This window comes from Carya illinoinensis, chromosome 11, assembly GCF_018687715.1.
Source record: "Carya illinoinensis cultivar Pawnee chromosome 11, C.illinoinensisPawnee_v1, whole genome shotgun sequence".
Classification (NCBI taxonomy): Eukaryota; Viridiplantae; Streptophyta; class Magnoliopsida; order Fagales; family Juglandaceae; genus Carya; species Carya illinoinensis.
Window position 1 is genome coordinate 28,415,856 of NC_056762.1, and position 72,089 is coordinate 28,487,944.

Sequence of the window (72,089 nt, forward strand, 5' to 3'; positions counted from 1 at the left end):
TCAGACATCCCAAAAAAGAATGAAGAGAAGAAGAAGAATGGAATTCACAAAAGAACTATAAAAATAACCTAGCCATGTACTGTGAGAGAGAGCAAACATGGTTGTGAGTTTACTCGGTCGGTTGTTTTCATCAGCGGCCCCAAATGGTGGTAGATGTAGTGCAAGTTGAAAAAATGTGAGTTGAACACGTGGGTAAAGGCGGGCAAAGGTGCAAACACGGGGGGAGGGAAAAAAATTTGAAAATGAGAGAGTTTTTAGTGGTATGCATTTTAGGAGGAAAGAAAAACAAAAACCACGTCACCGGTGTGTAGTGTAGGAGAACGGCTGGTAGATGAGTAGAGCTACTCATATATATAGTCTTAGGGTGCTGCTACACCCACCAAGGGGAGCCACCGAATGTCCATTTTTTTTTATTTGTTATTTTTTTCAAAAAAAAAATTAAACCCCTTAAGCATTTTAAAAAAGAAAAATACAAATTTATTAAAAACACTTACTTAAATATTAAGTAAAAAAACAATCGGTGGCTTTTGTCAGTGATATTCCTCGTGGGAATATCATCTCTCATGCATATAGCCCATGCATTTAGTTAGCTTGATTTCCACTTCGAGGTCATGAACGCATAATATCAATGTAATTTACCATTTTACGTAATCCGGCCAGATTCATGAACGTACTACAACTTGTAGTTTTTAAGTGCTAATTATCATGATGACACTTCGAGGCGGCTATTTCAAATGAACGATCTGTTATCTTTAGAGGTAAGCCAATTACTTTAGAAGCAAGTTCAAAGATTGTCTTGCACGACAGGTTGAAAAAGATTCCTTAAAATATTTAAGAATGTCTTGATCTTATACTCAATTAATTTGATACTTTACCGAAATTCATGCCTATAATTAAGCTATATATATATATATTAGGACTTTGGTCCACCATTGATATTATATCTTCCATGATGACACATCTGATCATTGTGTAAACGTAATCATAATATAGTATATTTGCGCACGTACATATATTACTACGTACGTACCCAATGACTTCTACAAAACAAACCCTAGCTAGAGATCAAGAAATAATCAATTTGATTCAGTTCTGATCAACAACTTAATTCCTGCATAATGGTGATGATCCCCCCTTCCCCTTAACTAAAATTCCTCACTTTTGATTAAAATTCCTTTTAACTATTATTATTATTTCCAAATTTTTGTGGAAAAAAAAAACATCTAAGCCACGGAAAAATATACTGAATGAATTATAAGTAATTACTCAAAATGGAGGAAATATCTTAGCAACATATATAGCCAATATCTTTTTCATATACGTAGGGATCGACGTCAGTCTCAAGCTAGCTAGCCTGATTGCCATATAAAATTAGCCTTTTATAGTAAGTACGTACTATGTATAGTTTTATTGTTTGCTGATAAACGAAGATGGATAGGAAACTTTAAGAGGCTCATGAAACATTGCTTGCATCACATTTTCATGCTAGATATAATATTATCAATGGCGGTCCCTTGAAGCACTAATAATTAACGTGTACGGAGAAATGTCCCCCGAAAGGAACTTCAAAAGTCCCTCAAACTCTTCATCAATGGTAGCTAGCTAGCTAGGTTTTATTCCCTTAGTAGTGAAGTTTATAGGAGATCAACATGGTGTGGGTCCAAAATCCCAATATGGTTTCCATGTCATGGCTGATCATGTGTAATTCGCTCATGTACTTCCTCCATGCTGTCTATGTACGTCGGCGTTATGTATCGGTCTCGATGTTATTCATGACCCTGCATGCACATATATACACATATATACAGACATACACACACACAAACATATATATATATATATATGTCAACAAAATTCTAGTCAGATTAGCTAACCAGCTTCCTAGCTAGATGATCAATATGTGAAACCAAGATCAGGAATAATAAAAAATTAACTAGCAATTAAAACCAACTAGGGCGTGTTAAAAAGAAAAAAAGGAAAATGGTTACGGCTTTAACTGATAATTAAGAAAAGGGTAATGTTTCCTTAATTGGCACAGTCCACGCGGCATAGATCAAGGCCATAACGTCTGTCTAATTTAGAACAAGTGGGAACATTGCCCAACATAGGTTCTCTCTAGTGCCGAGGCACCTAACTGAGTCTTGATGATGACCATCCTACTTCTCAAGCACAACTGTTTGTTATTTTCCCACTCAAAAGTCAGAACTGTTCAAATCCAGTTTCAACCTTCTTGATGCGTTAGTTCAGGGTGATCAATATATTCATGTTGGCTAGTTTTTGTCATAGATTTCCATCTTTTTCCACCTTAAACAAACTTATTTACGATATGCTTTGATTGGAACAACGATAGAGTAGTATTATTAGTTGATAACTTCGAATAGAGTAGTATTATTAGTTGATAACTTCGAATTTGGTTTTAGTAAAATGCTTCACAATCGAATACAGTTTAGGAGTAATCTTTCTGACTGAGTAAATTAAAATAAAATAAACTAAAATCATCATGGGAAGGAAAAGTACAACTCAAATTCGAAAGGTCGCGGAAGTTAATTTACTGCATTAATTATATGTTCCTAAACACGTAATACTTAGGTAGCTGATAAACAATGGTAACGTACGGAATCTACTAAATCAGATTACCTTTTACAAGAATATTGTGAAGGTTGGTAACTAAATGGTAAGGTTTAACAAGCCAAAGATGGGGGTTTCGGTTGATTATAAATAACAACCTCTTTTGATCTTTTGCTTTATGCACTACGTACCTACCACCTTTGTCTTCTTTGCTTTCATTCCTTTATGTCCTTTCGTCACACAATGTCTATCTCTCTACGGTGTCCTCTATCCCTTTTCGCAGCTCTTCTTCTCATGCAAAGTCTGGCAGACGCTCAAACAAGTAGCGACTCTTTCATTCATTCTCGGGCAGCTTATTATCCAAATTCTGATGAAAAAGGAACAGATAGTAAGAGAGTTTTCATTAAAGAAAAAATGCATACTTTTACCGATTAAGCATGCATTCTTATTCATCCTTTTGATTGAAATGCAGAAGGCGCATGTGGGTTCGGTTCCTTTGGAGCTACCATTAATGGTGGGGATGTATCAGCTGCATCTGACCTCTACCGAAATGGTGTTGGCTGTGGGGCTTGCTATCAGGTAGGTTTAACCAAATAGTAATACTAATACAAGTTTTGGACGTGCAAACTTGGGACAAGCATGTTTCTAGAATTTTCTCTTTTTTTTTTTTCTTTTTTTTCGTTCTTTATCTCTATTTGATCTCATTTATTTCAAAAGACTCGTGCATAGACTTGCACAAAGATTATCTTAACCGAAACTTGTCACAGATTTTTGCTAGCCTTCGGTCTTATTCATGTCCACTAGTACTTTATTTCTATCTAAAGTTTACTAGTACAATATTCACTACTCCATGCTAGGTGAGGTGCACCAACACAGCCTACTGCTCGGACAAAGGGGTAACGGTAGTTATAACAGACCAAGGTTCAGGTGATCGAACTGACTTCATTCTGAGCAGACGAGCTTTCGGTCGGATGGCTCAAACTACTGATGCGGCTGCTTCTCTGCTAGCTCTTGGTGTGATTGATGTTGAGTATAGACGGTCAGATTATAATCTAATATATATATAGTAGTTAGAAACAAATTAGAATTCATATATTAATTACTAAATTAATGGTGACGATTGATGAACATGATATGAGAACTTATGCATGCAAAGAAATTATTAATAGTCCTTAAAATAATTCTATCTGCTAATTTGGGGATCTCTCTCTTTCTGATCTGTGTCTTCAAACAGTGTCTCATGCAGCTACCCGAACAAAAATATAACAATAAAGATAGATGAAAACAGCAACTACCCATATTATTTGGCTTTTGTCATATGGTATCAGCAAGGCAAGAAGGATATCACTGCTGTGCAGCTCTGTGAGGTAATGATATATACATGCTGCTGCTTGTTATATATCACTACTGGCCTGCCACGTTGAAACCAGTTAACTTAATTTAATTACTGCTCTTTTCAAACAAGCGTGGGTTTCTTTTTACCTCAATTTAATGGAAAATGGAGTTAGGATGATCAAGATCTGGCTGCCTTTAAAAAGAAAAAATTAGACCTAACCTAGTTCGGATTTTAACTACATACAAACACTTGCATCGATTCATGGATCCAAACCTATGAGAATAATTAATATATAGACAATGTATTTTTCAATTACCTGCCAATATAATAATTCCACTTCATAAAAAATACTAAATCCTTTTTTTTTTTAATTTTAAAAACAAATTTGTCAATATATATATATGGTTACTAAACCTATAAATACATTTTAATTATGTGTAGACTCGGAATTTGGTGTGCAAGCTCTTGGATCGAAGCTATGGAGCAGTTTGGACGACCACCTCGCCTCCAAACGGGCCTTTGTCTCTGAGAATGTTGCTCGGCGATGACGAAGAAGGTCAAGAGCCATGGATAATTCCCATTAATAACATACCCCAAAACTGGAAAGCTGGAGAAACATATGACTTGGGAGTACAAGTGGATTTATAGACGGCTGTTACCATTAAGTACTTCTTATATTTATAACTTCCAAATAAATTCTGAATGTTCTCATCGTTATTATTCTTACTCAGAGAATTAGGAAAATTCTTAAATGCAATCATCTATATTATTGAAGAACGAAATTCTCAAGTGACTTTGACTTCTTGAATGAACTCGTTTATATTCCGAAATTGTTTTATCTCATCTCATCATTATAAATTTTTTAAATTTTTACACAAAATATAACAATCGATTCAATTTTTTCAAATCTCCAAATAATAATAATATTAAAATAATAATATTCTTACAATATTTTATTTGACTTTCAACTTTTATCTAAAACAATTTCATCTCATCCTTGAATCCAAGGGGGCCCTAATTAAAACTGTCATTTTAGACATGAATATTATAGACAAACAAGAATGACCGCAATTGATTGAAATTTATTATATTTTATTTTAGAAGTGAATCAAGCACAAAGAGTATTCATAAAACCAGACTTATAATCCAAATTTATTTTACAATAAAAATAACTTTTCAATCTAACGGAATATGTCAAACTACGTCAATTTATAAGTTTACTTTTATAAAATCTTTTTATGGTCCTTTCTTTTATCTAAAACATTTCTCATTTTCTTTTATCTAAAAACTTTCTACAGTTGAAAAGAGATGCACAATATTTGGGCCCCCTGGACTCGTTGAACTTATCATGTAATCAGACTTCATGCTGAATTTCCCATATTGTATAACTGCTATATTGCAATTCCTAATCATCCGTCACTATTACTCCAAGCAGCAATAAATTAACAACAGTTCATTGACAATCTTCCAGTTTTCAACTATTTTACATTCTAAAACATCATTGGGTCACATGCCATGGAAAGAAAAGCTAAAAGGGAGGTGGTCACAGCTGTCAAAGCCAACCAAATATGCTTGCCTTGCAACAGTCCCTGACCCACAAGAAGAGAGGCCGTCACTCAAAAGCACAAGGCCTTGGAACCTGCATGCTTTATGAAATTGTGGTGTAATCCACAGAGCAGGCAGCAAAAATTAGCTGGACAAAAACCACATCACGAATTCTACAACTAAGCATCATGAGTACAGAAACTTCACTGGCAATGCAAACATAATGCTGTTCAGCAATTCAGGAAGACCAATCACTCACCACCACAACCAATTAACTTAAATAGAACTTGCTTTAAGTCGGTTGCCTCATTGCCTTTCCAAAAACACATGAAAAGCACATTGGAATCTTCTTACACAGTCCGTACACGTCAAGTCACATGTCAGATACAGACCACAGGTATGCTTCTGTTTCTGTAGCTCGTCTCTCATTCGTCCTTTTAACCAATCCCTTCTCAAATCCTATAAGATGAAAAACAGCAGAAGTTAATCAGTTCTAATAGCTAAACGTATTCTCTAAATACTAGTCTTTTTTCTTTGGCTCTATGTTTCCAAGCACAAGAATCTTCCTGTGGCGATATGTATATAACAACATGACTGGGATCGCCATATCACGGCACACTGGAAGATACTCAGGGCAAGGTCCATAGCTTCTCTGAAAGGTAAATAAGAAATATCTGGCTCAAGAATGGTAGAGGTGAACCAACCATTACTACGGTCGACTCCATCCCAATGTCTTCCTGGTCTTATGCCATATCGATTTGGTGCAGCATCTAAGCCTCTTTTTAACCAGCTGTGGATAGGAATGTCCTGAGGAATAACAAACCCCGATTCCTTCATCTTCTCACTATCCCCTAGGTTTGGGAGAACCATTTCAGGATGCTTTTTCTGCAATATGTCAGAGATATGTTGAATAAGCAATCAATTCTATAATTTTGGCAGCTAAAAATAAGACAGTTATCAATAACTAACCTTCACCAAATGCGCCATGGGATCACCCCATCTTAATCTCTCCTTCAGCATGTTGTCTAGTTCTGGATCATCCCTGCATCAGAGAATCAGTCATCAATTCCAACAAGCCACTAGGTGTACACAAAAGAAGACAAGAGATGAAAGTACTGTACAGTGCCTTTGTTAAACTGAAGATGGATAGCCATGCAGTCAAGCATGCTTAATGTTTAGTCGAGATTTTTTTTTTTTTAGAACATTTCTTTTCTTACAAAAGTATTTTATTATGTCCAATTTCATACAGAAGTGTATTTCCACAATATCCCATGATTACAGCATCATATTGAGCACAAAACCATCAAGATACCTGGTTCGTGCAAATGGTTTTTCCTTCTCAAGTTCCAATTCCTGCAGCTTAGTTTCAGCTTCCCGCTTTTGAGCCAAGCCTTTCCCCCATTCCAATTTCTTCTCCTGGTAAAAATGCACAGGAAATGAGAATTGACTCTTCAACTAAAAGGAAAGGCACAGCATTTATTTTTCTAAGAAAGAAGTTTCGAACTCAACCTACAATATTAATACTAAAAAGATGCCCAAGTCCATAACTATGATTGATTTAACATATTACTTGAGCAAGTTTTTACGTTCTCTACCTTCCATAATAGAATTTCAGCACGTATGCCATGCTTAATAATGGTCATTTGTATTGATACCCACCAAGTCTCTTAAAAAACTAGCAGAATTACTGTAACATTAGCACCAAAGCCTCATAAGAGGTGTATAAGAACAACAAACGAAAAGTTTTTCATAGAGTCATGAACATCAAAATCGGACTGCAGCAATTGTACAAGCCTGAATCTATTCCTTCCACGATTAAGTTCTTGCAAGATTTGGGAAATGTAAAAGGGGAAAAAACAAAGAAAACAGAAATGCCTATCGTGAAAAACTTCACAAGATGAGATTGCCTGGCCCACCACCTAATTAAACATTTATCTAAGACATAAACTCACATATACACCCCATACTCAACTTGCCATCGTCCCCAACAAATCCACTGGAGCCATTTCTTCTCTTGACTAAAATTTAGCCATTTATCCAACAATCAGTCAAAAGCAATGATACCGACAAAAAAAAAAATAATAATAATAATAAAAAAATAAAAAAAGTCAAAATCAGAGATCTATTTATTTCAGAATAAAATAAATTGCTTATTCAGCCAAGTTAAAAAAAAAAAGGATCAATTAAAGCTCCCACCCCCCAGCCCAATCGTTGTCCACTCATCCACTAATCACAAACAAATAACCGGAAATTTTTTACCAAAACATATGTATACAACTCAAGTTATGATTGATTTAACATGTTCCATTTGAAGAAAAGTATGTTGAACTTTATAAGACAATATTATACAGTACCTAATAAATTTAAAAAAAAGGTGTCGTAAATTCCTTAGAAGTCAAGTCACTCTCAAAGTGGTAGCAAAACATGGGTAAAAATAGGGAGACTTTATGGCTGCTATCAAGACAAGATTTGTCACAATCAAGATGAAAATTTCTCGATTACCCAAAAGAGAAAAAAAATACCCAGAATCTGCAATAGAATTAAATTTATCAACCATTCAGTAGAAGGATAACCTTAACAAATATGTTTACGCACTCTTTATCCTATGTATCTGTTAAAAACACCAATTTCCTTCATTCATGAGAATTGTAATTCTTATCATAAAATGGAAATTTCTTTTATGATGAAACATGAAAAAATACTGCAGGGCCACAGTGGCACTTACCAGCATAATTGAGTAACATGGGCTCAAGGGTAAAGGTTTTGACATTTAACAACAAAAGAAAACAGAAACAAGGAAGAAGAGAGGGACAGATATAATGTGGTAATAATCTCTAAAACTGTAATTCTCTCAACATAATCATCAAACGTTTCTTGCCATCAGCAGCTTATACTGATAGTGATATTCTACATTTTTTGAGAAGTAAGAAGATCTTTATTAATCAGCAGCTTGCACAGATATTCTACATATCTCCCACATCAAGAAAAAAACAGAGAGAAGAAAAGGGGGAAATGATATTCCAAGAAAAGAAAACAATTTCATGAACCTCATAAAACTAGCATAATTAATGAATGCTGACCATTATGATGATGATGGTTGGCATAAATAATAATTATTATTATAAAATTATGGCCAATTACAAAGGAACTGTTTGGATACTTAGAATATCTCAGTATATCCGTGAATAGTAGTAAAATGGTTTGAGTTAAAATATTTTATTGGGTTTTGGGCAAGGAGAGAGAAAAAGTTGAATAAAAATATTAAAAAATTGTTTCAATATTATTTTTATTTTTAATTTGAAAAAAGTAATATTGTTTTTTATGTTTTGTTTGGGAGTTTGGGAAAGTTGTAATGATTAGATAAAAAAGTTGAAGATTTGAAATTGAAAAGTGTTTTGTGTTTGAGTAATGTTTGAGAAGAAAATATCTGAGAATATTTAAAGAACAGTTGTGTTGCCAAACGGATCCTAAAACTTCCAGCAGAATCTGGATCAAGACGTTATTCACTGGTCAAACATGACTCATTATACCACTCCTCACACATGACAGGTTTAAGGTTCTATTCCAAAGTACCTTGGGCTTCTCTTCTACTTTTACTTTCTGCCTTGACTTCAAAAAGTCTTCCTTCGATATACGTTCTCCTACAGCATTAGGAGCGAAAGCAAAGAATGTAAGCATTGCCAACTCAGACATAACATTAAAAAAATGAAAAATTAATTTTGTTCACCTTTTATCTTATCACGATATACAGGTTCCGCACCTCGACCACTTATAGAAGGATCCATCTCTTTAAACCTACAGAGAGGAACGGATAACAGACAATAAACAACTTATATTCACTGAACATAAACTTAAAAAAAGCGGGCGAAATAATATAAGCCTGAAGTGTCGGTGTTACCTTAACCAATCAGTCTTCTTAGTTCTAGCAATCTCTTCACTGATCTCTTTGCCAGTAAGCAGACCTGTTTTTCGTGGCTCATTCACAGCAGCTTCCTTTCGGCTTTTTCTTGGTGGGGAAAGATCCTGATGCAAAGATGCATGTGAAGCATTGGTTTCAGTTGAACGTTTACGTGGAGGGGAAAGATCAGGCAACCCAGGAATCCGAAAACCATCCCTAGTTTTCCTTGGGGGTGAAATGTCCGACCCTGGAGAAGCCTGGAAGTCATCTTGGTATGAAGAACCACGACGATTCCGTCTAGGAGGAGATATGTCTGGAAATTCAGGTGTTATATCGTTCTGTTGGTGCTTCAGCCGCTGTCGTGAAGGTGACAAATCGGTGCTACCTCTGCCAAAATCTTCAGGCTTGAGTTCATGTTCTGGTGAAGGTGTGTCATTCCGGACTTCCCGCTTACGTGGTGGTGACATATCAGAGTTTGGGTCATTAGAATTAGCGGCTTTGGGAGAGAGAGGAACCCAACCACTTCCATCCTCTGATATGGCATTATATGCACGCATAGCCTTTAGTTGTTCGAGCCTCCTCATCCGCTTAACCTCAATGTCCTCATCAACTTGTGGCTTCTCTTCATCTACATCAAATGACAGAAAATGTTCTTATTACCACAATAACAAACTCAACTAGAATTGGAACACTATATACTAGAAACCAAAATGTAATGACTTTTACCAGCTGAATCATCATTGTTTTCCTCTTCAAGATTAACTGGTTTCTGCCAAACCGGATCTTCATCCACGACTAAAACACCTTTTACATCTGGTTTACTTTGGACCACCTTCTTCTTCTTCTTTTTCTTTTTCTTTTCTTCCTCATCATTGCTCTCATATCTCTTCAGATATTCTTTAAGTGACTTGGACCCCGAAGTTGAAGTCGTCACCATCACTCAATATCAATGGCCTTGAACTTGCAGTAAAGACAATATATTACTGCATTTGATTTTCAACCAACAAAAAAAAAAAAGGTTTTAAACCCATTAGAATTACCAGCATAGAAGCAGCAGAATCTATTAACAGCTTCAATGGCCTATATCAGCAGGTTGACTACATATCACAATTTCCCAGTCTAATAGGCAAGATATCAGACAGAAAGTGGGCAATATAAATATCAAATTGCGTCCATTTTCATTCACACTTCTATGCTACGAGTTTAGACTCTTCAAGAAGCAACAAATCTTGATGGACAGAATACAAAACACTTAAAAATAAATAAATAAGTAAAACAAAACAAAACAAAACTCATTGATAATTCACACTACTCCACAAACACATTTAAATTTAATTTTACATATTACAACTTAACCTAGAATTTTTTTTTCATTTCTTTCTCCCATGCAATTCATTAACTTATACACAACAGTTAACTATACATAAATAAATATAGTATTGGCAATAGGCCTGAGAAGGTATCTATAAATATCCAATTTAGATATTTGTAACCTGTCAAAGCAACCAATCATGGCATATATGTTTGGATTAGATTCCATTTTGAAAGAGTTGACAAAGCACTATCTCGTTGAAGGTTCTATGGCTCTGATACCATAACAGAATGGTTTGAATTGTTTTCTCTTCTGAGAAGGTCTTTCATTAATAGGCAAGACTGCCAGCAATACAAGGAAACTTAAGCTGTACATGCTAATCACATAGAGTGATCCTAGGGAGCTATACTTGGTAAGCTAGATCTCCTCTCCTATTTAGGAGAGTATATACAGCCTAGATTAATAAGTCAATTACAGCTATTACTCAGTAGGAATTTATCTATTGACACGGCATAATTTATGGCCTTCTATTGACATAGGCATTGGGTCTTCGACAAGTAGTCACTCAGAAAAATGGTGCTCAAATTGGTAATTTCTTCCTTCTAATATCTCTTTCTAGTAAATAAGGGAGAGCTGTTTCTAGGAGGGTCCATTGGCACAGGCATGAACAGTCTGGACCTTAGGTTATGAGTTTCATGTAGGAGTTTAACCTACCCATACAGACAAGATTAACCATTTGAGTATAATGCCTATCAGGGACCACAAAGGCGGAGAAGCCCTATTAATATATTTCTAAGGAAGGTTAGGTTTCAAAACACAACATGATAAGGGATAGATTTAGTTTCCCAATGAGATTTTCTGATACGGTCCTGCTTGTAAAAATAGGTTGGGTCATAGATTTTGGGACGGACTGGTCAATTGACTCATTAAGCGTTAATGTTAGGTGGTCTCATTTAAAAAAATATATATATTCTTTCTACAAAGTAAGCACCTAGAAAGAAGAAATGATACTCTCTTGTGATACCCCACACTAACTGATGCGATTATGAATGGGATCCCACATTGCTTGGAGGGATAAATTCTTGCTTTCTATAATGATTCTAATAAGGCGCCAATTGTACCATTAACTAGTCCTTTTAGATTATGGCCCAAATGTGCCTTGGATCTCCCTTGAGCATCACAAATGGTCTCAAGCAATGTAGAATCTCATACACCCATCATCCTCACCCACCTTCATAACTGTGATACCCTTATATGATAAGATTAACGATAGGTGGTGTATGGGATCCCACATTACTTGGGAATGAGAAGTTCTTATTCTTTATAAGGTTCTAATGGGGCTCCAATTGTATCATTGATTAGTCCTTTTGGAGTATAAGCCATGTGGTTTGAGTCTTCCATTTGAGCGTTACAAATGGTATTAGAGTCTATCCCAACCAGAAATGTGGGACTTGAGCCGTGCCACCTACAACGGACAGGCCTGACGTGGGTAGAGATTATGATACTCCTATATGAAAGCTTAAGGGTAGGTGGTGGTGTATGGGATCCCACATTGCTTGGGAAAGATAAGTTCTGTCTCTTTATAAGGTTCTAATGGGACTCCAATTATACCATTGACTAGTCCTTTTGGAGTATAGGCCATGTGGTTTGGGCTTCCATTGGGGCGTTACAGTAACCAAATGTCGCCTACTCTCCATCAATGTGCTTTATCTTCCAACTTCCACTTTACAACATACCCTCCTCTCACTTTTCCCTAACTCTTCGATAGTCCCCTCCCTACCTTCATGTCTCAAACACACTCAACGGCCTCCATTGTCCCTAACTACACCCCCACCTTCACCACCAAACGATGTATGCTCTCCATCGCTCTACTTTCTCTTCCAACTCCCTCATTTACACCATTCTCTCACTTTTTTCCCCGACTCATCGCTCCTCTACCTACCTTCGCTTCTCAAACATGCTCCCAAGTCCAATAGTTAAGCCTACCAAAACTCAAAGCAGTGCATAAATCTTCCCAAGTTGCTATAATATGGTGCATTTGCCAGGGTACCATTCCATATCTGGCGGGGAAAAGCAGAGGAAAATTTGGGCGCTCTTGGTACAATTTGAAAATGGAGTTATGCCACCAGTCTCCCCATGATCCAGAACAGTTTTCAAACATGGTATGTTATTTCTCGAAAACCAAGCAAGACATGTTTAAAATATATAGTTGTGATTTCACAATTGATCTTAGTTCTCATTCTATTCACTATCGATCAATTGATGAAATTTGTATTGGGAAGAGTAAAATGGTGCCTACTTAGAAGATACAAAGTCACAGGAAAGATTATCGTAAGATGTTTACATGCATGACAAATAAGAAAACTCACATATTAGCTATTTCATAGGACATGGGAAAGGAAAGGCCGAATTCTCAAGGATAAGGTTCGTGTTGACAAACAGATGTTCTGACAAGTTGCTCATCTCAAATGTTGTCATGTTCCCATCAAATCATATCAACCCAAGCAGCTTATCTCAAATATTCTCATGTTCCCATCAAATCATGTCAACCAAAGCTGCTTATATCAAATATTATCATGTTCCCATCAAGTCATGTCAACCTAAAACTCTCAATTCCCCAAACAGAAGCGCTGAGGAGCAGTCGGGCTGTTTAAATTAGAAGAGCAGCCCTCCAATGAGATGGTGACACGTAGAAAAAAACACAATGCAGAAATGCAAACTCACCACACAGAATCACCACAAGCGCTTCCTCATTTCGAACAAGCCCAACCCTTTTACGTGTTGACATCGTCGCTGTCAGTTTGCACCGCCACCCAAGAGCTCAACCCTGCCGAGCAGCGACGGAGCTCAACCCTGCCGACCAGCGACGGAGCTCGACCCTGTCGAGCCGTGAAGAACTACTGATCAACGAGCAACTACACCCCATTTGACCAAATCTCTCGAAGAAGATGCTTCCAAATCCATAAACCAATTTGCATTCAACCTCAAAGAAATTCCAAATAAAATGGCAACCATCGATCGGAATATTACCAGATATCAAGAAGCTAAAAGATAGAAAAAAAAAAAAAAAATCTTATTTTTGAGGTCTCAAATCCTCCCTACCAAATATAAATCCTCCATAGCTATTCCTCCTCTTCTTCACCCCAACCACCAGCTTTTGTTCCTTTCGACCAACAAATTCACACACAATACTCCTAAAAAATAAAGAACAAAAAAATATGAAAACCTAACAATTGAAGACTTCCAAAGGCTCTGCTTCTTAAAGGCTTGAAGAACCAAAGCAGAGGGGGAATACCTTTAACAGCTTGAAGAACCAAAGCAGGGGAATTCTTCTTCGTAAAGCGATAGAAATACCGAGCTCCGTCACCATCTATTAGAGATCCGTCACTGTTTGGGTCAAGCTCCGTCCTTGCCACCGTATAGGTCAAGTGTCGTCGGGGATGAGTGTGGGGTGGGATTTTGTTTGGGTTGGGGTCTCCTGGAAGACGATGGAGTGGGGGATTTCATTTGGGTTTGGTTTGCGTTGTTGATCAGGTGTATGCTAGTGTAGATTAAACACTATAAATTTCCTACATGTCACCATCTCATTGGAGGGCTGCTCTTCTAATTTTAATAGCCCGACCGCTTCCCAGTTTTTCTCTTCCCCAAAAATACAAAATCTACATCGTAAAAATTAAAAAATAAATAAAAAGAAGCAAAATCTTCTAACCAGCCATTCTGACTATGTCCAAAAAACAGCCTTTAATGAAATATTGCCATGTAGACCTCCTAGGGGATATATCTTGAACCACAAAACATAGGATGCCCAAGCCATTTCTCTTCCAACCCCACAAATGCCCCCTTCTCTTCCAACCCCACAAACACCCAGACCATTTCTCTTCCCTCACCGACACCCATACAAATATTATAATAAAAATATATCACAATCAACAAACACATTCAGATTTTTAATTCCACAATCAGCAAACACAATGTCCTATTTGAGAAATTTATCAAAATATGGACAACCATCTCGCACAATTTGAATTTGTACAAACACTTTCAGATTTTTCAAAATCAGCAAACACGGCGTGATATTTGAGAAATTTATCAAAATCTAGACAGTCATGTCCCACAATTTGTGCAAAAATACATGTTCAGATTCTCCACAATCAGCAAACACCATGTGGTATTTGACAAGCCAATGACGCATCGCCCCTTTTTCTCTCTTCCCTGAAGTTATAAGAGAGAGTGAAATGGAAGAGGGAATGAGATAGTAACAGAAAGAGAGAGGAACAGTGAGAAAACCCTAAGAGGAATAGTGTGTGATGCAGTCAATGGTAAGTTTGATGGATTTAAATGTTCAAATCTGGACAGCCATATTTTGAGGTGCGATATTGGAACAACAAACGAATAAGGAAAAAAAAAAAGGAAAAGAGACAATCAAATTGAGAAGAATCAGAAAAGTAAGATGAAAAAAATTAACCATTTAACCTCTGAGCTGCGACGACACCAAGCAGTGGCTGAATAACGTGCGATGGCAGTACAAGCGGCTGGTGGGCAAGATCAACTAGCAAGAAGATAACCAGATTTTCAAGAATGACCGAATGGGGCTCGTAGGATTTTTTTCTGGCAAAGATTCCATGTGATCATTCTCATTTCTTTAAATTGTATACTGCCAATGTCACCTATTTCTATTGGGGGGCCAGTTAAATCCACTTAGGCAGACGGTCTGTTCCGAAGCGGACTCAAAAAAAGGAACTAAACCCAGTGTAAGAATTTAATACGCCAGACACTTATCTTCCACCCAAGAGCCCCCAAAAACATCCCATTGATCATCGCCCAAATACACAATCAGATCATCCAATTTAGGGCTTCAACGAATAATGAACTAAGAGCACTCCCAATGGCTTATTCATCCTATCCTTTAAAATACATCACCAAAACCTACTTTTTCTATTTTACATATTGACTTTTACAATATACCATGCATCAACTTATTTATTTTTTCTTCTTATCATTTAAATAGTATACTTTTTAGTCTTTTTTATTCATTTCAAATATTTACTCTAACTATCAATGATATCCTCATATCTTTTGATATTTGCAATATCTCCCCATATATAATATCATATAATTATGTTCTATTTTAAATTAATCCAAATTTATAAACTAAACCAAAATATAAATTAATTCCAATCCAACAACAACCCAGATCTTGAATCTAGCGGAAACCACTAAAATAAGCTTCGAATCCAGGAAACTAATCTGTCAATAACATGAGGGAGGACCCATGAGCTTGAACACACATGCAAACCCACTAAATATAGAGAACAAGTAAATACAGAGGTGTTTAACTGTTACAAGAAAAGGGAATGAAAGTGGAAAATGATAGTGTAACTAGAGGGTTCCTGATGGAGTTATTATAATAGTTAAGAGATAATGGACTTGCAGTAATTGAAGGGAAATGATACTGCCCAGGGAAAGAAAAACGAAGAGAAATAATAAAATGATACTCAATTAAAAAGCTTGTGATAGTCAACCAAAATCAGCTACTGCAAAATTATAGTGCTACATGCACATAAAATTAAGTATAAGCAAGAGTAATAAAAACAATCAGAGGACATGCACTATAGGCAAAAAACAGAGGACACGTAGCACTATAGGCAAAAAAGTATAAGCAAGAGTAGTATCGGAGGCAAAAAGTTAAGTATAAAAAACGATGGACATGCACTTAAAATACAAACTATAAGCATTTCAAGTATAAGCATGATAAGTTTCTTCATATCAATAAGTTTGAAGTTTTAGTAATCTTAATGCATGTGGGAGGATTTTACAAAGTCAAATTCATTTTCAATTTGCTGTTAGAGCTTTTCATATGGAATCCCTTACAATTGGTGCCTTAAATTATGTTAAAAACACTTTCATAGTGAAGATGATGGCTGAAGCTCAATGTATCAACACAATATTTATTTGGCTGCATCATAATGATCAGAAGTTGACCACAGAAGCATGGTGCTGCAAATATATTTGCAAAAATACCAGAGAAGTTGGTCTAACGGTAATATAGAGACTAACACATTAAAAATTTCATCTTTCCTAACTGAAATTGGTAGAATAACCAAGGCAGATTTTTCCAAGCCATCAACCATACCACAAAAAAACTCCCACCCAAATTTTCCAGGAAAACTAGGAAGAAGTAGATTTCAAGGCAGCACCCAAATTTTCCAACAAGTGGTTGAGTTGCTGGATAATACAAAATAAAAAATAAAAAATCCAAACTTGTTGGGTTTTAGAAGAAAAAAAACCAATTGAAAAAATCCAACCATCCCCAAATTTGCACAAGAAAAAAAATCCAAAATCACACATTCCATGCTCAAAAATCTTAGATTTCATCCACTAAATTTTTTTGCATAAACCCGTCGATCATGGTGGCTCAAAAACATATACAAAACCTACGGGTTAGCCTACCATCATATACAAAACCATTGTCCCTCCCAGATTCGTTTAATTTTGTCCCTCCTAGGCTCTAGTAGAACATTGTCCCTCCCAGAATCTAACAAGAAACCCTAAATATGCGACCATCCCCAAATTTGAAGAAGAAAAAACTCCAAAATATACCAACATGCTCGAAAATCCGAGATTTCATCTACTAAAAATTATCACATAACTTATTCGAAGGAGAATAGAGAGATTGAGAGAGAAGAGGTTGAACCATACGCCAAACTCACACGGAATAGGAGTTGCGACAGGGACTTATCGGAGAAGACGAGTAGAAGGCAACTGTGACCCCACTAATGCTTGAACTGGAAATGTAGAGATTTGAAGCAGCTCTCATTCACACGATCGGAGACGAGCAGAATGCAGATGGGCAAGGAAGGGAAGACGCGCGAAATAAACTGATGGCTTCAGGGGCCGAAATGAAAATAATTAAATCAGCTAGGCGAGGGGAAATTACACAGATGAGAGAGAAATGAATAAAAAATAATTTACATTTCTAAACAGTTACCGCTAGAGATGTAGCGGTAGTACTGTGGCAAAATGCATTTTACAGATGAAATAAATCATCCATTGGACACCGTTTTCAAACTATTTTCTTTATATTATACAAGAATTTGGGTTTTACATAACCCGTTGTGAGTGCTCTAACAAACTGATTCTAAAATCAAAATAACAGGCACAAGTGTATACAAAGCTGAAAAAGAAAAAGAAATAATCTAGAAAACAAAAAAAACAAAAAAAGTAACTCAACTTTTAAAATTCGAATTCTATTAAAACACACACAAAACTGTCACCTTGAATCAGCGATTCGATTGAAGCTTCATAAGCTTGTTTTCGTCTTCCACTGCCGAAGTTCCAATTTTAGAGAGAGACAGAGTGGGGGAGAGACAGAGAGGGAGGAAGAGGAGAGTGAAATGGCTGTGGGGGTTTCGATTGTATTGAGTGCGACGGACCACCAAACCGAGAGAGAGTCAGCTCGTCTGGATGATGCCAAGCAACATACACAATAATCACGCAAATCACACAAATTGTAGTGAGATTGTGTGAGAAGGATAATCACACAAATTTCGGGTTTAAGATCGGAGCAAAATGGTGAGAAGAGGGGTTTGGTGGCTGGAGCGAAAATGGTTTGAAGACCGGAGCGGAAATGGTGAGAGAAATAATCACGATAAGACAGATTTCAACAAGACGGGGATTTGGTGGACGGAGAGAAGAGGGAGAGAAGCCCGGTTGGGAAAGAGAAATTTTCGAGGGCACGAACAAGACGTTTTATCGAGTAAAATGCCAGTCTGTGTGCAGTAGAGACCCAAATATGACCGGGAGCTGGTTGGTCACGTAGTGAATGTTTTGATATCGTAAAAAATGTCGGTGAAATGAAATATTTTAATATAGATATTATTTTATATACCGTTTTAATATAGTTAATATATGATTAAATTATATATATAAATATATATTAATTATATTTTAAAATAATAATTTATATATAAATAAACTATACATAAATATATATATAAATTATAAATAGCCTAATATAAATTGGAGATTAAAAAATAAACTTGTAGTTTGAAAAAATAAAAAAATAAAAATAAAGGCCGAAATGCCAACTGCTATGGGCCGGTACAGGCCAAAATATCTGCTGGTACAACTGGTATTTGAACCGATACGAAATAGGTAATATTTATGTACATGCCAGTATGGTACCAAATTTAAAACACGATCTGTAGCGGTACGAAATTTAAAACACTGCATGTAGCTCAAAGCCTTATTATTTTCTGTTTACTTAATTTAATGTAGACATTTTTACATTGTAAAGCTTCTAGTTAATGTATATAGTATGAATATCTCAAATGCGTTATTTATAGATATACAAGGCTTCGTTTAAAATTTAAAAAGATTCACATATAAAAAATGAACATTACTTATTTTTCAAAAATTTCGAATAAAAGTTTTTCCTTTTTATAATTATCAAATACAATATCATTTACTTTTCAAAATTTTCTAACCAAATTTTCTACTTTTCATATATGACAACAAAAGTATTTTTTTTTTTCAAAATTTTTCACTAAAAGTTATCCTTTTTGCAATTGTAAAAAATAGCATCAACTACTTTCAAAATTTTTAAATAAAAGTTTTTTTCTTTTTACAATTATCAAAAAGAGTATCAATCACTTTTTAAAATTTTCAAACCTACCATGCACATATGAGAGATGACAATCAATTATCTTTCAAATTTTCAAAATTCAAACTTTTAATCATATTATGCACATCTGATATATGACAATCAATTATTTTTTAAAAATTCAAATTTTCAAATATATCATAAACATATGAAAAATGCAATTTAATGCTCTATGAGAAAAGATTCTTTTTTAACCTTAATCATATTTCGAGTTTTGAAAGAGATATACAAAATTTACTTTAAGAGATTTATCTGTAAGCTTGTTTCCTTTCTTGCTCATATTTTATACGTTGATGTGTTTGACTCCATTATTTATATAACTTGAACTTGAGACTCATTTAAACTTGAACTTATTTGTTATTATCAAAATTCATATGTTAGTATATAATTAAATGATACTTGAAACTTTGGGTTTGACACTCTCATTCACTGTCATGGATATACTTACAGATGCTGTACAACCAAACTGGACTGCCGTTGGGGGCTCCAAACCATACTGATCGAAACTCGAATCATCACAGTGGATCGTGAATGACTTTTTTCCCCTTCAGACCTATTGTGCGATTTTTTAGCATTAACAGATGGCGCCATATATGGAATTCGACTAATTTTATACACCGAAAGTAGGAGAATGAAGATTTCCTGGCTTCAAAGACACCATTGGACAAACAAATAAATTTCCCTCAACTCCTTACCTATCATCATTTTTTACCACATTATTTTGGATAAAAGGAAGGAATGGGTGAGATACAATTTCTTGCCCATTCCATCAGAAGATGATTGTTCAATCACTTAAGCACTTAAGCACAATGTGCATACGAGATAAGTACCCCTTGTGCACGAAAGACATAGTAGATTAAGGATTATGGTAGTGCACAGTGCACGTACAGCACACACCCACTTGTGCATGGCATGCACAACGGCGGGTTGGCTGCCCGTTGCCCCTCACAAGCAACAACCCCGCTTGCCGAAGACCATGCCATTGGATTGTCGAAAGGGACTAGCGAAGATTACCCCCTTGTTCATGCCATGCAATGTCTATGGGCTTACAAGATCCATCTCACTAGCCACAAGGGGGCATGGGGAAGCCACTCGGCCAACATTGGGGTCGCTAGTGATTTCTATCTTTGATACGTCTTCTCCGTTATCGAAAAGTCATGGCTATCCAAACACCCATATCCGAGGCACACTTGATCGAGATGCTCACCGTGGCGGGCATGTAAAGCCTACCAACACAATCCTAGCAAACGTGCTTGACTCTTAGATGAAGTCGCGGACAGCATCTCTCGCTAGTTCCCAGCCGTCGAGCACCTAGAGGTTGGTGGGTTGCAACCTGCTAGCTGCTGATGGGCTACTAAGTTCACAAGTAGCCACAACTAGATGCACCATCAATTTTTGCTGCTAGCGTATTGACCCTCAAAGACAGAGAATGCTAGTGGGACCTTTCCCGCTGGCCCCATCAATTCCCTCATTTGCTACAATGAGTAACTCAGCCTAAGCCTCCCTCGACCACCTGGAGTTACTCGACCATGTCTTCCTCAACCATTACACGAACATAGGTCCCACAACCATCCTCATTGACAACTATCAAAGCATCCTGGCCACATACATCTCGGCCTGAGCTGTAAGTTGCTCGGCCATGCATGTGGGCAAACCGTCTCAAGAATATCAAGCTCTTGTTCAAATCAACACCTGGATACTAGTTTCTCCTTCCTCTGCTTCTAATGTAATCAGTTGCAGGTGAGTGTTTCAAACAAAATTAAGATCCGATGGTCCCATTGAAAGAAGAAAAGTGAGGCTTGTGGCTAAGGGATTTCATCAACAAATCAATATTGACTATACTGAAACCTTTAACCCAGTGGTAAAGCCCTCAACTATTCGGTTAGTTCTCTTAATTGCAACTGCTCGTGGATGGTGCCTTAGAAAAATTGAAATACAGAATGCTTTCCTTCAAGGTAAGCTTTCTGAAACAATTTTTATGCAACAACCGCAAGGTCTTGTTGATCCATTGAGGCCTCATTTTGTTTGCAAATTGAACAAAGCCATTTACAGCCTTAAGCAGGCTCCCCGAGCATGGTTCTTGGAACTGAGTTCTTGGTTGTTTCATTATGGCTTTTATGCATCAAAGGGTGATCCTTCCCTTTTCATTATGCACACGTTCTTAGCTTGCATGTTTATTCTTGTGTATATCGATGATATGATCATTACATCTTCATCATCAATTGCTATTGATAGCCTCATCACATCTCTTAGTCAAGCCTTCCCAGTTCAAGACTTAGGCAGATTATCATATTTCCTTAGTTTTGAACTTGAATATCTTTCAGATGGTATCCTTATAAGCCAACGAAAATATATCTCAAATTTGTTGGAAAAGACCAATATGAGTGCTACCAATCTCATCTCTTCACCCATGTCAGCTTCAACAAAGCCTTCCGAATTTGATTCTCCACCTTTTGAAGATATCACATTATTCAGAAGCATTGTTGACAATTTACAGTACCTCTCATTAACAAGACCAAATGTCTCCTTTGTTATAAATAAAGTACGCTAATTTATGCATGAAGCCAAACTCTCTCATTGGACTGCAGTAAAAATAATTCTTCGTTACCTAAAGTCCACAATCAATTTTGGTCTATTTCTCTCAAAACAATCCTCATTCACATTGCATGCATACTTTGATGTAGATTAGGCAGGGTGCCTAAATGACAGGAGATCTATAGGTGGCTTCTGTATATTTCTGGGCAATCATCCTATTTCATGGAGTTTGAGAAAGCAACATACTATTGCACGGTCCAATATTGAGGCCAAGTACAAATCCTTGGCTAATGCCACTGCTGAACTTATTTGGTTGCAAACTTTGAGAAAAGAGCTTGGTTTCTCTCTTTCATAGCCCCCTGTTTTGTGGTGTGACAATCTAGGGGCAACATATCTCACCTTTTATCCTGTGTATCACTCTCTTACAAAGCACATGTATATAGATTTTCATTTTGTGAGACATAGATTGGCTGCCAAAATCTTACAAGTTCAATTCTGCAATAGCAAAAGATCAAAGTGCATATGTGTTTACTAAACCATTGGTGTTTGATAGATTTTCCATTCTTAGATCTAGTCTTCATGTGCTTGGCATCCCACTTGACTCGAGGGGTCGTATTAACCTAAATCAAGATAAGGCTACTCAAAAAACCAAGAAGCAGCAAAAGCCACCACAGCAAAATTAAAAATTCTAGAATTACTACTTTTTCTATTTCTAGAATGATTAGGTTGTAACAAACTTTATTCCTTTTTGTACTGTTTACTGTATTCCTTATGCCTTTATACTGTGCACAAAGGCATTATGTAATTCATGATCAATGAAATGAATATTCTGGAAAAATACCTTGCTCTCAATTTGGTAGTGGTAATTATTTAAGTGAAGATCAATATTTGCTTGGTACTATTGTGGGGAAATTCAGAGAAGTTAAAAATTTTAAGTAAGCAATGCTCCTATGCTAGACTTTGCAAAAAAACTGATTGAAATTGATTTTATGAAAAAAATTACATATTTTGTTATAAGAACAATCTCAAATTTTTTCAACACTATTTTTTGTAGTTGAATAAGAAAATAAAATATTTCTATCATGACTGGTGCATAAAGGAGCATTCTTTGTACTCTGTTGTAATATGATATTGCTTCTGAAAACCCTATGGTATAACATTCTACTTTTGCTTCTATTCTAGCCTTATAATAGGTGTAAAATTGTAGACTCTGCTATTTTGTTGGTACCAACATCTCTATTTTTGGGTGCATCCACTTTGGAGATAAAGTGGTTTTCTTCGGGAGTCTTTATTGTGTGCACACTTAGCGCGCCTAGTTTAAACGGGGGAGATTTCACTTATATTTCTAACCAGTTGTCTATCGGGGCTTTCACAACCCTGTCACAAGAGTTAAACATGGTATTTGTTATGTTATGATATTGTATTAGTTATGCTTATGTCAAATGTCTTTTGTCTATATTATTATTGTAATAAAATGTTTTAGATAATACTATTGCTATTTTTTAAGGTTGTTAGTTTTTGTATTCTGTAATTGATTCAAGCTTACACACTAGTATATTTTTATTGCTTACTGAGTTGGTGGTCTTACTCGTTTGCTTCCATCGTTTTTTCGGATGATTTTTTATAGTTGTGAAGTTGGAATAGATAAGACACGAAAAATTAGATGAGAAAGATGAGATAAGTGTCAGGTAACATAAGTGGATTAGTCTGAGTTAAGAGAAACATTGTCAATGTTTAGTTTATTTTGTTTGAAAGAATTCTTTAAACATTTAATTTTAGAGGATTTTTGTATTTGAATTTTTATTATTATGGATTTCAAGTTAAATGATTCATCCCGTGTACAGGGCAGGATATGTTTCATTACCTGAAATCATATGTTCATAATTGTTTTAAATCTAGTAGTTTTGCTTTTGATTGAAGATTTTTCTAGGAAAACATTTTCATCTCTTGCCTTATTTAGAAAGGGCAAAAAAAGCTATTAGTTAAAAATGGCTAGTGAGTTCATAAAAAAAAATTATGTACAAAAAGTGGAAGGTGACTTATTCCTTTCAAAGGCAATTAAGGTTTCGTTTAATAAAAGTTGAATAAAAATATTATAAAATTAAAATATTGTTAAAATATAATTTTTATTTTGATATTTGAAAAAGTTGAATTTTTCTTTTTTTGTTGAAGTTTAGGTACGTTGTAATTATTAGATAAAAAAATAAAAATTTAAAATTGAAAAGTGTTTTTGTTTTTGGTATTTGGATGTTAAGATGAAACTATCTTGCAATTCAAATGGTGCCTAAGGAGATGCATGAGAAATGAAATGAAATGAGAACTTTGTGAATAGTAGTAAAAAAGTTTGAGTTAAGTATTTTTTTTTTTAATCAACAATACTTCCCTCTCATTCATTTATAATTGAAACATGGTCATTACAAGTCATCTATTTGTTTACAATTAAATTGATCTAAGTAGGCCCACCTTCAATCTAGCAACTTTCTCCCTCTATCTGCAAAACTCTCTTAGCTAACGCATGAGCAATACTATTCCTTTCTCTGAAAATAAAACTAAACTTCCAATCTGATCTCTTAGTCAAAGCACCTTTGATATTATCGATAAGCTGCCCCACCTAAACATCAATAGGAGTCTTGTTATTGATCATTAATCAACTTTTGTGCATCTCCTTCAAAGATCACATTCCTGGGATTCAATTCATAGACCAATTCTATAGCCCTCCATGTTGCATAAGCTTCAGCTAGCTTAGGACTTCCTATATATGCTTCGAGGCTCATAATGATATCAGAGTTCACCCTTATGATTCCTTGCAACAACTCCCAAGCCCTCATGTTATTTGCTTTATCCATAGCAGTATCAAAATTTAATTTTGTAAAACCTTTAGTTGGAGGCTGCCATCTAGTATCCCTTCTTCTTAAAGTTCATGTTTCCTGTTGTTCCTCTACATCCTCATCTGATTCTTGAAAAGCTATCATATTTGATAAAGCTCTTTGTATTACTATGCTTGGACCCTCAAATTACTTTCAAACATTGTTTTATTCCTTCTAAACCATAGTCCTTTGAAGATGGTAGTAAATTCTTCTAACTGAGACTTCTAAAAGCATTTCTGTAACCTTCTCCATAATTGGAAAAACTCGATCTCCTCACAGCTTCACTTCTACAGACTACTTTTCTTCTCAACCCACACATCACTTGCTACTGGGCATGACCAAAGAACATGTGCAATTATTTCTTCTTCCCTGCAGAAAATTGGACATATAGAATCTTCCACTATCTTTTTTTTTTTTTTTTTTTTTTTGAACAAGTTTTCCTTTGTAGGTAAAATAGAGTTCAAAGCTTTTCATAGAAATTGCTTAGCTAAGTTTGGAATATTTAATTTCTAAATCCCTTCCCAAATCAACTCTATGACTGTTTATTTAAGCTCTCACCATGACTTTCTTTTTCTTTACTTATCCCTACGTGATAAGAACTTCGAACTAAAAACTTCCCATATTTTGTATAACCCCAAATGACCTTGTTTTCATCCCAATTTTTGCTCAGTGGTATACTGCATATTTGGATGGCTTCCTCTTTGCTAAAAATACTAAAGAAGCTTCTCATTCCATCTATTATGGTCTTCTAACACCAGATCATTTATTGTAGAAGTAGCTTCCAAGATGTTCACTGGGGATCTTATAGAGAAAATGGTAGATTGAGGAAGCCACTTCTGATTCCAGATCTAAATTTTCTCGCCATTGTCCACTCTCCACACCATTTCTGTTTTTAACAAAGCATGAGCTGCCAATAAGCTCCTCCACATAAATGATGGTTTATAGCCCAATTGTGCTGATATAAATTGAAAGTTACTATAATATTTTTCTTGGAATACTCTTGCTGCCAAACTATTAGGATTTTGCTATAACATCCATCCTTGCTTAGTTAACATGGTCCTATTAAATACTTCAATGTCTCGAAAACCCACTCCACCCTCTCTTTTGTTTTCACCCAACCTACTCTACTTCTTCTAGTGAATACCTTTCCCTCTTTCTTGATGTTCCACCAAAACTTTGATAGCAGATCATTAATCTCAAGACACAATCTTCTTGGCAACAGAAACACATCCATCATATATGTAGGAATTGATTGTAACATAGCTTTTATAAGCACCTATGTTCCTGCTGTTGATAAAAAAGCATTCTTTCGGCTATTAATTTTCTATCATAATCTATTTTTAATGCATTTAAAAGTCTGGTACTTCTATTTTTCCACCATAGTTGGTAGTCTAAGATACTTGTCATAGTCCCCACAAGTAACAACCCCAATGTTTTCTAATATTCCCTTTTTCATAATGCCACTAGTGTTTGAACTGAACAATATAGATGGTTTTTTTTTTTTTTTTTGTTTCTATTGAGAGCTTGCCCTAACACTTCTTCATATAGCTTCAATATATCATGAATCCTCTTCCGGTCCTCCCTGTTGGCTTTACGAAAAATCACTCAGTTATTTGCAAATAGCATATGAGTAATTTTAGTTATACCCCTTATAGCAGTCACTCCACCCATACTCACTTTTTTATCTGGTTGCTTAGTAGAGAACAAAGGCCTTTTGTTTACATTATAAATAGGTAAGGATATAGTAGATCTCCTTCTCTCAAGCCTTTTGTTCGAAAAAACCTCTCACCAGCCTTCCCATTAACCACAACTGAATATGAGACAGTTTCCACACACTGCATAATAAGTTGAATCCACTTTTCATTGAACCCCATCTTTCTCATTATTGATTTTAAGTATAGCCACTATATTCTATTATAGGCTTTCGACATGTCCAGTTTCAATGCCATGTTGCCAACTCTTTCTATTTTTCTAGTCTTCATTCTATGCAGTAGTTCAAAAGCAACCATTACAGTACATTACATAAAGATATAGGTCTATATTCATTTATAGAGAATGGAACACTAGTCTTAGACACAAGAACTATATTAGTATGATTTAGCCAAATAGGCATACATCCACCATTCAGGAACTCTAGAACTGCCTCTCACACCGTTGATCCCACTAGCTCCACTGCTGTTGGAAGAATCATGCTCCAAAACCATCTGGTCTTGAAGATTTGAATGGTCCCATATGCTTCAGTGCTTCATGGATTTCAACCATCATAAAAGGAGTTCAAGAGACGAACCTCCTTGGGTAGAGTTTGTGTGATGACCCGCTTTTAAATGTATTTTCACTTAATGGTTGTTTTTAATTTAATTAATATATTGGTTTGTTTATTTTAAATTAATGTATTTAAATTGGTTTTTAATTTATTTGCTATTGTGTTTAATTTATTTAGTCGTTTTACAGTTTTTAATATCGTTTTCGGCGAATAGGTTTTTGGTTTCCGGAGTGAGGATTAGACCTCATTTCTTTCTTTTCTCTTTTTCATTTTCCCTTTTTCCTTTTTCTTTTCTTCTTTTCTTTCCTTTCTTTCTTTTTCTTCTTTTTCCTTCCCAGTTTCTCTCTCCCCGCGCAACTCTTCTTCCTTTTCTCCTTACCGTTGCCGCCCCTTTGACTGCCTGATGTGCCGCCGTCCTGCCGTCGTGTGGTGCACCACCCCCACCATTCTCTTCCCCTCCCACCAGAAATCATCCCCACCAATTTTCAGAACTATCGAACCAGCCGTTAGCCGCCACTAGCCCCTGGAAGTCACGATACCTGCTCTATTTTTCCCCTGTCGCCGGTTGCTTTCCAGCCCAGAACCGCCGCTCGCCAGCAGCGTGACCTACACCACCCACCCATTTTTCTTCCCCTCTCATTGGTGAATATCCCCACCAAGTTTCACCTCCATTCGAGCCACCGTTAGCCACCACGAGCTCATCCAAGCCACACGGTTTTTTACAGATTCCGGAATAGTTGCACCACCTCCGACCACCATTTTTTCACAGCTTCTGCTTCTACCTCTTGCCGACCTAAACCACCCATTTCTGGCCTCGATCCGTTGCCGGAGTAGCTCCCACGAGCTCAACTCCGATTTGAGCTTTCTCCGCTTCCCCCGCCATTTCCACCGCCACCCACGGCTAAAACTTATTTCCACTAGTTTCATAAATATCTCAAGACCATTTCCTATCACTTTCGTGCCTTGGTTTGTTCTCGTTCAAAAGTGGGTAATTTATTACCCACGACAACAGTGTAAATTATACTGTTGCGTTACTTTTCTTCTTCCGTTTGTAACGCTGCGAGTTTTCGAAAAATACCACATAGCGCTGTAAATATTTTTCAAACTATACTTTTAGATTTAAATGTATTATGCTCTTACACTATTTATTTATCTGCTGGTTGGTTGATTCCAGACTGAGTCCAAGGAGTTCGGGGGTCGGATGGATTGATGACGGAATGCTTGGTTTTAGTTGTTTGTGATTGCTTGGTTATTTTTGCCATGAGGCGTGTGTTACATATTGCATACATGTGCATTTTATTTTAAGTGAGAAAATCCTATTTTGTTGGCGTAAATAGATTTTCGGATGCGTGTGTCTCACAAGCCTAAGCTGGGATGTGTTATTATTTCGGTGGAGTTCCTCTGGTCACTCGGGAGCTTAATATACTGAGTGATGTCCCCTGAGTTGTCGCTGGGCGACGACAGGAGCGGGGGCTAGAGGATGTTTGGCTACGAACGCGCTGGGCGCGGAACTGGGCATTGCTCTACGCACCGACTCTGTAGCCCTTCGCTGGCGAGGGCTAGAGGATGCTTGGCTACGAACGCGCGAGGTGCAGAACTGGGTATCGCTCGTTTAAGTGTCACATGCGTGGTCGTTACCTGCAGTGTGGCACAGGAGTCAGGGTGTGCGGATGACCCCTAAGGGAGGTCATGGTACATACGGATTAATTGGTTAATGGTTTGAGTTGGATATGGGCCAAATGTGACTTTTGGCGGGATATTTGGAAAAGTTATGTTTTTGGGCCAAAGGGGATTTTTGGCCTGCGTGGAAAAATTATGGTTTTATGAGACATGTGCATTGCATTTTTCATGCATGTTGTTTGAGTTAATATGTTTTTATCTAGTAGTGTTTTGATTTTTACTTACCTGCGACACTATTTTTGATTCCATAGATTTTAATGCAGAGTTTGAGGAGGAGGATGAGGCTGAGCCCGGGGATGCAGCTCCGCCGGAGTTCCGAGTTGAAGTTAATATCTTGTTGTTGCTTTGAATAATATTTGTGTTATGTAATATTTTATTATATATGTTTTAAACAGTTTTGTATTAAACTAAGAAAATTTCTGGTATTTAGTTATATGACTTTCGTTATTCACTGCGTTTTCTTTTACACATTTGTTGCTTTTATACACAATTGACACTCGTCGATAGGGTGGTGACCCGTGTTGTCATCATCCGGACGTCTCGATTTTTCCGTGTCCATGCGTGGGGATTTGGGAGCGTCACAATTTGACGACGTATGAAGGCAACAAGTTTGTTTCTTTTCAGTCACAAAAGTCAAATATGAAAAATTTGGACAATTTCAATGATCCAGTGTGTGTGGCTAGAAGAGCTACCGAAAATGGTGGTGTGTGAGGACCATGTGCAGTTGTGAGTGGCGTGTGAAGACCACGCTCGGTGATTTCTGTAAAATCGCCACTATCTTCCAAATGATTGGCACCCTGAGAGTCTTTTTGTGCCATGCATGTCTCTCGAGAGTTGTTGGAAAACTGTAGAACTGACTTTTCAACATCGAAGGAAGAAAATAAACTAAGAAATCAAGAAAATAGATGAGATGAGTTAAAAGACATTTTGTATCAAAACCTCCTCTCAGGTCTCTCCGAATTGTCCCTTAAAGGTTTTAACTATGAGTTAAGTATTTATTAAATTTTGAAAAATGAGAAAGAAAAACTTGAATAAAAAATAGTATAAAGTTAAAGTATTATTATAATATAATTTTTATTTTGAAATGAGAAAAAATTGAATTATTTTTTGTTTGAAAATTTTAAAAAATTGTAATGATTAAATTGAAAATATTTACATTTGAATGATATTTAGAAAAAAAAAAAAAAAAAAAAGAGATGAGAGGATATATGTTTCCAAACATCTCCACATTTCCGCTTCTTGTTTTAAGCTTTTCCTTCCACCTAAACAAGCTTAAAGGTTATTAGATTAGATTTTTTTTATTTTTCTCCCGCTTTCATGCTTTCTCTTTCCAAGGCTACATTCCTTCACTCTTATTTACATCGACTCTAAAATATTTTATTATTGCAAATAAATAATTATTTCTAATTTTCTAGAGTATATTAATACAATGAGTATGAATCGAAGTATTAATATATAAATTCATAAAAATATAGTCATGGTTTTTAATGCAATCAAACACCAGAAATTTATTTCCGTATCAATTTCAATGTTTCAACCAAATAAAAAAAAAAAACAATAATTCTGACAAAAAATCAATAAATTATTTTCATTTTACAGTCTTATTTTCCTCGTTCTAGATCTATACAAAAAGGGTATTTACGTCATTGGATTAAAAACCCAACACCCAAAATCGTATTAAACCCACTAGCGCCGAAACCCTCCGCTTATCTGGTCGGTGAGCCATGGGTCTTCTCTCTTGGTTCAGAGGCAAGCCCCAGCAAGAGCAACCCAAACCCGAATCCAAAACCAAACCCCCAGAGAATCCCAGCTCGAAACCCGCCGAAGTTCCCGGCATGCACGGCGCCGTCGAGGTCCCCAGACCCACAGACATAACGGTCTTCGAGTTCGGGTCCGTTGCCGCCACAGCCGACAAGGTCACTCTCGCTGGTTACTGCCCCGTCTCCGACGAGCTCGAGCCCTGCCGCTGGGAGATCCTTCCTGCGAGCGCTTCCGACGCGCCCCAGTTTCGCGTGGTGTTCTGAGAGAGACACAGACACAGGCTCCAAACTGAAACTGAGAGAGACCCTTTTGTGGGTTTGTTTATCATATCTGAAATTCAAGAGGATTCTGAATATAATCCTATTAAACATGGACGTTTGCTACTTCTCTTTATTTACTTCTGTTCATGAGTGTATGGTTAAGCTATGTGATTGAAGAATGTAGCGGGATTAAAATTTTCACTAGAACATGGCTTATAATGCATATTTTTAGTTCTATTCAAATCGTTTTTGCCGTCAAATTTTATTCTTGGTTTCTTTTTCTTTTTGTGCTTCGTAGAGCTAGGATCGCTGCTTTGTTTACATAATTACTCAATAGATTTTAACTTGAAAGGGGGTTTTGCTTTAAATTTTGTGCCTTTCTGGTTGAAAAATGTAACTGCAAGAAATTTGGTTAGCTCAGAGGCATTTTATGCACTTTAGCTGGAAACGATTTGCGGGCTCTTGGTTACGAGTTTCTTGGATCCATTTGTTTCACTGGAAAGATGATGTGTTGTGAATTTTCTTTTGCAGTTGTTTTGTATAACTTGGATAATTTGACATTGAGATTCTTGTTTGCTATACCTTAAATATATGGATTTGCACGTGGTTTCATCAAACTGTTAATTTTTTATGGGGAGATTATTATTAAGTGTAAAACAGTTGACGTATGATCAAGATTTTGCGATCTGCCATTATTATTATGGTAACTGAGATTGTTGACTTAGGGCAGTGGTTTTAGACCCCACAAGTTGAATGGTTATAACTTATGATGGCAAACATAAATGATGTATGCGTCAATGTAATCACAAGTTCCAAATTAGGAGTGACACAGCAACAGTTGAAATATCGTACAGTTTTGGGCCTTTGGCACTCCATACCCACGACCTCGAGTTAGAAGTGTTGCAACTCCTTGGTTCTTGGCTGCTTTATAAGCTTAATGTGGCCTGATGTTCAAGTTTTATCTGTATTGCTTCTGTGATTCTTCTCAGGTTCGTGGATGTGATGGTAATGATGAAAATTTTAATCGGTTTTGGTTCTGAATTTTAATCTTCTTAATGATGGAGCGATACTTGAGCTACTATTAGTAAAGCGGCCTAGGGTATTCTGCAAAGAGTTCAGGGGTCACTGGAACTTGGTAGGAGAGTGGGCTAGTTTTACGACATGGCATAGTTAATATTGTAGGAGACAACTTCGTATGGGGGACCCTCGAGCTTTACTTGAACTTGAACTACATGTGTATGTTAATCGGGTCAAGCTCGCTTGTTCACGACTCAGCCCGACTCGACTCAATTGCAAACAATTAGGATTATGAACTTATAATCTTAAAATAATATCATCACACAGGCTGAACCGGTTTCACCTAGATAACGCCCTCCAATAGAAATGTGACATTTTAGACAACACAAATTAACAAGTGTGTGACCGCACTGTAGAGGAACAAAACTTTTTTTTCATCCCGTAAACCTTTCAATCCCTCCCTCTCTCCTCTCTCTCCCAAGAAACCCACGAGAAACGAAACCGACACTCCCTCCCTGCCTCTCTCTCTTCTCTCTCCCAGGAAACCCTTTTTTTTCTTATCTTATCCTCGTTGTTGATTTGGGGAGCATACATCAGATTTGAGAATATCTTCTAACCCTGATTTCGTGGCCAGAATTTTTGGTGCTTGATAATCTACTCATTTGGCCTTTTTTTATTTAAAAAATATTATCTGGTGTCTTCTCCCTCACGCCTAGCTGAGCTGATGTTCTTCCAAAAAAATAATTATTGTGAAAACATAAACTTTTAAGCTATATTTCTTCTAAAGTAATAATTAATCAGATTTAAGAATATCTTCTAACCTCAATTTCATGCCCAGGTTTTTTGGTGCTTGATAATATTTTCATTTGGTTTTTTTTTTTTAATCTGATCTGGAAGTGTTTAGTGCCATTTTACAGTGTTTGTTTAGTGTTGGGTTCGTGCCATAGGAGCTCCTGCGCCGGTACACACGTTCTCTCTAATTTTTCGTTTAATAACATGCGGTGCGCCTCATGTAATTTTTGTGTGGGTTGCTGATGTGTCAGTATTTTACTTGTGGCCGTTAATTGCTTGAAACGGGATTGCCGTTCTAAAGAGTTTCTGTAATCTTAAATCTATGATTGAGTCAATTCCATGATTATAAGTTCATCCCATGACCGGAATAGGGTTGGGTTATAGAAGATTGACTACCTCTATAATAGTAATAATGATTTTATGATAACTCAGCTAGGATATACTGATTTTAGTATTTGTAATGTTCATAACATTGATACAGTAGTACTATCGGTGGTGATTGCAATGGGATCGCTTTCCATAATGGCAGTTTTGCAACTTCCTACCATCCCAAATTCAAACAGCAAGCTCAGACAACATTTTAATAACAACCTCGGCTCACTGATATTATGAATGCATGAATTTAGCTCTCACTTTAAATTATAATCAGTAGTGAGATTGCCATTCCAGGCAAGCCACCCACAAAATAATTGGTCAGGTTAGCATCTAGATTCAACTGAATCCAATCTATGCTTGTACTCTTGGGAATAAAGAAAAGAACTGATACAAACAGTCCATCGCCAAAACCAACCATTTTGAAGCAGGTGCTTTTGTAATGGAATAGCACAATCTGGGACAAAGGTCCAAAGGATAGCCTTCTTGTTTCAATACTTAAATCAGAGATTCTTTGCAACAAAATGTTTCAAAACATATCTATTCTGATAAATGCACTCATAAATGGACAAAAAAATATCACTCACTGTAAAGCGACAAATATGTAGCTAAATAAAATGAGAAACAAAAATCCCCAGAAATGGAACTAAACTGATATTTCTTTACACAAATTGAGCAAGGGCTCCCGGAGAGCCATATCTCAAAGCGCACTGTAATCCTCTTCAGCACTCATCCGAATGTAAAACATGATCGATAATACAAATATGAAAAAGGATGAGAGCTCCATTGCCAGGGCTCCCCAACCAATGACACCAGCATGCTTTAGTATTACTGGTATGGCAATGCTTCCAATAGCTGAAGCTCCAGTCAAGAATTTTGTCGCATTCACCCAGCTATTTCATCACCAAATAAGAAGCAAGAATAATTTAAACAGTTAATTCAATTCTTCATTTGAAATTCAAGAAAATGGCAAAATAAATTTCTGGTCAGATTTTAAGAAAGGACTTGCCCGCTCTCAGATTCAGAAAATAGAGAACTACTATCAGATCCCGCCAAAAACAGCAAAGGCATGGGAAGAAGCACATACATCAATACTGCAAGATAAAAATGTGAAAATGTTACTCTTGGGACCAACATTTATATAGAAGAAATCTCAGCTAATTCTTTGGTTACATCCCACTCGTGGCAACATTAATCCAATTGAAGAATTGAAATGTAAACAATGCACTCGCTTGTTAGGGGCAAGGAAGAATTACTCCCCCACCCCCAAAAAAAAAAAATCATATCAAAGTGTGCAGCAAGAAAAAATTACCGAACTGATCCATGAAATCAAGACATGCAAGTTATGAGCAACAACAGTTGGCACGAATCTGCTTCTGCATACATACAAACAGTTGTGTGCATGTAATACAGTATCTAATTCAATCCTAGAAAATTTAACCTATACCACACAGGATCATATATTTTTAGTTGAATTCGACCACCAATTAGTTATTATGCCCAAGGAATTCAGGTAAAACTAAAACCATCAAGCTACGAAGTATCTAACATAAACTGGATTGAGCCCTTAAGTTACAACAATCTCCCTCCCCACTCCCCACTTCCCCTCCCGTGAAAAAAAGAAAAACCCTATATTTGTAGTTAAAAACCTACTAAGAAGCGCCAAAGTGGTACAACTCATATGGAGAATGTATCGATGCAATTCTAACATCAAAGGGCAAAAGCTTTAGTCTTTACCTGTTAGCATCGGCCACCAATTGTTGTACAAAGCACATGCCTGAAGCATCACACATTATACGTAAGAAAAACGGTAAATAGACTTGGGCACAACAACTTTTTTGCGTCAGTTTATATTAATAATCCAAATATGATAAAAAAAAAAAAAAAAAAGACTATACTTACCAAAATTTGCAATACAATTCCTCCAGAGACCAATATTGCCAACAAAGCAAGTTTGCCACTCTGCAAGCAGGCGCGCAGATAACCTGGTAAGTCCGGCATCATCAAAACTTGCCTACCTCACCTCATAAAGAAGAACAACTGTAACAGAACACGCTATTAAAGAAGATTTTTAAGAAGCAGATCTATGAGTAGCAAAGAAAAAGGATAAATTATTCAGTAAACTCGTGTAAACCAGAAAAGGGAGTTTTAGTTGCATGAGGTTGACATAGAGATTATTCCCCAATGGTAAATAAATCCTTCAAGGTGTTTAATTGCATATATCGGTGTTCAATTGAAGATACAACAAAGCAGAGAATCTTAAAAAAAAAACGGCAAAGAGTTCTAACATTCAAATGTCGAAAAAGAAAATTAGCTACAAGATAAAGTATACGAATCCACACACTTCCTTTAGATTAACACAATGCCAAAAATATGAGAAAATACACCAAAAAAATCTAGCTTACAAAACTAAACACGTAATCAAGGGAAAGGACGAGTCAATTAATTTGGATCTGAACAGCAGAAATCATCAAAGTAATAGTTTGGTTTTTTTTTATTTATTTATTTTGGAGGGGGGGGGGGTGTTGGAGATGGGGGGGCGGGGATCTTCACCGCAATTCCAACATAAACAACGTTATTTCAACTTAATCCGGTCGCCCGAATCATGTAACTCTCTGTCAACGCTGAATTATGGCGGAAACTACACCTAATAGTAACAATCTCCCCGTTATCATATAGATTATATGACCAATAAAGGCACAATCAGAGTTAAAAAAAAAAAAAACAAAACGAAAATTTTGAGGAATGCGAGCGTACCGGAATCGGATGAGCGGAGGTCCGATGGGCTTTCGGGGGAAGGGAGTGTTTGGAATGGGGCCCAAGACTCCGAAGATACTAAAACACGGCCGTGGAATATACCAGACAGCGTCAGCGTTTATGGCTTTTTTGGGTACAGCTACAAAAGACAGCAAGAAGAGGTGGTGGACAACCTGATTTACAGGCAATTTTGTCAACGGTACGGGTGAGGTCCATCATCCTCAAAGGACCTCTCCCATGTTAGCGCACCGGCAAAATCACAAGGGCATCGTATTTCGAACGACATGTTTGGATGTTTTGAGTATTTCATTGATTTAAATTAAAATATTTTATTAAATTTTATAAAATAAAAAATAAAATAAAAATATTATATAATTAAAATTTTTTTTGTATATAATTTTTAATTTTTTTTATTTTACATTTGTGAATGTTTTATTGACTGTTTTTATTTCGTTTTAATGTTTGTAAAAATTATATTAATTTTTGTATTAGAATAATAATTAGACGAAGAAGTTGAAAATTTAAAATTAAAAGATATTTTATATTTGAGTGATATTTAAGAACGAAATTATGATAATTTTTGATAAATGACATCCAAACATGCCATGATGTTTCTTAAAGTTTCAATATTAATATATTTAATCCTATTAAACCTAGTTTTAAGTTTGATTAATGTCAAATATAATTTTAAAATATGCAAGTCCTGCAACTTGTTGGATTTCATTTTAATAAGTATTTCTAACAATAATTTTAATATTTGAGATATTCTTAATATTATAGTATTTAAAAGGTATTTTAAGGTACTTTTTTGGAACATTTTATTTTGATTCTTTTGAAAATAAGATTTTAGGATTCTTTGATTTTATTTTATTTATTGATTTATTTATTTGTTGCTTTTGGGGTTAGTATTATCTTTACATGGGTCCAAGTCTCCAAGAGATTTCGTTAGATAATAATAATGACTGTTTGGAATAGTGGGGATTTGGATACTTGATTAGGATTAGGAGGATGGGCAATCTGAACCTTGTTCCGAGTTTGGCGTAGCGGTCGGTCAATTCGTCAAATGATAATTTATTACCGTCATAGAGAATTATTCCATGTTGCAAAGTTGGCCTTTCCCTCTCTCTCTCTTCACGTGATACCTACACATTAATAAGCCACCTAGAGAAATGCCATGAAACTCTCTCTAAACCATCCATGTAAAATATAGCTAAGATGTGTTAAAAAGGGGCTGCATTGCATTCGCATAGGTAGTCAAAAATAACAATGAGCTACATTGCGATTATATGTCTATCTGCCATTGTAGCTTATCTAAACAATGAAATAATAGACTTGGACTCCTAGAAAAACCTGGAGAAATTTTGGTGCATAGAACCGCGTGCATGGTTAGCAAAAATAAATAAATAATAAAATTATTTTTCAAAAAAATACTAGTATATTGTCTGGATTTGGCTTCTCATTTTGACCGTTCATATATTTAATTTTTTTAAATTTTTTTCTCTACTTAATTATTAAAAAAATTACTTTTTGTATATTGATATATTTTTTTATTTTTTAAAAATATTTAAAATATTAAAATATATAAAAAATAAAAAAAATTAAGAAGAAAAATATGTGCTAGTGGGGACGCCCATGCTAGCACCAGTCTTATTTCCTAGTTTAACCAAAGTTATAATAATCAATTTAATGTCGGACTTGTCTAAAATAAGTTAGTTAAAATATCTCTTTTTCACATTGACCAGTATATGTAAGACAACTGTGACATACTGTCATGAAAATACCGTGATTTATTTATTTATATATTATTTTGTAAACTCGAGCTCATTATATTATTATAATTTATAGGTTAAGCATCATTTGCACTTTGGACTATATTATTTGCATTTTTTGGTATATAATTTTGGGTGTATATCGTTCAAATCCTAAGATTAGTATCATATCTGATATAAATAAATAAATAAATATATATATATATATATATATATTATATTTTGTACAAAACCAATCTTCCATCATATCTGTAATATTCATGCATTACATCTCCCTTCTCTCAAGATGGTACTCATAAACAGAGTTGGCCCTTCCTCTATCCATACCCTCTCTTCTTTACACACAAAGCATGCTTTGTTAACATATGTGCAACCATGTTCCCCTCCCTTCAAGTAAATTGTACCTTCCAATCCATCTCCCTTCTAAATTGGTAATGGTCGAGCCATTATCAAGTCCAAAATTTAAAAAGTTGAGGTTTTGACTAAAATCAAACCAAAACTAAAACTAATGGAGACATTAATCCATGTTGGACTATTCATCCTAAATCTAAAATAATAATATTATATTATATATTTTAATACTAATTTTTTATTTTTTTGTTTTTAATATTTTACAAATACATTTCATATATTAATTAATAATTTGATTTTTACTTAAAATTATCTATTATTTTTTTTCTCAACCTAATTATCCAACAAACACATTTGGAAATATTTTTAGAGTAAAATATTGTTTGGAGATTAATAGTAGCTAACCAAATTTGGAGAAATAAATAGAATTACTATATGTCAAAAGTAAAGCCATAGAGTTTTGACTATGCCAATGTAGATCAGTTTTGCTCAAGTTAGTCAAAATTTGACTTGACACTGGCATTTGGTTAGGCCAATGTCAGTGCTCTAAGAGCCTCTTTAGATCTTCAACAATATGACCATACCATGACAAAACTTTTGTAACAGCCTACCAAAAATTTAATAGATGAGTTTCTTTAGACTTTAAGAACCTCATAAAAACTTTCAAAGTTTTAATGAATTAATCAATTGCGTAGGATTTAGTCTATCAATTTAATCAATTTTGCTACTCATTTGTCAGAAAAGGCTATTTTATTTATTTGAGGTATTTAAAAGGGTTAGAATGAAAAACAATATACTTTATTAGACTTAAAGAAATATTTGAATTTTTATGACAAAATAAAACAAATTTCGATTTCCAAAATAACTTTTGCGTTGAGTTTTTCGAGACACTTCAGAGTCTGAGTTTTTATAAACAATTTGCACTTTGAGGTTGGTATTATTATTTAGGATTTTATAGTACAAAATTTATTTTCACTTTTTTGGGATGAATAATAGCCTCAGTGATGGTACCTAAACTAGTATTTTTAAAATCATAATGTGAAATGTTTAAATTAAATTAGAGATGTTTTATTTAGACATTTAAAAATATTTTAACTATATTTGATGAATATTATTGAACACTTAGTATTAAGAGGAATTATGAGATAGAAAATGTGAAAGAAATCAAATTTTTGGATCAATGATAAAAAATATAGAGCAACTAGATGAAAATTTTCGTCTATAAAAGGTGGGTACAACAGTCGTTCTACGAAGGTTGGTCCTTCTCTGTCTCTCTCTCCCGCGAGTTTGAGATAGAGTAAGGTTTTCAGTCCCCTTGCTCGTGCAAGGTGGTTTGGTCTTCCCTTTTGGGAGTATTGTCCATTATCACTCGCTTTTCATACTCTTTGAACCTGTAATATGGAGGAGGAGGATCTCGCCAAAAGGTGGGAGAGACTGAACCTGTCTTCGACTGAAAGTGAAGTCTTCAAGTTCCGTTCTGCAAGATCATCAGAGGAAGCTACACGTAGCAAACATTGCATTGTTGGAGGAGTGTTGTCCGAAAAAGGAATAAATAGTGAGGCTTTCAGAGTCACCATGTCGAATATCTGGAGACTGGAGGGATGGGTGAAGTTCAAAGAATTAGGGGACTTTAAATTCTTAATCGAATTTCAGTTTCTTGGTGATAAAGAAAAAGTTTTAGGGGGCCGGCCATGGTTTTTTGATAGAAACCTTGTATCCTTCCTAGAATTTGATGAAGATGTTCTTTTAAATGACATCCAGTTCCGTTTTGAACCCTTCTGGATTCAACTTCACGGCCTTCCTTAGGGAGCAATGACAGAGGAAGTGGGTAGACAGTTGGGCTCCTCAGTTGGCCATGTCATTAGAGTCGATGCAGACTCAGATGGGGTGGCATGGGGGAAATGTATGAGAATACGAGTTGCAGTGGACTTACACAAACCCCTTCTACGTGGTAAATGGATGGAACTGAATAACTTAAAACACTGGATCGCCATAAAATATGAAAGATTACAGTCATTTTGTTTTCACTGTGGCATATTGGCTCACAAAGGGAAAAGATGTACTCAACAGAGGGGACCTATATCTGGCGTTGATCCTAAGATCCTGCAATTTGGCCCTTGGATTCGGGCTCAGCCTATGAACTCTAAGATTTTTGATGGCAGGCAGTATGGAGGCAAGTCTGGTGGTCCAAATCAACAGCATTGGCAGCACACTGATTCCTTAAAAGGGCAAGAAGGTGAAACTAATCTGAAACAGACAGTAGGTGAGGAGGAAGACACTAATTCTATTGGAAATAAATTTAAGGAAGCAACTGGTTTGTCAATGCCTGGCAAGGACCTTTCTTTTGAGTCTCTGATCGCACCTATGGTGGAGGCTGTTACCTCTAACAGTCAACTTCCAACTGCCAAGGAGCTGGCCTCTCCTGTAATTAATACAGCCTCACCTGAATCTAATAGGGATCTGATACAATGAAGAAGTATTTAAGCCAAGCATCACGGGAGCAGTGACTCGGCAAAGAGGGGCCACCTGGAAAAGAAAGGCTAGAGCGGTAAATCATTCTTTCTCTTTGGTCACAACTCCTAAAAGAAGGGGCAATAAGAAAAGGGAAATGGTCTCCAGTTAGACACGGATAATAAAGTGAAAAAACATAAAGACTCCCATGAATTATCAGCATTTAGTGACAATACTATCCTGGTGGAGGCTGTGGAGCAGCCCCACCTTAAGCAATGATTGGCCTCAGCTGGAACTGTAGGGGGTTTGGGAACCCCCGTACAGTTCCAGAATTAAACCTCCTAGTGAGGTCTAAGTACCCCGACTTCATATTCTTAATGGAAACCAAATGTGGTAGGAAGAGGGTTGAGGAAGTGAGGAACAATCTTCATTTTGACAGTAGTTTTGTGGTGGGAAGTAGAGGCCTCAGTGGGGGCTTAGCTTTTTTATGGAATAGCAGTGTGGACTTCTCTTTAGAAAACTTCTCACATAATCATATCTCAATGGTCCTCACTGAAGAGGGGAGCCCCCAACAGATTTTGGTTACTGGTTTTTATGGCTTCCCTGAAACATCAAGGAGAGGGGAAAGCTGGAGCCTGTTGAGGTTGATCAAACCAAGGGAGGACAAACCATGGCTTTGTTTGGGAGATTTCAACGAGATATTGCATCACCATGAAAAGATGGGAGCAGCCAGCAGACCATATCCACAGATGGAAGCATTCAGAATGTCTATGGACTGGTGTGGCCTGAGTGACCTTGGTTTTGAAGGATCAAAATTCACCTGGTGCAACAATAGAGAGGGTGATCAGTTCACTAAAGAAAGACTGGATCGTGCTATGGGTAATTTGATGTGGTCTGACCTGTTCTGTGAATGCAACATCAACGTTCTTGCTGCCCAAACTTCTGACCACAGCCCATTACTGGTTATTGCTACAAAGAGAGGTATGAGGCCTTCAAGTTTTGAGACAAGAAGGAAGAAGATTTTCAAATTTGAAGCAAGCTGGAATGTACATGAAGCATGCAACAACATTGTTCAATCTACTTGGTCTTCCCAGGATATAGCTCAGGGCCAAAAAATGAATTTAATCATGAGGAAACTAAATAGATGCAGGGAGTCTTTAAAGCTTTGGAGCTCGAGCCTTGGGAAAAAACAGAGGGACATACAAGGACAACTAAAGCTACTTTTGAAGATGCAAGACTCAAATAAGGGCTCTAACTTAGCAACCATAAAGGTGCTACAGAAGGAAATTGATAAATCTCTTGAGGAAGAGAACCTGAGGTGGCAACAGAGAGCAAAACAACTGTGGTTGAGAGATGGTGACAGAAATTCTAAATTCTTCCATAAATGTGCCAATCAGAGGAGGAAGAACAATGGGATTCATAAGCTTATGAGGACTGATGAAAGCTTTACAACAGACATGAGAGAGATTTCTGGTTTGTTTTCTCAGTACTACCAAGAACTCTTTACATCATCAAATCCAAGGGGAATTGAGGCATGTTTGAACCAGGTCCATCCTCGAATAGATAGGGAGATGAATGCCAACCTAACCAAACAGTTTTCAGCTGAAGAGGTAAAGTTTGCTCTGTTCCATATGAATCCCATGGGGTCTCCAAGACCAGATGGATACCCTGCTTTGTTCTACCAATCACACTGGGATATTGTAGGAGCTGACCTCACTGATGCTGTCTTGGAAATATTAAATGGGGATGGTAATATTGCAGCTATTAATGATACTTTCATAGTTCTAATCCCAAAAATCAGAAATCCCCAAACTGTTCTGGATTTTAGGCCCATCTCACTTTGCAATGTCATTTATAAGGTGGTGTCCAAAGTTCTCTCGAATAGGCTTAAACTGATTCTTCCTAATATTATTGCACCTACCCAAAGTGCTTTTATTCCTAGCAGGATGATCATGGACAATGTTATAGTGGCTTTCGAAACTCTTCATGCAATGTCAACCAAAGGCAAAGGGAAGCAAGGATATATGGCTATAAAGCTTGACATGAGCAAGGCCTATGATAGAGTGGAGTGGGCTTTCTTGAGAAGGGTCATGGGTAAGATGGGCTTCAGCAACAGATGGATTAACTTGGTCATGCAGTGTGTAACTACGGTATCCTATTCTCTCCTTATTAATGGTAGTTCTCATTGCAAGTTTAGTCCAACTAGAGGAATCAGACAGGGAGATCCCCTCTCCCCCTATCTTTTTATCCTGGTGGCTGAGGTGCTTAGTAGCTTAATGAATCATGCTGAAAGTATCAAGTTGATTCATGGATTTCCTATTTCCAGGGGGAAGCTTAGCATTAATCACCTATTTTTTGCTGATGATAGCTTGATTTTCTGTAAGCCAATGCAGGAGAGTGGTCATCTATCCATGTTTTGCTGAACCTTTATGAAGAAGCCTCGGGTCAGAAACTTAACAAGACCAAAACCTCTATCTTCTTCAGTCCCAACACAAAGCCAGTTGCAAGAGAATACATTTTGAATCTTGCTGGAACTAGGGCCTCCTCAAGCTATGATAAGTATCTTGGATTACCAGCTCTCATTGGTAGATCTAAGCATGCTGCATTTAAGGATATCATTGATAGGATCAGAGGAAGAACCAGTAACTGGAAAAACAAGTTTCTCTCTCAGGCAGGGAAGGAAATACTTCTTAAGGCTGTGATTCAAGCCCTTCCCACTTATTGCATGGGAGTCTTCAAACTACCTAAATCCATTTTGAATGAAATAAACAAAGTTATGCACCATTACTGGTGGGGCCATCTACAAAATGAAAAAAGGGTGCACTGGGTATCTTGGGGTCAGATGGGAAGATCGAAATCTGCAGGTGGCTTGGGCTTTAGAGACCTTGAGAGTTTTAATTTAGCTCTTTTAGCTTAGCAAGGGTGGAGAATTATCCAACAGCCCAATTCCCTTGCTGCACAGGTCCTAAAATTGAAATATTTCCCAAGTGTTGATTTCATTCAAGCCAAAGTGGGTCATAGGCCTTCATTTATATGGAGAAGTCTCTGTGCTGCTAAGGGACTGATAGAAAAAGGCTCCATATGGCGCATTGGTGATGGTCAAAACACCAAAATATAGAAAGATAGGTGGCTGCCACAACCTACAAGCTATCGAATCCAATCACCTGTACATATTCTGCTGGAGGATGATAAAGTGGCTAGACTCATAAACCAAGCAACTAGGCAGTGGGATAGAGGCTTGATAACAGAAGTTTTTGGCTTTGAGTTAGCAGCAGTGATCCAGAGAATTCCCTTAAGCTCATTTGGTGCTATGGATAAACTAATCTGGTTGGGATCCAAAGATGGCTCTTTCACTGTTAAGAGTGCCTATCACCTTCAGAAGGAGCTTTTTGCACAGCTCAAGGGACAGTCTTCTAGAGGGTTGCTGAGGCAGAGAGACTGGACTGGTTTGTGGTATCTGCAGGTCCCTAATGCTACCAAATCTTTCTTGTGGCGTGCATGCTTAGAAGCTCTCCCTACAAAACTCAACCTCTTCAGGAAAAAGATTGTGGACTCCCCTATATGTCCTATCTGTTGCTCGGAAGAGGAAACTACCACTCATGCTCTCTGGAACTGCACCTCTGCCATGGATGTTTGGAGTCAAAGCCATATGTTTTTCCAAAAAAGCTCTTTAAGGGTAGACAGTTTTAAGGAACTGTTCGAGTGCCTCAGCAAGCAAGGTACACAACCTTTGATGGAACTGTTTTCAGTCATTACCAGGAACATATGGACTAGAAGAAATAAACTGATTTTTGAGGGTTCCTTCATGCATCCGAATCTGGTGGTGAATCAAGCATCACTATCTCTTGCAACTTATAAGGAGGCCCAAGGAAGTAGGAAAAATACACCTCAAGCGTCTAGTACTCAAACTGGGTGGTCTCCTCCTTCTTCAGGTTCAATTAAAATTAACTGGGATGCTGCTGTGGATGTGCCCCAAGCTAGAGTTGGCATTGGTCTGGTGGCCCGAGACCATGAAGGCAAGGTTTTAGTCACAAAGCAGTTTCTTGTCTCCTGCATTCGTGACCCTCTATTGGCTGAAGCTTTAGGAGCTTTTCAGGCAGCTTCTCTGGCTAAGGACTTGGAGTTCAGCCCTGTCATCTTGGAAGGGGACGCTTTGCAGATAGTGAATGGCATTAATCAACAGGTTGAGAGATGGGATAGGGTGGGAATGGTCATGTATGACACTAGTTTGGTGCTATCCAGTCTATGCCAATGGTCTATGGCTTTTGTTAGGAGGTGTGGCAATCAAATGGCTCACAATCTGGCCAAGGATTCCCTTAAGCTAGGAGAGAGTTCGGTTGTTGTGGTCTTTGGACCTCCCTGTAATCGTGTATCTCCATCTTCCTTGGTTTAATGAAATGGTGGATTTTCTTCAAAAAAAAAAAAAAAAAAAAAAAAAAAACAGTCGTTCTACGATAATTACCGGTCAAGAAGATTAGGCAAAAAGTAACCATCAATAATAAATTCTTCAAATGAAAAATCCTAAACCCTCCCTATCCACGTTACAATTTTTATCTACTTCCAACCATAACATATGGTGACAAATCGTAGAGTGCTTTTTCTTATTCTTCGTACTCATTGGTTCTATCGTGCATTGTTAATGCTTATCTTTCATCAGCAAATTTTTTTTGGACAACAAAAATTCTATTTTCAATGAGGTGTGCAGAGAACATTTAATAAAATATTTATATATAATTTAATTTAAAAAATAAAATTTACAAATTTAAAATTTACAAATTAAATCTTACATCTTGCAATGAGTACGTCCTAATTTAATCATTCATTTTGTTATATAAATAATCGTATAAAACAAATGAATTACTATATAAATCTCATTTATTTATTTTAATAAATCAATTTTTTTTTTTTAAATTTTTTATAGTCAACGTAGCTGTCAATCTTATTAAATCGAAATATGGCATTCAGCCATACAAGAGGTTTTATGCAATCAGCAATACAATCAATATCTAATAATTCAACATCCAAGTTAACTGCAGTTTGTGCTAAATGATGAGCAACACCACTCAAATCTCTCTTAACATGCAAGATTTTCCACTGAGTATGGCACAGGAGCCTGCAAACATCCGAAATAAGACCTGTAATTTCCCAGCAAGCGCATCACTTCTCTTAACAATATTAACAACTTGACTATTATCACCCTCAAAGATAATAGAATCAAGACCCAACTCCTGACAAAATAACATAGTAGAAATAAGACCTCTTACTTCTACCAACATTGGATCAGTGCAATATGCCAAGGGTTACATCAGACTTGCCAAAACAGAACCAGTTGGATCTCTAATCATCACACCTACACCAATTTTATGGAGCTCAGTTCTGACAGCAACATCCAAATTCACTTTCACACAAGGTGATGTAGGTGATTCCTAGTGAGAAGTAGACAAAGGATTGTGAGAGCCATACCATACTGACTTGGAATTAGCAATATAGTAATCTTCAACAGCTTGAATTGCATTCCTATATAGCACATAGGGAGACTAAAAAGGGCCATCATGAAGGAGTGAATTCCTTCTAAACCAAATGAGATGAGCCAGGGTGGCAAAAAGCACAAGATCCTTAGATGATAATCTGTCAAGCAACTGCTAAAAAACATAGAAGAAATGAGTGTGAATGTTGGCCTTCTGAATAGACTTAGAACATAGAAGCTAGACATCTTTAGTTGATGGACAAGTCCATAAAATATGGGCTGGTGTTTCCTCCTCAAGCATACATATGGGACAAGAAAAATAAAAAATAACCTTCATCTTAGATAAATTGACTTGAGTAGGCAAATAATCAGTACAAGCACTCCACACAAACTGCTTCACAACATCAGTAGTTTGTATAGACCAAAGTCTCTTCCATACAGAACCTTGTGTCCCAATAATTGAAGATTCAACACAAACTCTTGATAGTGATTGCTTATGCAAGTGATAAGCACTTCTTATTGAAAAATGCCCATTTACAGTTCCTTTCCATATCAGTTGATCAGGTTTAGGCAAGAGACTAACATGTAACTTAATAATCTGCTTAACACAATCCTCTTGAAAAATTGCTTGGAGAAGATCCATATTCCACCATCTCGAGTGAACGTCAATAAAATCAGCTACAACTACAATCTCATGAAGAACAGGCACAGGTGATTGAATCCTACAGGAAGAATCTCTAAACAGCCACTTATCCTTCCATATTTTGATCTTGGTGCCATCACCTACTCTCCACATAAGACCTTCCTCAACCAAAGGAATAGAGTGAAAAAGACTTCTCCACAAGTACTAGGGCCTTGGACCAAGACCATCATGTAAAATGGAGGTATGAGGGAAGTATTTGGCCTTGAGAATTCTGCTTGACAAAGAATTAGGACACATTTCCAACCTCCAAATCTGTTTAGCCAATAAGGCTAAGCTAAAACTATGAAGATCTCGAAATCCCAAACCCTATAAGATTTGCCTACACTTAAAAGTCCCAGCTTTTTCAATGTATCTTTAACTAGTTTTCTTGATGAACCCACCAGAATTTTGCAAAACATGAATGCAACCTAGAGCAAAGTGTTTTTGAAAGTAAGAAAACACATACTATAAGTAGGTAGAGTTTGCAAGCCAGCCTTGATAAGTATTTCTTTTCTAGCTTTGGAAAGAAATTTATTCTTCCAAGTATCCAGCCTCTTCATCACCCTTTCGACTATCCCCTCATTTTAGATTTTCCAACAATAGAAGGAAGACCCAAATATCTATCTAGATTAGTAAAAGCCTGAATACCAGTTACCTCCATAAGATGTCTCTTTGTTGCAGCCTTAGTGTTCTTGCTGAAAAATAGTGAGATTTTATCTTTATTTAGCTTCTTACCAGATGTAGCTTCATAGGTAGAAAGAATATGATTCAAGTGAACTCACTCCTGCAAATTGACTCTACAAAATAAAAGACTATCATCTATAAAAAAAAAAAAAATAGATGATTAAAGTTTGATATGGCCACAAGTAATTGGAACACTAGTCAATGCTCAGTTTAGTTCAATAGCACTCAATTGAGAGCTCAAGGCCTCATCAAAAAGAATAAATAGGTAAGGGGATAAAGGGCAACATTGCCTAAGGCCTCTTCTTGGTTTAAAAGGATGATGAGGAACTCCATTTACCAAAACTGAAAAGGATGAAGAAGAAATACATGACATAATTAACTCGACCCATTTATCATTAAACCCTAGTTTCAACAAAACAGCTTGAATGAACTTCCATTCCACCCTATCATCGGCCTTACTCATGTCCAACTTTAATGCCATAAATCCTTGTTGCCCATGTAGTCGTGTGGCCATTGTATGGAGGGTTTCATAGGCAGCCAAGATATTATCAGCAATTTGTCTTCCAGGCACAAAAGCACACTAGTTTGGTGAAATGATAAAAGACATAATAGATTTCAACCTATCAGTAAGCATCTTTGTAATAATTTTGTAGAGGACATTGCATAAACTTATGGGTTGATAATCAGAGTCACTTTTAGGATTTATAGACTTTGGAATCAAAACCAAAATGTGTGATTTATGGTTGCAATAGTAGACTGAGAATTGAGAAATGAAAGGACAGCATGACAAACCTCTTTAACCACCACCTCCCAATGATTTTGATAGAAACAAGAGCTATAACCATCAAGTCTAGGGGCTTTATATGGTCCCATTTGGAATACTGTAGTTTTAACATCCTCTTTAGTGAAGGCCATAAGCATATCGTCATTCATAGCTACAGAGACTTTAGGTGAGAGATCTTGAAGATAGACATCAATTTGAGAGGGATTAGAAGAAGTGAAACAAATTTCGATAAATATTAGTAAAAGCCAGGCCAATCTCAGCAGCAGATCTACACTCAATCCCATCCTCATCCTCCACTTGTACAATTCTGTCCATCTTTTGTCTTTGCCTAGCACTCAAGTGAAAAAACTTTGTATTCCTATTCCCCCTCTGTAACCAGTGAACTTTGGCCTTTTTTTTTTTTTTTCCCATTTCAAGTGCAAGCTTTATTTTATTACTGAAATTTCTTTCCGCAACTTGCTAACTTCTGAAACTAAGTCTACTGTTAGGTTAGTTTGAAAGCATTCAAGTATAGACATCTTCTCCTAGAGATGCTTATCAGGAATTGGAGTTGTGGAGTTAGCCCATCTTCTAACAAACTGCATACAGTAAGAAAGTTTTGTTGACAAAGAAGACAAATCCCTAGAAATTCCACCAGCCTACAACCAAGCATAATGAATTGCTTCACCATAATCCTCATAAGCTGCCCATTTGGCTTCAAATCTACTTGGCCTCTTCAGTGAACCAGACAAACAATGGCTAGGAGTAGTGGTCAATAGAAAGGGGTTGTGATCAAAAGTAACTGAAGACAACAACCTTATATCGACCAAAGTTTATAAGAAGAATCAGTTTTGTAAAAGCAGAATCAGTTTTGTTATTGGACCATGTGTATTTCCCTTTGGCAAACCTTAAAGTATGGAGTTGACACTCATCACATCCTTAAAAAGAGCAATCTGTTTCACACTCTTTGGTGCACCACCCTCCTTATACTCTGAAATAAGATCTCATTGAAATCTCCAATACACAGCCACAATTCAGGGTTCAAAGAATTAAGATGCCTTAAAATATAATATCCCTCTACCCTTCTTTCAGTAATGGGATGACCATAAAAACAGGTGACCATCCATGGTGGTTTTGGGGAAAAGCTATCAACCCAACAGTTAATATGCCTTTGAGAATAACTTTGGATTTCAACAACACAATCAAACTTCCATAACAATGCTAATCCACCCCCACGACCCATCCCTTCAACAATAAGCATATTAGTAAAACCAAACAAATGCTTTAAAGACTCCATCTTATTCTTATGCAATTTAGTTTCCATAAGAAATAAGATATTTGGCTTTTTATCCTTAACCATAAGGTTAAGGTCATGAATTGTCCGAGAGTTGCCAAACCCTCGACAATTCCAATTTATGATCCTCATATCTCTCTTAGCCTCCGCCAATAATTTCACATTATGTAATTTTTTTTTCAACAATAGTTTATCCTCAGAACTGTGTTTACCAAGTGGCAATAACTTCCTCTTTCTAGTTGTCAAGAAGGAATTATCATAAGCATTGGCTTTCTTATTGACATTTCTAACCTTTTGCTTCAAATGATGTAATGAAGCAGAAGGACCAAACAAAACCTATTGTGTTGAAACATTCACCAATTTAGTAGTCACCCCATCATCAACAAAAGAAACTGCACCAAGAGATTCATCAACAGGAATGATCTTGGAAGTGGTGACAATTGTTGCAGTTCTAGCAATTACAATTACAGAGTTGATAATCTTGAATGGGCAGCCAATCAGTGGATCAACCACACCTGTCTTAGAATGCCACGTGGAATCCAAACCCCCAACTGTCACATAACTATCATGGCAATTGCTAGAAGGACCAAAAGCAGGTAATTGTTCTGTAGTAGCAGAGGATGATGTCACTCTTGAAGATCCAGGAATGAATTTCCCAACCCCTCCTCTAGTAGAATTAAAAGAAGCATACAGCCAAGTACCATATTGCATGGTAGAAGAGACTTCTGAATTGTTCAAGCATCCACCAATGCCATGCATAATAACACCATAGGAAAAGCAGAATAGTTGCAATCTCTCATACTTAAAAAGCACAAAGGCATGATGTTCCTTCATTGAACCCCAAACAAGTGGCTTGGAAAGATCAATCTCAACTAGGATACACATATATTGCCCCCAACCAGTTCCATTGTCATCAACCTGTACATGAATAACATTCCCTATTAAACCACCAAGCCTAAAAGCCACAATATAATTCATATATCCAAAAGGAAAATTATGAAGTTGCACCCAGAAGTAGTTATGTGACAAGTCTAATTCATTAGGGGGAGTAAGTCCATCAAAGAACTGTAAGCAAATCAGGTTCTAATCAAAGAGCTATGGTTGATCATCCCAAACTTTTAGCAGATCATGTTAAAAACAGAATTCCAAGAGGAACAAATTCAAACCCATTTCCACAATACGAATACTAGCATCCACTTTCCAAACTTTAAGCATAGTTAACTTGAAGTCCTCATGATTAATCTTGTGTTCAGTTATGATCTTCCCCACAAGACAGAATTGGTCTTTCGTCAAGGTTTGTTCAACATCATTCTCCAAGACAACAACACCTTCCTTTTCAATACTTGTAAGACTAAGTGAATTCCAATGCTTGATAAAATCCTCAACCATAATGGCACAAGAACAGACGTTAGAACTAGTAACACCCAATGACACAATCCTCGCCTACCACACAGAGTGAAGTCATAAACTTCTCCTTAAGAAAAAACATCAAGAACTTGAGAGAAAAATTCCTAGAAGTAACTGCTTCCTCAATTGCCGGAGCCCATGCTACCCAGACTTAATTGATGATTTAAAAAAAAAAAATTATAGCTTACATTATAAATCAATGATGAAACTAGGATTAAAGTTTAGAAGGGTTCGCGCAAGAGTAAGTCTTTTTTAAAGGGGCATTATGAATAAAATATTGAAGAATTTATGAAAAATAATTGTGCTAAAATAACCAAAATTTCTCCACAAATTTTTCTCCTACAAGATTTCCCAATGAGAGTGGTAGATATGTTAACAACTTATTTGCAAAATATGTTAATTATATAATGTTATCATAATGAAGGTTAAATGTTTAACCAAATTAGTAACCAACAATTCTAGAATTTTTGAATTATGGTTTGTTTTTTAATAAATAGTATCAAAGTAGAGACTATATCACAAGCTCAAGTCACAGAGGGGGTGAATTATAGACTAGATTAAATTGCTTTGGTATTATGTATAAGCATAGCGTTAAGTCATTGAATACTGATAGATGAGTAAAGCCCCCAAAGGAGAAAGGGCTATTATCAGATCGATGTTAATAGAGTGGGCTGTCATGGAAGTTAGATTTGGAAAGATGGGGGAATAATATCATCCTGAAGACTAAAGGTTTAACTAAATTAGTATTTAACAGTCGCATGACTTTTGAATTAATAATTGGATCTTTAACATATAATAATCCCATTATTTATTTATTTATTTATTTTTTGGGTCGAAGTATAAGTACCCTATTTCAAGTTAAGAGTTTAAACTAAATCTTAGGAAGTATTGAGGTCAAAACTTGATTTCAGTAATATATATATATATATATATATCAATCTTTTCGTGAAAATGTAACTCTAATTGAAGTTAGGATTTTAAAACGAGATTTTATGGAAAGCTTTGAGTTTAAAACTTGGTTTTAATTAAAATATCACCTCCACCTGGCATCTACATAATTTTAAAGACTATAATATTTTCATTAAGTTAATGAATAATTTTAAGAAAAACAAAAAATTATTTGTCAAAAAAAAAAAAAAAAAGAACAAAGAGCCCATCAATTGTTGGACTAAATGCAAGTCTAGAAAAGAGTGAACCACAGGGTTTAGCCCATTATGTTGGGCTTCACCCACTTCTCTTCCTCCAATAGTTTCTCAAGTTTTTACTAGACAGGGCTTCACAGATTTGAAACTCTAAAATATTTTGAAAAAATATTATATATTTGAGATTTCTAAAGTATTTTCTTTATGTTGAATTTTCCAACATTCTAGAAAAAGGATTTTTTTTTTTTTTAAAAGAAGAGCACAATGCTCTAATTTTATTGATAGATAACCCTCATTTATAGCGGAAGAATATTTTATATAAGAGGAAAAGTGAGAGTTACATTCAAAATCTCAAAACCGAACTCCTAAAAACTACGTGAAAAAAGGGGTGCGGGTACAGGGCAGGGTAGCCTTTGTCCCCAGCTAGCATGGGTAGAAGGTGGGGTTTCTTACCCAGAACCTATCAGCACACAACGAGGACAGGGCACCCCACACTGATGCTGGGGGACAGGGGAGGACTCCTACTCTATCCCCCCCCTAGGGGGCCGTCCACCACCCACCCACTGGGTGCCGCCACCGTACAAAAAATCCATAAAAAACTACACTGATACCAAAAAAAAAAAAAAAAAATGCCCAACAAATCCACAATCGCAAAAAATAAACATAACATTTCCACAATCACTTGCAATAAATAATTAGAGAGAGAGAGAGAGAGAGAGAGAGAGAGAGAGAGAGAGAGAGGACCAAGGGAGAGATGGTGTCGTTGGCCATGGCGAGGCTGAGAGCCACATGGGGGAAGGGGCTGGGGGGAAACTGGGAATAGAGAGAGAGGGAGGGGGGAATTGGGAAGTGGGAAGAAACTGAGGGGGGTAGGGTTAAATCAAAACCCCCAACCCCCAAAATGAAGTCGTGTATATATATATATATATATAAAATTTTTACCACAACGGAATTATTTATATATATATATGGGAAGGGGAGCAGGGCAGGACCTAGCCCGCCCCTTTCCCCTTTCCCCTATGGGGTGGGGCAATAGGGGCCAGAGTCCCGTCACGCAACCCTACATGAAAATTATTAGAAAAAAATAATAATTTCATAAATCTAAATCTAAAAATAAAGAAATAACTAATGCTTGAGATTAGGGATTCCTACACCATCCAAAGCAACAAGACCAACCATATGCTCAGGAAGTTGTAAAATGGAAGATAAATCTACCCTATTACCATGAATATGGAATAAGGCAAGACTATCAACTAAAGCATTACCTTCCCGATAAACATGATGGATACTAAAAGAGAAAGGTTTTTAAAATGCGAAAAGTCATCCCATATATTAAAAAATTGTCAAGAGGTTGAAAATTACAATTAAACCAGTACAAGCTAGGAGTTCAATTCCACAATAAGTCCCAACACATTTAATTGATAACATAAAAGCAAACCAATCTTTAAAGTTGAAAACAATGCAAAAGTGTTGATGTTGCTGGTAACTAAACAACAAGAAAAACTAGCAATAATAAAGCTATTAGAGGTTCTTAATATGCCCCCACAATCAGCCAGGTCAGGGTTACCTTTAGTAACACCATCACTGTTGAGCTTAAAATTTCCCAAGGGGGAGGGATCCACTTGACTAGGAAAGGCCTTTTAGTACGAATATTGATACTGGAAATATGAAGAGACTCAAGGATTGAAGCATTGGAAAGGGTCAATAAGGACTTAGGCTTAAGCAAGAGGCTTAGACTACGAAACCATTTGGTGATCTTGTAAGTTTTAGTACAAAAATTAGTGTGGCTATCTTCAAATCTAGCTTTGTTCCTTACTAGCCAAAACTCCCAAAGAACTAGGGGAGGTACGAAGTAGGCAAGCAAGTGAAGTTCATCGGAGCTACAAAAGGAGAACCACCATTGAATAGTATTATTCTTCCAACTTATAAAGGCACTATGCGTATGACCAAATGTAGGAAAACATGAAGCCACACCTTCTTGAAAAGGAAACAATCAACAAAGACATGGTTAGCACTTTCCACATCACCATCAAGGCAAGAAGAACAGTTGGACAATAAGGGAATTCTATAGTGTTGGATTTGTCGTCAAGGGTGATACCATTGTACCACAATTTCCATATCAAGACAGAGATCTTGGTAGGAATTCCATGACACCAAATCAAAGACACAAAAGGGAAAATAGATGAGTAGTATTTGAAAAGATTCCATACAAATTTTGAAGTGAAGTCACCATCTTGAGTACGCTTCCAAACTCTAGCATCAGAACCCAACATAAAAGTCACAAGGAATTGGCTAACTTCTTGCACAAATGTCTTTAAGAGAGAATGTAGGGATGTAAACCTTTCTATGCTAAAGAGTTGTTATTGGCCCAATTTTCATGCCAAAAGCTTATATTGCCCTCACATATATTTCATTGACCTTCAAGATGAAAATAGGGTGGGACTTGTAAATAACTTTCCAAGAGTTAGAATGAAAACCTTTAGCCCCAATAAGGCTCAAGGGGATGTTGTTGTCATATATTATGGTGCTAGAATTGGGCCCAAGGATGGTTGGAACATGGAAATCTCCAAGCTAATTTACAATGAAGTGCTTTGATGACATCGTACATTTTCCTAATAGCAAATCTCTTTTTGAGAGAGGCCGACATGATTACAAGAAATCCATTTTTCTTGGAGTGACTCTCAATTTCCCTTTATGAATGAAGTTAATCACCTTTTTTAGGAGGTTACGAATATAAAGAATATGAATAGGAATGGAGGATAAGACAGATTTTATAAGAATAAGTTTACCTCGAGTAGATAAGAGATGACCTTTCCACCTGGCAACTTTCTTTTAAATTTTGGAGAGAATGGCATCATAGGAAAATCAAAATCTTCCTATAAAAGAGAGGAGCACCCAAGTAAGTGGTAGGGAAATAACCTTTCTTAAAGCCTGTGGTATTCACAGTGATGTGTTTGTGAGATCTAGAGATACTCTTGTATAATAAGAAAATACTCCTGGAATCATTAATCTTTTTAGCTAGACATGCTTTTTATATTGAGTGATGAATCCCATAAGATTGGTGAGGCTCTTCTTAGAACAATTAGTGAAGATTAAGAGGTTATTAGAAAAAAAGAATATGAGAAAGAGAGCTAGAACCCGGAGGAAAAGAATAGTGGTTGATATGACCATCCACGATGGGTTGGTGAAGATCCCTACTGAGAGGTTCTTCATTAAGGATGAAAAAAGGGGACACATAATCCATTTGCCTTAAAACCTAATAGAAGTGAAGTAACTAGAGTGAAAACCATTCAAAAAAACATAAAGGTAGGACCCAAAAAACAAACATAGAAAAGAAAGACAAAACCCTCACTAAAAGCAAAAGAAGAAAGAATAAGAGAGAGGTAGTTCCAGTAAAAAGCTTTAGTCATATTTTTCTTTTTTTGATAGGAAATAGACTTCATTTCATTCAATGAAACTGAAGTTACAGCTATGACTGATAAATAGAGAAACAAAATCAAGATGACAAGCTAAACTACTCATTTGTTTGGGGCTTCTTTGCACACAAATTTCTTGTGACAGACATTGTCTTAACTTTTATAAACTCTCTAATGACAGAGCCTTCTGAGATATGAAACTTTGTAAAAACAGAGATTTCAATCCCGATTTGTCTGAGATTATAACACTTTGTAAAAACAAAGATAATTATCCCCCAACCTCCAAAGGAGGAGAGGGTATCCAATCCCATCCTCCAAAAGAGGAGAGGGAAATCCACCCACCATCCTCCAAAGGAGGAGCGGGACAACCATCCCCCATCATCCAAAGGAGGAGAGGGTACTCCTGCTATGGACAACATGTTCAATAGCCTATTTCTTTTTTATTTTTACCAAACACACACAACAGAACATAAATACATAGGAAATACTGAAAAAATAGAAATGCAACAAAATAGAAACTTGAAATAACACTAAGTAAGGAGGCTGTAGTGGCGTTTGAAGAACACGCGTCACACTAGGAGTGTGTTGGACCGTCAATTGAAGCTACTGAAGTCGATAGCCCCAGAAACGCCTCCCGTGGCAGCAACAGAGCCCTCTGTGTGGTGGCACGTGAGGGCCATGCGCACACTTTGACTCGTGCATGTAGATCACACGCAATTCCTTTTGGTAAAACCTTTATTAGTCTGAAAGATCATTGGCTTAGGAACCCTACAATGGGGTGCATGGTAGTCGCTGGCCACCAGAAAACATCAAATGTCGCTTCTCCCCTTTGACAGGAAAAACAAAAACCAAAACACCAACTGGAAAATTAAACACCTAAAGAAACTGCATCTGAGAGGAGGGAGTGGGGTGGGTGCTAGGGAGGAGTTGAAGCTCCCACCCCCCCTCTGGGGTGGTTTTTGGTTTGAGTTTCTAGAGAGAAGATAGAGCTTATCTCTCTAGAAATATTTAGGGCTGGCCTTGTATAAAGCTTTAGTCATATCTACTTTTAGCATGACATTGTTAACCTTATTTTTTTGTCTGGAATATGAGTTAACTCCTAAGCTAGAGATGCTGTGACGCCCCTAACCTCTGCATGAGATTTGATGGAGACTGAAGTATCAGGATATACAACACAAGATGATCACATAACCCCATTCATGACTATTAATATGCACTGAACCTAATATTTTTTTAGCAATATGCAATAATTGTAGTAGGATTTTTTTTGTTCAATCATAAGTTGCACTAAAATAAAATAAATCTCAAAATATCATGTCTTAAACAACCATACAATAACAGTAGCGTACTAAACATTAACCCTTCATAAACCACAAACAGCTTAGCATATTGTTTTATGCTACATAGTTAAAAACTTGATTATTCTTCTTCCTCTAAGATCTCTCAAAGGTTCGTTATCAAACACCTAAAGATCTCTATATAGAAGGCAGTCAACACAAGTGAGCCTTCAAGGGTGCACTTGTCTTCAATCATCTTGGCCAATTGTCCGTCACACTTGTTTTCTTCTAAAGTTGATACAACTTCTACCATTCCAGGTGGGAATAGTAGTTGAGACTACCATAGTAAGATTTTTCAATCTTAGCAAGATATACCATTAAGTTATTATCAGTTTATAAAGCATGCATAATAATAAGGTTCGGTTTGGTAGTAAGATGATAATTTTGAAGTTTAAGATAAAATATTAAAATATTATATTTTAATATTATTATTGTTTTGAGATTTGAAAAAGTTAAGAAAAAGTTGAATTATTTATTATATTTTATATGGAGATTTGGGAAAGTTGTAATGATGAGATGAGAAATGATGAGATGAGAATTTTGAGTTTGAGATGAAAATTTTGAAGTGCCAAACTGAACCTAAATATAACTTGTATGCATGGTTGACATGGATTTGTTTTTACAAAACATAACTTCAATGACATCAGAGTTTTCGTATTTCATAACATGCTTGCTTTCATAAATCAAATTTCATTCATTCGTATTTTTGCTTTTACAGAGGGTGGACGCTCCACAGTTCCCCATAAACAGTGTGCTCCTACTGACAATAGGAAAGAAAACCAAAGAAGCTCAGATAGTTTTTTGGCTTACCTTACTCGAATTTTTTAAAGCTGTTGTAAGTGTTTTCTCATGAAGTATCCTTCACATAAGTTGTTCCTCTTAAAGTATAGTTTCTTTTTCTATGTTTTGTGTTAATTTTAATGGTTATTTGATGGGTGAAATGTTTTTTTAAGTATGAAGAGGTTATTCTGGGTGATAAACTAGACAATGTGTGATTTGTTAATTTAGTTGATGGTATTCTTGACAAGATCTTGGTCTGATATTTTTATAGATTATATTTAACATGCTAATATACAAGTTTGATTAAGATTCATTGCATTTGATAAGTTTTTAATAAGATTTTTGCAAAGATCTCAAGAGTTGAAAACTTGGAGGTTGAAAATAGATTCTATTTTGACTATACTTCAATATTTTGTTGTGAAAGGATGCTCCAATGGCTTTAATATTCACATATGATGGTTCTAGGATGCTTATTTACATTTTAGGATATTATTTTGAGTATTTATAGTATTGGTTTTAAATATTTGAATTTTTATGCATGAAGGAGTTTGAATAGGTCACATATTTAAGGTTTTTGGATAGATCTATGTTTTTATTTAGATTTTACCATGTAATCTTAAGTTTAATGCTTAGAAATATTCTAGGACTTAATTCTTAACCATATGATGTTGTTGATTTGTGATTTATTTCATGAAGCTTCCAGATCAAAGGGTTTGATCAAAACGTAAACCACATAGATTTGGTTTTGGTGAAAGTGTAAAGGGCGACCGCTTTAAGTTAGATTTTTGTGATTTTGTGGTTTTGGCTTGATGGTTCAAAGCATGATAGTTCTTAAGATTGTGCTATGAATATATTGAAAGTATGATATTGAACTTCTGGAGTTCTTGGAGTTGTCCTGAAAATAGATAAAAACCTTGAACATCAAGGGTTGTGCTTAAGGTTAAAAACTTGAAATTTTGTATTGAAGAAATTTGTGATTTTTGTGATCTAAGTTTTGTTGGTTCTTTTAGTTTTTTATTTGAGAATAGGATATGATTTTGTATGTTGCAATATTTAGGTTTAAGCATGAAAAATAAGGTTTGATAGAATTGCAACAAAAATTAAGGGTATTGGCTTATGCATGTTTGACCTAGTTGTGATGTGTTTTAGATTTTTCTAATTAAATATTTAGATTTAGGACAAAATTTACATTCATCATGTAAATAGTTTTGGAGTTAAAATGTGAAATCTTTAAGTTAGAGGTAAAATGGTAATTTTCTCATAAGTCGGTATTTTTATGTTTCTAAACTATTGGTGAGGAGTTTGTAATATTTAGAAATCTCTCCTTATAGTTTCCCATAATTCATGTGTTTAATTCATCATGCTAAGCTTAGTGTAAGTTAGTTTTTAACTTACTGTTAGATTATTGTATATGTGTGTTGATAAGAGAATGGTTGTTTATTTTCTTACGTTCTTATATATGGCATGCTATAACATGTCACTATAATGTTTATCTGTTAGACATTTTATCATGTTACAAAATGTTTATCCATTACACATTTTATCATGTCATGAAATGTTTACCTGTTGTACATTTTATTATGTCATGAATTAAATGTTTATCTATTATACATTATGTCATGTCACAAGATGTTTACCTGTTTCAAGTTATGCCATGTCATTCATCTCATGCTACATTACATCAAGTCGTATGTCCTTGCATTTCATGTCACATCATGTCTCAAGTACAAAGTGTATCTCGAAAACAATATTTCCACATCGGTCAAGTCTGTTTATAGTTATCACGACTTTAAGTAATAGGATGAGGTAATATCTTAGTGGAACTTCTTTATTCACACTGAAGTGTCTAAACTAGTGTGAAATTCCCTAGGTTGACAAGGTAAAGATCAACAGGCTTTAAATTGGGGCCTAATTAACTGGTCACTAGAGCGAAGTCAGACACTAATGCTGATGGTGCCTCTCACATTTTCAATTTTATGTTGTACACACTCGTGATGGTGTAGATATCTATCATGGGATACGCACATTACGTTTCTCATAGCAAGTGCATATACCTATGAACTGATATGTATGTTAACACACTCATAGTTGGTGTAGATACCTGTTTTGTGATGTGGTAATTGATAGAGACAATAAGCTCAAGGGGAATCGTGAAGTTCCCATATGGTCACTTTTATGAATCATGCTTAATTATTTAACAAGATTCCAAATTTATGTATTTCATGTTCATGTTATTTAACGTTCAGTTTAGTTTATTTTCAGTCTCAGTTCAGTTCACGTTTAGTTCATGTTTAGTTTAATATTTAGTTTTATGTCATGTTCGTTTCACATCATTTTAGTTCTTTTCGTGCCAGTTCAAGTCATGTCAGCACATGTCATGTTATTTGTCAAGTCACATCATACTTTTTTATGATCATGTTTTGCATTCATACTTTTACTATCATGCATGCATATTTAAACTGTTAGTTTAAGTTATTTGTTAACTTGTTGAGATTTGTAATCAAATTTCACCGTGGTTATCTCAACTACCATTTTCCTCAAAATTGTAGGTACTGTGATAGGGATCAATGGAATAAACTGGACCAGGCTAAGGTTGGCATGGCCAGAACCGAGTAGTACTCATTTTATTATAGGTGATCACTTCAGACCGATAGGCTGCCACATATATTACTATACTTCTATAGAAGGACACTGTGGGAATTTTGGAGGAGATCATAGAACTTGTAGGAAGTACAGGATGAGAACTAAGATATTATAATTTGTAATAAGTACTTCTCTTTTGAGATTTGAGAAGGCCCATATTGTAAGGTACCCTACTTTTGTTCATACATGGTTTAAACTAGTATCTAAATGGTTTATGTGAATTCAGTATATGTGAATAGTTATGGATAAGTAATTAAGTTTGAGATTAGCATTCTAGTACTTTATATATTGCTCAAAGAAAAAAATTATCCACTACGAATATTGCATATTACTAGATGTGACTCACTCCAAAACGAGCAGCATAAAGGCTATCCCAAGTGCATGAGGATGTCGCGTAATAATTAAGAATTAAATTCTTAGATTGTCTCTTCAAGAAAAGTGTGCTTAAAATCAAACTCATACAATGGGGGAAGATATTTACAAAAAGAAAATAAAAGTGGTATTATGTACAATGAATGAAAGATAAAATTACCGAGGTGAAAATTTTGAAGAGATATGAAAAATAATTTCGGTTTCAAAGAACGACTAAGGTTTCGAAGATCTATATAATAATTTTGAATATTGTCTCCAATCAATTACTTCAATTAAATTAGAATAATGATTATGTTTAATTGAAAGATTTAGCATTTAAGATCAAGAAAATTAATCACTAAAGATTAAGCATAAACAATTGGTGATTAAAATATTCACAAATCCATTTGAATATCATAGGGATTTTTCAAACATTCAATGTATTAGGAAATCACAATGGATCAATATACATATATAGACAGTCAAAGTTTCTAATAATAAAACCATTCAACCGATCAAACTCACAATATAAGCACTATTGTTGATTGGAAACAATATCTAAATCATTAAACTTCATCTCTAACCTTAGTAAAATGTAAGAAAAATAAATGACATGTTAAATAAGGAAACTGAAATTAACAAGAGCTGGAAAGGAGGCTACAGGCAAAGGAGGAATGGTAGACCGCAATAGTGGTGTCACTCCACTATGCTATCGTCCTCTCTCTGCCGATCAAAGACCCCTCTACAACTCCTTCACCTCTCTCTTTTCTAGCCATTTCGTGCATCCAAAGGAAGGAAAGGAAACAAAATAAATCTCCTAGCTGCATGTGTCCATCCAAAAGTAAGAAAAGCGTGCATGAACGGAAGACTGCTACATCTTACGTGAACCAAGAAAAAAAAACAGCTGCATTCCGTCTATGTCAAAAAGCTGCAGCATTCCATGTTCCCCAACGTTCAAGTGCTTCCTTCATTTTTTTTTTTATTTTTATTTTTACAGCTTCAAGCTGTGCACTGCAGGTGTTTTTAACCAAAGAATATTTTCTTTATTTGCATGGATCCGAAGAACCAAGTAAAAAGCCCATGTGCTACCATCCAAACAAAAAGCAATGTGTTGTCCCTGTCCGTGCGTCACTTTCTCGTTTCAGTCTTGCCAAAAAGCCCTATGCTTGCTCACAGTAGTTGCAGCTCTCTTTGCAGGTTTCAAAACCAAGTCAAAAAGCCTACTGTCTGCATTCCCAAATAGCTTGTGCAATAAAAGTCTAAAGTCTGTGCTGCTTGGTAAAACCATTCTTTGCATGTCCCTTGCCACCATGTGCGTCCAAAACAAAATTTCTTTTCTTTATTTCATGCATGAGTCCTGCATAAGATTTGCCTTTCAATTTCTTGCATGTAGAAACGTATAGAAACAAAAAAGAAAAAGTAAGTGCCGTCCATGTGCAAAAAGTATTGCTTTTCTTTTTATTTACATGTATCCCATTGAAAAGTCAAAGACCAAAAAGTTTAAAAACAGCACTTGTCTTCTTTAATCGAGAGAATATAATTGATCACAAATCTTGCTAGCTAGCTAGCAAGCTAGCGCGTGCATGAGTAACCAGGTGCTCCGTGCCCATGCTGTCAAAAATATATTGTACATGTGAGAAAATATTATCCAATTAAATTACAGATTGTAAAACTAGGCAAAAATTATGATATTAATCAATTTAAATCACAACTTTTATTTATGCCTATTAACCATTTTTCTATCTAAAATCAATAATAAGGTCATGAACCAATTAAACAATATTGGTTTTAGATATATAAAATATGCTATATTTCAGCTCAAACACATCCCCAACTAGCTTTTTGCTAATCCTTAAGCAAAATAATAAAAATTAACTGAGATGAATATTGTATAAAGCTCGAAATTCAAACAAAAGTAATTAAACATAATTCTGAATTATCATAAAATATTACCCATAACTACTCAACAGAAGGTGCTATATCCACAAAGACATTCTCTAATTTTTTTTTTTTTTCACATAGAATTGAGGTAAAAGTCTCCGAACTTGAATGTGTGCGTGACTAAACAACTGTGTGTTTCTCATTAGTAACTATGATTTATCATAAGATTTTCAACTTTAAGATTAATCATTTATGATTCTAACTACTTTAAAGCCCAAGGGGACACCAACTCTATTTAAAGGTTGAAGATTCAACCCCCAATGTTCTGAATAACTGTTTCTAACCCCTTATTTATGATTCTTCTATTTCTTTTTTTTTTCTTCTTATTTTTCCTTTTTTTTAATTTTTTTTCTTTTTTGAAAAAGACTCAGTAGTCCTACAATTTATTTCTCCCGTGTAAATCAATGAACATTAATGAGAAACACTACAAATACAAGCATGTGCAAAATATTTTTTCAAAACTTGTCATTCATTCTGTATAAATTATACCAATTCTCATCTTAATAAATATAGCATCCCGGTATTTAAAATCACTTATCAACAAAATATGATGCATAATAAATCATGCGATATGCTTAGAATTGAAAATAAATTTTCACAAAATAATTCCTGTGATGACCCGCTTTTAGGTGTATTTTCACTGAAGGGTTGTTTTTAATTTAATTAATATAGTGGTTTATTTATTTTAAATTATTGCGTTTTAAATTGGTTTTTAATTTATTTGATGTTGTGTTTTATTTATTTAGTCGTTTTACGGTTTTTAATCTCGTTTTCGGCAGATCTGTTTTGGTTTCCGGAGTGAGGACTGGACTTCATTTCTTTCCTTCATCTTTTCTTTTCTTTTTTTTCCCTTTTCTCTTTTTCTCTTTTCTTTCTTTTTCTTTCTTTTTCCCTCCTTTTCCTTTCCCGTGCGTCGACCCCCCCGTGCGTTTCTCTCTCTCTCTCTCTGTCTCCTCTCCTTCATGCCGAAGCTTCCAACCGCCCAGACCCACTGTCGCCGGCTACCGTGCAGCACACCACCACCACCAATCTCTTCTCCTCCCTCCGCTGAATCACCTCACAAATTTCCACCGCCAACGGAGACGCCGTTTAGTCGGAAAACTATCTTCAAGCCGAACGGCTTTTGCTCCGTTTTGCAGCGTCGCTCCACCTCCGGCCACCACCTCTTCACCACTTTATCACCGGCTCCTTGCCGTCCTAACCCATCCATTTCCAGCCTCGATCCGTCGCCGGAGCAGTTCCCACGAGCTAGTTTCCGATTTGGGCGTTTAAGCCCTTCCTCCGCCGTTTTCGCCGCCACCCACGGCCAAACTCCACGTCCCTTAACTTCATAAGCATCCCTAGACCATTCCCTATCAATCCCGAGCTTTGGTTTGTCCCTGTTCAAAAGTGGGTATTTTGCAACCCACGGCCATAGTGAAATTTCACTATTACGTTGCTTTTCTTCCGTAGTTTGCAACGCCGTGAGCTTTCAAAAAATACCATATAGCGCTGTAAATATTTTTCAAACTCTAATTTTAGATTTAAATGTATTTTACTTTTACAATAAATATTTATCTGCTGGTTGGTTGATTCTGAACCGAGTCCGAGGAGTTCGGCGGTAGGATGGTTTGAGGATGGAGTGCTTGGTTTTGGTTGTTTGTGATTGCTTGATTATTTGTGCCATGAGGCATGCATTACAGATTGCATACCTGTGCATTTTATTTTAATTGAGAAAATCAGGTTTTTGTTGGCGTAAATGGTTTTCGGGTGCATGTGTTTCACGAGCTCAAGCCGGGATGAGTTATTATCTCGGTGGAGTTCCTCTGGTCACTCGGGCGTGGATAATACTGAGTGACATCCCCTGGGTTGTCGCAAGGCGACGACCGGATCTCACGATACGGTAACGCTGTCGTGTCGACTCCGTGGTCCTTAGAGTGGCGGGGACTAGAGGATGGCCTGGCCAGGTACGCGCTGGGCGCGAGTCTGGACATCGCTCATTTAGGTGTCACATGCGTAGTCGTTACTTGTGGTGTGGCACAAAGCCAGGGTGTGCGGATGATCCTTAGGGGAGATCATGGTGCATGCATAATTGGATCGTTTTTATGGTTTTCAGATGCGGGCCATTTTCTGGGAAAATGGCGAGGTTTGGTTTTGAGGCTTTTAATCCATTTTCTGGGAAAATAGTGGTTTGGGCCATTATCTGGGATAATGGCGAGGCTTGGTTTTAAGCGATATGTTTTTGGGCCAAATGGGTTTTTGGCGTGCGTGGAAAAATATAGTTTTTTGGGACATGTGCATTGGTTTTTCTTTCATGCATATTGTTTGAGTTTTATATGTTTGTATCTAGTGGTATTTGGATTTTACTTACCTGCGGCACCATTTTTGGTTCCATAGATTTTGGTGCAGGGTTCGAGGAAGAGAAGGAGGTTGAGCCCGAGGATGCGGCTCCACCGGAGTTCTGAGTTAAAGTTTAAGCTTAGTTGTTTGGTTTAAAACTATATTTGTGCTTTGTAATATTTTATTATGTATGGTTTGAACAGCTTTGTATTAAATTAAGAAAAAAATTCTGGTACTTAGTTATTGACTTTGCTATCCGCTGCGTGTTTCTCGTGCACATTCGTTGCTTATACACACACTTGCCACACGTCGATAGGGTGGTGACCCGTGATGTCATCATCCGGACGTCTCGATTTCTCCATGTCCGTGCGTGGGGATTTGGGGGCATCACAATTCTACTCAACTACTCCACCAAGATGCTCAAATTTCAAAAAATGCTAGAAATGGAGTGTGTGTCAATCATGTGTATATAAATGCATATCGCATTAAGGCAAAATATTGTTTCTCACATGCACACAGGCTAATCATCTTTTTTTTTTGGGTTTAAAAATTAATTAAACAAAAACAGAAAAGGAATGACTCATTAAAAGCGGGTTTTCTTAGACTCAATATCCCTAAAGAAATACCACCAAACAAATGGGATAACACGCAAGATAACTACTTTGCCAAAATGGGCAAGTCAAGGAAAAATAAAATAAAAGATCAAACAATAGAACTGAAGAGAAAGAAACTCCAAAATAAATCCAAGAAGAAAATGAATCAAACGTTGCATCACAGGAAAAAGTAAAACTAAAAACAAAAAGGAAAAGAAAATGAAGGAGACAATGCCGTCGAAAGTAAAACTAAAAATAGAAAATGAAGGAAAAAAAAGAAATATACCAAGAAGGACAGAGAAGCCAAAAAGTAAAAAAATCAAGAATAAAGAGAATGAAGTCCCCCGGGAAACGGTGAAAGCAAAAAAGATAAAAGTAAACTAGGGGCAAAAAAATCAAAAGTAAGGAAAAAAAATAAAATGAAGAGAAGCACAACGTCTTTTTTTTTTTTTAATAAAAAAATGAAAATAAACATAAAAATACGAGTTTAAATTTAAGACAATCAACTTTTCCCCCGACTCGCTCCAAAACGAGCAACATAAAGGTTTTTCCAAGTGCAGGAGGATGTCATGTAATAATTAGGAATAAAATTTCTAAATTGTCTCCTCAAGGAAAGTGTACTTAAAATCAAACTTATACAATGGTGAAAAATATTTACAAAGAGAAAAAAAAAAAAAGTGGTAGTATGTACAATGAATGGAAGATAAAATTACTGAGATAAAGATTTTGAAGAGATATGAAAAATGACTTTGGTTTCAAAGAACGACTAAGGTTTCGAGGATCTGTATAATAATTTTGAATATTATCTCCAATCAACCTACTTCAATTAAACTAGAATAATGATTCCGTTTAATTGGAAGATTTAACATTTAAAGTCAAGAAAATTAATCACTAATTAAGCATAAACAATCGATGATTAAAACATTCACAAATCTATTTGAATATTACAGGGATTCGTCAAGCATCCAATATATTCAGAAATCACAATGGATCAAGATAAATATTTAGATAGTCAAAGTTTCTAATAATAAAACCATTCAATCGATCAAACTCATAATATAAACTCTATTGTTGATTGGAAACAATATCTAAATCATTAAATTTCACCTCTAACCTTAGTAAAATGTAAGAAAAATAAATGACATGTTAAATAAGGAAACTGAAATTAACAAGAGCTGGAGATGAGTCTACAGGCAGAGGAGGAATGGTAGACTGCGACAAGGGTGTCACTCCACTGTGCTATCCTCCTTTCCCTTCTTGAGCTCCCTCTTAAAAATAAAAGAAAACTAAGAGAAAACTAAATTACACCAATCAGAGACCCCTATACAACTCCTTCTCCTCTCTCTTTTCTAGCCATTTCATGCATCCAAAAGAAGGAAAGGAAACAAAATAAATCTCTTAACCGCATGTGTGCGTCCAAAAGTAAGAGAAGTGTGCATGAACGGAAGACTACGACATCTTATGTGAACCAAGAAAAAAAACAGCTGCATTCTGTCTATGTCAAAAAGCTGTAGCGTTCCATGTTCCCCAGCGTTCGTGTGCTTCCTTCAGTTTTTTTTGTCTGCAGCTTCAAGCCGTGCACTGCAGGTGTTTTTAACCATTGAATATTTGCTTTATTTGCATGGATCCTGCCAAAGAACCAAGTAAAAAGCTCATGTGCTACTGTCCAAACGAAAAACAATGTGTTGTCCTTATCCATGCGTTACTTTCTCGTTTCAGTGTTGCCAGAAAGCCCTCCACCTGCTCATAGCAACTGCAGCTCTCTTCATAGGTTTCAAAACCAAGTCAAAAAGCCTACTGTCTGCATTCCCAAATAGCTTGTGCAGTAAAAGTCTAAAGTCTATGCTGCTTATTAAAGCCATTCTTTGCATGTACCCTGCCACCATGTGCGTCCAAAACAACTTTCCTTTTCTTTAATCCATGCATGGGTCCGCATAATATTTACCTTTCAATTTCCTATATGTAGAAACATATAGAAACAAAAAAAGAAAAAGTAAGTGTCGCCCATGTGCAAAGAGCATTGCTTTTCTTCTTGTCTACATGTATCACATTGAAAAGTCAAAGACCAAAAAGTTTAAAAATAACACTTGTCTTCTTTAACCAAGAGAGTATAATTGATCACAAATCTTGCTAGCTAGCACTTGCATGAGTAACCAGGTGCTCCGTGCCCATGCTGTCAAAACATCTGTGTAGAGGTCACAACTAGAAATATTATTTAACAGCAATAAAAACAAGAAAGAGAAATAATATAGATAGAAAATTAAAAATAAATAAAAAATTAAAAATGAAATATCAAAAATATATTGTACATTTGAGAAAATATTACCCAATAAAATTACATATTATAAAACTAGGCAAAAATTATGATATTAACTATATTTCTATCTAAAATCAATAATAATGTCATGAAGCAATTAAAAAACATTGGTTTTAGATATATAAAATATGCAATATTTCAGCTCAAACAAGGTGTTTGCTAAGTGCATTGCATCTTTAATTATCATTAACGGGGGTAAGTAACCTTGTGTTGCATGTCCTGATGCTTTAAGTTCTTTCGATCCCAAGTGAAATTTGGGGCATCACATCTTCAACTTCTCTTTTGACATCATTGATAACAATCTATGCATCACCCTCAAAGATCACCTTTCTAAAAGCAAGTTCTTCACACAATACAAACAACCCTTTGAAAGGCAAGACACTTTACGCAAACAGGTTGAGAAACAAACCTCTTTTGTGCACATACAACTACCATAATTTCTCCCTTTTCATGTCTGTTAATGATTCCTATTCCCATTTTCCACTATTTTAAATCCAGAGAAGCATTTTAGTTCACCTTCACATAACCCTTGTTTGGTTTACTCTACCTTGGAACAATCATTCTGGCATTTGCTTTTGTCTACTTGTCACTCATCATCTCCTGTGTAGACTAGAACTGTTCTAAACTGTCTTTGATGCTTCTCCTCATATATGAATTCATTTCTTATCCTCTACATAATGCTAGCAATCACTTCCACTTTTGCTTTCTTCAACCTTTCCAACAATTTCTTCCAAATCTCCATAAAATCTACCCATGTACTACCTATTTTTCAACTGGACTAGTTTCCTCTGTCCACATCTCACAAGCTATTGGGTAGCTCTATAATGTATGTGTTACAGTTTCTCTCATATGCAACATATTGGGCATAGGGAGTTGTCAACAGTTTTCTTTATAAATAGATTTTCCTTTGTAGGCAAGATATTGTTCCCTACCCTCCATAAAAACATCTTCACCCCTCTAGGTACATTCAAATTCCACATACTCTTCCATCTTTCATTCATTATCTCCTCCTTTGAGGTTTCTCCCTTTAGTTTTCTTTTTCTATTTAGCTCTACAAAGAAAGCACTTCTGACAGAAAGTACCCATCCTTAGTATATCCCCATATCAATTTATTCTCAGCTCCAAATATGCTTATTGGGATGCTACAAATATTTTTAGCTTCCACTTTCTCAAAAATTTATTGAATATGACCCTCATCCCATATCTGATATAATTATTGGACAGTGAAAATATATCCAATAGTAGATGTAGCCATTAGGGAAATGCATATTCGGTTGTAAAATACCACTAAACTTTGTGAAAGGATAGACTTAGGGCATTTTGGGTAATATAAAGCTTGTGAGCTGCTTGGAAGGTGAAACCAATTGTTGATAATATAAGACACATGGAACTACGTAAAGACAATATTAATATTGAAATTAACCATGTGGTTTGATATAATTTAACATGGAAAGGAGGAGGTTGATATATATATATATGGTATTTATTAATATTCTCTATTTATTGGTTATGACACATTCATGTTAGATATTATTACTTAAATAAAATATATTTTGGGTATTTCAAACAAATATATTTACTTCTTTATATATATATATATATAAATAGTATCTTGTGTATTGCTGGAGAATGTCAACTCTTTTATTTAATTTTTATCTATAGAAATCAGAACTTTATTGATTATCTCTATAAAAGATAATGCATACAATGAGGAATTTCCTCTAAATCTATGAGAATATCAGTAATGCCTAAAGCATTTTTTCCTAAGGCATGAGCAGCCTCAACTTGGTTAATAGAACATTGATTAGAAAAAAAAAAAAAAAACTAAAACTGCTCTAGTATCAACTATAAACATCCCAGTGCAAGTTCCGATATATTCAAATCTCTTAATCTTCTTAACAACTTGTAGTGCATCTCTTTCTGCTATGATAAAACTGTTCTAGTATCAACTATAAACATCCCAGTGCAAGTTCCAATATCTTCAAATCTCTGAATCCTCTTAACAACTTGTAGTGCATCTCCTTCTGCTATGATATTCTCTAGCCCTAGATCCTTGGAAAAGATGATAGCCTGAAGAGCTGCATAGGACTTTACTAGAAGTGGGTCGGGAAATAGGTCTCTATTCATCCTTATAGTGGCTAGCACTGCACCTCCCAATCTCATACTATAGCACCAATACTAACCTTGCATTGAGCCTTGTCCACTGCAGCATCCCAGTTGAGTTTGAACATACTCTGAGGAAGGGCTTTCCAACCTATTTCCATAGCTTCCTAGCTTCCTTTAACATTATTGGGAAATTGATCAATTTTTTCGAGATTTTGCAAAAGTTGTGGAGATTGTTGCACTCATTTGTTTGGGTGTGAGAATTCATCCATGAAGATAAACACATTTCTCCTCTTCCAAATCTTCCAAGAGATCATTTAGAATTCTTCCATTTCATCCTCACTTACCAATCTAACCATTTCGTCCATTATATCCTTGAATTCCTACCATTTAGTTATTCTCTTTTCAATTATGTTAGAGCATTGTCCCCATACATCCTAGGCTGGGATGCACTTCCATAAAGAGTGCTCCACTGTCTTTGGTTCTTAACAAAAAAAAAAAAAGAAGGTAAAGTGGATCTTCAACAATCTTTTTCTTGAGGAGGTTAGATCTGGTGGGAATAACATTTAAGCATGCTCTCCATATAAATCTTTTGCTGGTATTAGAGATGGCCAAGTGCCAAATCTTAGTCCAATCCTACTTCTTGGCCTGGGTGACAAATTGTTGGCCACAAGGGCAATGAGCTTTAAGCACTATGAGGCACACTTGGAACTTTTTGCCAATACTCAATACTCTTGGAGGGCTTCATTATATCATGGGAATAATTTTCTCAACATTCAATAGCACGTTGAAGGGGGACAAAATATGTTCTAAATAAATTGTCATTATGATCCAGCCTTGGAATCCAAATTTTTATTTTCTACCTTCATGATACCCTTATTTTCATTATATTTTCTTTCAATTTTAGAACATATTTTGTATCATGGAGGCGATGAGTTCCATTCAAGTGGTGAACCGAGGCTTCGTTCATCTTGATCGTTTTGCTTGTCAAAATTTAGTCACTTGTAGCAAAAGATGATGTTATTCCTCACCATTTTAAAGCTTGCATACATTTTGGACATAAAAGTTATAAAGTTTGGACGTAAAAGCTGGTTTGGAATATTTTAACTCTTATGTTTGGACACAAGAGTTATGAAGTTGTTTAATAATAGCACAAAAATGAAACTGAGATTAAAGTTTTATAAATTTGTGTAAACATGGATCCCACTTTAAAATATGTTTAAATATGAAATTGTGTACTTTTTATTTTTATTGTTTAAATCATTTATTTAAAAAGGGTGAAAAATGCAAAATTGTAGCCACAACAAGCCACCCACAAGTTGGCTAACAATGACCACCCTGGCCGGATCAGGTGGCCTCCTAAGGAACACTGACGACATCTCTAACGGTGGCCATTCTGTGGGTTGCTCAGATCTGATCACCCATGGGTTGGCCGATTGTAGACCACTTATTGGGTGGCCCTCGAGTGGCAAGCCGATCTAGTCCACATAAGGTGGCTGATAATGCCACTCAAATCAAGTCACCCCATGGATTGCTACAATGATTTTGCAATTGCCATTATTTTTTTAGTTAATTTTTTACATTAAAATAATATGTTTTTAATAAATAAAAAAAGTGAAATAGGTTTGAGCTAGGAGTTTTGTTTATTTGTGAGGAAGCTATAGAGATTTTTTCACTATGAATCCAAAATAATTCTATTGCATATCAAAACAACTTTACTTAAACTTACTCTTACATCTTGTCTTTCACTTTGATGCTTGTTGGGCCCCATTTGTACCAACAAGAATGACTCACACTATCCTCCACAATATGGCACTAACGCTTTTCACAATCATAAAAAAGTAAAGACCTTTGATCCAAAAAAAAAAAAAATGAAGAAAAAAGGTAAAAGATAACATTAAGGATCAATAAAGAGAAGATTTGAAGAGCACTAGTACGATGCTTGATGGTATTGTAAAAATGATGTCAATAACTATATATCAAGATTGAATTGTATTTAGTCAATATTTATGGGTAAGTCATAAGACTAATATTTCGTTGATGAAAAGGTAATTAAGTTTACTTTAAAGTGTTAATGCTATTGGTCCTTTTTTTTTAGAAGAGCCGAAGATCACCTGTCCATTAGTGACCTCGTCCCAATTTTATTAAGAAACCCTCACTTATGGCGGAGGAAAACCGTGGTTACAGACCGACACATGGGGTTACAAAAAAAACCCAAAACCAGGTGTCAAAAAAACCTAGAAGCCTCTAACCAGAAAAAACACGACAACAAGGAACAAACCAAAAAGGAGAAACAAAGAGACACCTGCGAAAAAGGACATTAGCACAGGAGAAAAAATAAAACAAGAAAGAAATAACCTTACCAAACCAGCATGACATCCGATGACTTCAACGCAAAGAAGGTAAACCCAATTTATCCAAACGAATTAATCCTCTGGGAATCCTAGGCATATCCCCAATAACATTCCAAACCGAATGGTGACCAGCTGCACCTCTCTTAGCCAACCAGTTAGCAACTTTATTGCCCTCTCTATAAACATGCCGAAACACGCAAACCATAGAGTCAGTAATATCAAGAATATCTTCCCAGAAGTCCTCCAAATACCAGTCACCACATCTCCTCCTATTCCACCATGAGATAACCACTTGAGAAT

At 36.0% G+C, this 72,089-nt stretch overlaps 4 protein-coding genes across 11 annotated transcripts; 2 read left to right on the forward strand and 2 right to left on the reverse strand.

Annotated features, from left to right (window-relative positions):
• The first annotated feature begins 2,764 nt into the window (after positions 1–2,764).
• LOC122282497 (expansin-like B1) lies at positions 2,765–4,678 on the forward strand. Of its 2 annotated transcripts, none has more exons than XM_043094445.1 (5): positions 2,765–2,956; positions 3,041–3,147; positions 3,426–3,607; positions 3,803–3,935; positions 4,346–4,678. In XM_043094445.1, the coding sequence occupies exons 1-5, from the start codon at positions 2,794–2,796 to the stop codon at positions 4,550–4,552; spliced, it is 792 nt and encodes a 263-aa protein (XP_042950379.1). In that variant the 5' UTR covers positions 2,765–2,793; the 3' UTR covers positions 4,553–4,678. The 2 variants fall into 2 exon arrangements, with proteins under 2 accessions (XP_042950379.1, XP_042950380.1); XM_043094446.1 differs by having other exon boundaries at positions 3,815–3,935.
• A 664-nt stretch (positions 4,679–5,342) lies between these two features.
• Positions 5,343–18,432, reverse strand: LOC122281032 (BUD13 homolog). 6 transcript variants are annotated; one of them, XM_043092225.1, is made up of 11 exons: positions 17,934–18,432; positions 17,370–17,544; positions 15,133–15,208; positions 10,074–10,330; positions 9,348–9,975; positions 9,177–9,244; positions 9,023–9,090; positions 6,762–6,865; positions 6,419–6,491; positions 6,154–6,334; positions 5,343–5,908 (listed from the first exon to the last, which is right to left on the reverse strand). In XM_043092225.1, the coding sequence occupies exons 4-11, from the start codon at positions 10,282–10,284 to the stop codon at positions 5,823–5,825; spliced, it is 1,419 nt and encodes a 472-aa protein (XP_042948159.1). In that variant the 5' UTR covers positions 10,285–10,330; positions 15,133–15,208; positions 17,370–17,544; positions 17,934–18,432; the 3' UTR covers positions 5,343–5,822. The 6 variants fall into 6 exon arrangements, with proteins under 6 accessions (XP_042948159.1, XP_042948160.1, XP_042948161.1 ...); XM_043092226.1 differs by having other exon boundaries at positions 17,359–17,544; XM_043092227.1 differs by lacking the exon at positions 15,133–15,208 and having other exon boundaries at positions 17,359–17,537.
• Positions 18,433–30,344: 11,912 nt separating this feature from the next.
• LOC122280649 lies at positions 30,345–30,930 on the forward strand. Its single transcript, XM_043091627.1, has one exon. It carries the CDS (start codon positions 30,391–30,393, stop codon positions 30,688–30,690), a length of 300 nt encoding a protein of 99 aa, XP_042947561.1. The 5' UTR covers positions 30,345–30,390; the 3' UTR covers positions 30,691–30,930.
• Positions 30,931–33,326: 2,396 nt separating this feature from the next.
• Positions 33,327–35,904, reverse strand: LOC122280529 (vacuolar protein sorting-associated protein 55 homolog). Of its 2 annotated transcripts, none has more exons than XM_043091470.1 (5): positions 35,626–35,904; positions 34,771–34,908; positions 34,606–34,645; positions 33,878–33,962; positions 33,327–33,761 (listed from the first exon to the last, which is right to left on the reverse strand). In XM_043091470.1, exons 2-5 carry the CDS (start codon positions 34,870–34,872, stop codon positions 33,569–33,571), a joined length of 420 nt encoding a protein of 139 aa, XP_042947404.1. In that variant the 5' UTR covers positions 34,873–34,908; positions 35,626–35,904; the 3' UTR covers positions 33,327–33,568. The 2 variants fall into 2 exon arrangements, with proteins under 2 accessions (XP_042947404.1, XP_042947405.1); XM_043091471.1 differs by having other exon boundaries at positions 34,771–34,923.
• Between the last annotated feature and the right edge of the window lie 36,185 nt (positions 35,905–72,089).

Bases quoted from the DNA above. Each gene is read 5' to 3' on its own strand.
- LOC122281032 (XM_043092224.1), bottom strand. From the start codon at position 10,284: ATGGTGACGACTTCAACTTCGGGGTCCAAGTCACTTAAAGAATATCTG. The intron at 9,976-10,073 runs GTAAAAGTCATT...CATTTGATGTAG, and splicing joins AAACAATGATGATTCAGCTG to ATGAAGAGAAGCCACAAGTT. The intron at 5,909-6,153 runs GTTGGTTCACCT...TTCATCTTATAG, and splicing joins TGGAGTCGACCGTAGTAATG to GATTTGAGAAGGGATTGGTT.
- LOC122280649 (XM_043091627.1), top strand. From the start codon at position 30,391: ATGGGTCTTCTCTCTTGGTTCAGAGGCAAGCCCCAGCAAGAGCAACCC.
- LOC122280529 (XM_043091470.1), bottom strand. From the start codon at position 34,872: ATGATGCCGGACTTACCAGGTTATCTGCGCGCCTGCTTGCAGAGTGGC. The intron at 34,646-34,770 runs GTAAGTATAGTC...GTGATGCTTCAG, and splicing joins GAATTGTATTGCAAATTTTG to GCATGTGCTTTGTACAACAA. The intron at 33,963-34,605 runs GTAAAGACTAAA...TTTATCTTGCAG, and splicing joins TTGGTGGCCGATGCTAACAG to TATTGATGTATGTGCTTCTT.
- LOC122282497 (XM_043094445.1), top strand. From the start codon at position 2,794: ATGTCCTTTCGTCACACAATGTCTATCTCTCTACGGTGTCCTCTATCC. The intron at 2,957-3,040 runs GTAAGAGAGTTT...ATTGAAATGCAG, and splicing joins TGATGAAAAAGGAACAGATA to AAGGCGCATGTGGGTTCGGT. The intron at 3,936-4,345 runs GTAATGATATAT...AATTATGTGTAG, and splicing joins CTGCTGTGCAGCTCTGTGAG to ACTCGGAATTTGGTGTGCAA.